Source organism: Prionailurus viverrinus, chromosome D4 (assembly GCF_022837055.1).
Source record: "Prionailurus viverrinus isolate Anna chromosome D4, UM_Priviv_1.0, whole genome shotgun sequence".
Lineage (NCBI taxonomy): Eukaryota > Metazoa > Chordata > Mammalia > Carnivora > Felidae > Prionailurus > Prionailurus viverrinus.
Window position 1 is genome coordinate 40,091,019 of NC_062573.1, and position 72,089 is coordinate 40,163,107.

At 36.5% G+C, this 72,089-nt stretch overlaps 1 long non-coding RNA gene across 1 annotated transcript; it reads right to left on the reverse strand.

Moving 5' to 3' along the window:
- Window positions 1-13,815: 13,815 nt before the first annotated feature.
- Window positions 13,816-19,825, reverse strand: LOC125150609 (uncharacterized). Its single transcript, XR_007146404.1, has 3 exons — window positions 19,532-19,825; window positions 19,148-19,202; window positions 13,816-13,885 (listed from the first exon to the last, which is right to left on the reverse strand). It is a non-coding gene; the product is annotated as an uncharacterized LOC125150609 (long non-coding RNA).
- Window positions 19,826-72,089: the final 52,264 nt, after the last annotated feature.

Genomic DNA, 72,089 nt, shown 5'->3' on the forward strand with positions numbered 1-72,089 from the left:
CTCTCTCCTTTGTGTCTCACACATGAACACGCAAACACACACACATGCACGCGCGCGCGCGCACACACACCCACACACCATGAATGATACATTTTGCCACAAACACACACCAGACAGGAAAAGGAAACTAAAAGAAGCGGTCTTTTTTACATCTGATAATGCACGCCCAGCAACAGGTAACAACGAAGGAAATCTGCAACGATATGCATCCTGCTATATCTTTGCTGACCTGAATCTTTCACAAGAAAGCAGGTAACATCTTCCATTAACAGAAGACAAGCTTTAAAATTTGCTTAAGTTAACCAGCATAGTTATTATGCTATTTGAATTTTTTTAAGATGCAGACATAAGATTCAAAATGACAGCAGAATGTACATGTCAAAAAATATTCTATCTAGTGGCCTGACTTTTGAGGAAATAAAGAAACCTGAAAATTAACTTAATCTACTTACAACAGGTTTAAACCACAGTGTTCTAAAAAAGAAAAAATAACCACAGAATGCATTAAGATCATCATTGCCTGCATCCAGAGGCATACAAGTAATTAACTATTGGATAGAAGTTCTAGCCAAATCATTCCTACAAAGTAGCAACAAAGGAGTGTTTCTTGCTAGATAACCAGCAAGTATCATCTTGCCAATTTTCCAAAGAAAAGGGCATGGGGGGAGGACCAATGTGTATCATTGTCAAAAAATGGTGTTATGTATATGTTAGAATTATTAAGCAACTCGTTCTTTAATTTAATTTTTTTGGTGGGGGGGTGGAGAGAGAGAGAGAGAGAGAGAGAGAGAGAGAGAGAGAGAGAGAGAGACTGTGAGCTGGGGAAGGGCAAAGGGAGAGAGAGAATCTTCAGCAGGCTCCACACCCAGGGCATAGCCCAATGCGGGGCTCTTTCCCATGACCCTGGGATCATGATTGAAACCAAAATCAAGAGTCAGACACTCAACCAACTGAGCCACCCAGGCACTCCTAGCAAGTTCTTTTAAAACAAACTGGGTAGGGTGGCCTATATAATATTAATATGTAAATGATTATTATTTAGTCGATCAGAGATTTATAGTCCTCACTGTAACTTTTGACTCCCTACTGAAAATCTAACCCTGACAACACTTATCTACCATTAATATCAATAAAAGTCTCTTCTGCTTCGGCAGCTTCATAGTGATAATCTAGCCAGAATTAAAAAATAGTCTCTTACAAATGTACCGTTTAGCATTCAAAGCACTCATACATCTGTTACCAAGAAGTGTAGAATACACGAACAAAAAGGGGCATCAGGTATAATCTTCTAAAATCTCCTCATATGACAAATCATTTAATTCAACAAATACCTTTTGTGTAGTTACTAAGTAGGTGCTATGCTGGGGTAAGGAGGAAAACAAAATATAAAATAAAAAATGCAAATGCTATCATCACAGGGTTTGCCCAGTTGTCAAAATTCATCTAATTTACAAGAGCCTGACCCTGGTCTTGTGACCATAGAGCCTTACTCACAAGATCTCTTCAGTATGTAGCTGACCTTCTGTTCTTTTTTCGTCCTTTAAACCACATAGCTATTATGACTCTCATTTTACAGATGAAGCAATGGAGGACTAAGCAATTAACAAGCTTAAAATTACATACCTAATAAGCTTCAAAGCCAGGCTTTCTCTTATGTTTCCAGACACCTAGCCCACTGCTCCTACTACTATACCGGAAGTGGTAAGTAATACTCTGTGAATAGGTAAACTTGCATCATTTGGTAATGGCTGCCTGAACTACATGGTTAAAGGGGTAATTGCTGACTATATCCAAGTTTAGGGGGAAAGAGTTCTTTAACGGATTACTGATGGCTGCCCTGGACACAAGAATGGGGATGATAGCAAATGTGTCCAATACTTTCCAATTGTACACAGAAGTTTTATTACTAACTCAAGAGTCATTCATATAACCAAACAAATACATTATTATGATATAATTAAAAAGTTATATAATATGTAATATTTCCCATTTTATCTATCCAAAAAGCTAATATATATATATATATATATATATATATATATATATAATTATTGTATATATATATATGTATTATGTGATGCTAGGTATTGGTAATATAAAAATGGGTAATATTTAGTCTCTGTCCTAAAAAAGCTCATACTCTACCAAGAAATACAGAAATCTGAACAGCTAATACAATAAGATAAGCATTGTATTTGTAAACATGGCTCTAATATTCTGATGTAATGTCTTCAAATTTATAACATGAGGAAAACAAGCTTTGGTATCTTCTTATACCAAATATTAAGTGAATGTTTTAACATGACCTAAAATTACCACAATAACCACAGTTAAAGGGCATATGATGAATGTAACCTTTATAAGCTTGTTGTATAAAGTAAATGATATAATGCCTTTTAAGTGTTTAATATGGTGTCTGAAACAGAGCACTCTAATATCAGCTACTGTAAATTAGCCAAGTGCCCCTTCCTGAAGCTCTACCATAACTTCCACTAAAATGCTCACAAAAGCACAAATATAAAAATTCACAAAACCAAAAACTGAACTAAGATTCAAACTATTGTCAAAATCTGACACTAAATAGAAAGGCTATGAAAATAGTTTGGAAAATATCAGTAGACTTGTTTCTGAGTGGAGATGGTAAGTTGTAGATAGCAGCAGGTAGGGAAAAAAATGGTAAATTGGCATAATTTTTTAATATGGAAAATTGGAGAAATTTGAAAGCAAAGAACACTAGATGAATTAAAATTCCAGAGGGATTTTTCCAGAGGGATGTTCTCTAGGGATTATGGATTAAATTGTGTCCCTCAAAAAGATACGTTGAAGTCCTACCCACAGTACCTATGAATGTGACCATATTACAAAATAGAGACTTTCTAAATGTTATCAAGTGAACATGAGGTAAGGGAAGTATCCTCCAGAACTGTGAGAAAATAAATGTCTCTTGTTTAAGCCACCTAATTTGTGGTAATTTGTTAAAGCAGCCACGGGAAACTAATACACTATATGAGGAAACACTCCTGACCATTTCTTTCCCTGGGGGTATTTTCCGATTCTGGCCATGGCTGAAGATCAGCTTTTCCCAGGTAGAAAGACTATAGCACAGCATCTAGCAGCCCAATGGGGTTGGCAGGGCACATTGGAAACTGGTGAAGCACAAAACTTGGGCCCAAATTTCCCCATTTGCTGAGTCCTAAAAGTAGAATGGCAAGCTGGGAGGCTAGATCAAGAGGCTTTTAAATGCACAGAAAAATCCTAAAAGTCTTATGAAGAGGTGGATAAATGTAACCAGCACCCAACAGGAGAAAATAGAAGAAGCAAATCCAAAGATTATTCACATATTGGGCTGAACAGAGAAGAATGATTACCGGGAAATCAAAAAAAAAAAAAAAAAATGATATGAGCCATACCATTACCCAAACTCACTGCTTTTAGAGACTTTCTAGGCATCTACTTGAGAAGGGGAAACCCAGGCAGAGTCCAGTAGACTTCCTGAGATTAAGAGACAGTGCTGAAATCTGGAGACAGGAAGTCAGTGAGAGTTTGCTGGAAAGAGTGCCTGGAGGAAAGAGCAATAAAAAGAATGTTGGAGAACTGTATAGTCCCCTTCAGATTTTCAGATAAGCCTGATCAGCACAAGCATGTGAGGAAACTATCTGAGGCCAAGGAGACAAAGCTGAAAGGGTTATAGATGTTAAGGCTTGATGCTTACACAGATCCAGGAATAGTGCCACTTAACAACAACAATAACAACAACTAGGAAAAAAAAAAAAAGGAAAAATCCTAATTCCTGAGGCAGTGAGTGGAGTAGTACAAAAAAGGGTTTATCCCAGGAGTGAGGAAAATTTAACTCTAGACTGAGCATGGCTCCAGTCCCACCTCATAAATCTTTTTTTTTCTTCTTTTTTTTTTTTTGAAACTTATTGTCAAATTGGTTTCCATACAACACTCAGTGCTCATCCCAACAGGTGCCCTCCTCAATGCCCATCACCCACTTTCCCTTCCCTCCCACCCCCCATCAACCCTCAGTTTATTCTCAGTTTTTAAGAGTCTCTTATGTTTTGGCTCCCTCCCTCTCTAACTTCTTTTTTTTTTTTCTCCTTCCCCTCCCCCATGGCTTTCTGTTAAGTTTCTCAGGATCCATCACCTCATAAATCTTAAAAGCAACACTTAAAAGGATCAAACTATTTCCAAGAAATTTAATTATATCCCAGACAAAAGGTCAAGTATATTTATAAGAAGAGAAAAGTATCTGGAAATAAAATGACAAAATTCACAATATTTGACATCCAATCAAAGATTATCAGTTGGGCAAAGAAGCTGGGTAGTATGACCCATTAACGAGATTTAGAAGATATAAAAACTAACTAAAACTACAATTTGAAAGATTTAAAAATGCAAGAGCTAAAATAACCAGAAGATTTAAAGGAATAGCAATAAAAAATACCCCACATAAAACACAGAATAAAAAAGAATTTTTAAAAATCAGCATAGCCCCAGAGACCTCCATTACAACTTCAAGCAGCCTAACATATGTATAATGAAAAGCTACATAGCAGAAAAAATTATAAAATACTTGACAAAGGACTTGTATCCAAAATATATAAATAACTCTAAAAAGTCAATAATAATAAAACAGCTCATTTTTAATTTTTTTTAATGTTTATTTATTTTTGAGACAGAGAGACACAGCATGAGCAGGGAAGGGGCAGAGAGAGAGAGAAGGAGACACAGAATGTGAAGCAGGCTCCAGGCTCTGAGCTGTCAGCACAGAGCCCAACGCGGTGCTCGAACTCAGGAACTGTGAGATCATGGCCTGAGCCGAAGTCAGACGCTTAACTGACTGAGCCACCCAGGCACCCCAAAACAGCTCATTTTTAATGAGCCAAAGATCTGAATATACATTTCATCAGAAAAGATATACAGATATAAAGAAGCATATGACAAAATGCTTAACATTATTAGACATCAGAAAATACAAATTAAAATCACATTAACAGACTACTACACACCTATTAAAATAGCTAAAATTTGAAAGACTGACTATACCAAGTATTCATGAGGATGTGGAGACTGGACTCTCATACGCTGCTCTAGCTATATAAATGACACAACACCTTTGGAAAACAGCTTAACACTTCCTAAAACTTTATATATTCACCTATCATTTGGTCTGGTCATGCCACTCCTTGGTATCTACCCAAGAAAAATAAAAGCAAATGACCATACAAAGTCTTGCCCATAAAAGTTCATAGTAAGTTGATTTGTAATAAACAAAACCCAAAAGCAACCCAACAACAGGTAAGTGAATTAATGTAATATAGCTGTACAATGGGATACTACTTAGCATTAAAAAGGAACAAATCATTGTTACACACTACAACATGATGAATATCTAAATGATTATGCTGAATGAAAGAAGCCAGGCTAAAAAGAGCATATATTGCATGAGTCCGTTTATATAAAATCCTAGAAAATATAAACTAATACACAGTTACAGAAGGTATACTGACAGCTGTGTGGGGTCAGGGAAGTGGAGAGTCAGAAAGGAGGAATTTCAAAGGATCATGAGAAAATACATGGTGCATACATATGTCAAACTATCAAAATGTTTTGCAATTTCTATAATTTATTGCATGTCAATTAGATCTCAATGATACTTTTAAAAATTCCCACAAAGAGTACTTCAGGCCCAGTTGGCTTCAGTAGTGAACATTAAAACATTAAAAAAAAAAAAAAAGAACCCATATAGGGGCATCTGGGTGACTCTGTTGGTTAAGCTTCTGACTCTTAATTTCAGCTCAGGACATGATCTCACCATTCATAAGTTCAAGTCCCTTGTGGGGCTCCTTGCTGATGGTGCAGAGCCTGCTTGGGATTCTCTCTCTCTCTCTCTCTCAAAATAATTAAACTTTTTAAAAAACCATAAAAGGGTGCTTAGGTGGCCCAGTCAATAGAGGGTCTGACTTCAGCTCAGGTCATGATCTCACAGTTCATGGGTTCGAGCCCCACGTCAGGCTCTTTGCTGACAGCTCAGAGCCTGGAGCCTGCTTCGGATTCTGTGTCTCCCTCTCTCTCTGCCCCTCCCCCCCCTCAAAAATAAATGGATATAAAAAAATTGTTTTAAGCCATATATTTCATGTAAACTCTTTCACAGAATACAGAAAGGGAAAATACTTTCCGTTGTCCCAGATACCAACATATCCTCTGATACCAAAACCTGGCAAGGACATTACATAAAAGGAAAAACACAAGCCAATGTGGCTTATAAAAATAAATTCAAAGATCTTTTGAATAAATTCAAAGGCTTATAAAAATAAATTCAAATTCAAAAATAAATTCAAAATTCAAGGTATTAAGTTGAATTCAGCAATATATAAAATATATCATTACCAAGAAGGAGGGAATGTTTGGATTAACATATATAATTAGTGTAATTCACTATGTTAACAGAATTTTTAAAATTATCATTTTAATATATGTATAAAAGTTATTTGATAAAATCTAAAACTTGTTCATGATAAAAGCTCTTAGCATACTAGTAGATAGAAGATATCTACTAGATAGATATCATACTAGATAGAAGGAAACTATCTAAATCTGAGAAAAATTAGCAACAAAACTCCTACAGTTAACATCTTACTTAATGGCAAAATATTGCATACTCTTCCTTTTAGTTAAGAAACATGATAAGGATAACCACATCACCATTTCTACTCAATATTATACTTTCACTAACACAAGACAACTGAATAAAATCTTTTAAACTTGAAAAGGGTATGACTGGGTACATAGGAAACCTAAAAAAATCTGCAAATATTAGGATTAGTAAGTAAATTAGTGTACATAGTGAATTAATGGTCTATAAATATGAGTTCAATGTACAAAATGCATTTTTATACACTTGCAAGAAACAACTAGAAAATGTAATTTTAAAAAGAATACCATTTATTTAGCATCCAAATATAAAATATATAGAAATAAATCTAATAAAATCTATAAAAGATGTATATGATGAAAAACCATAAAATGTTACTAAGTGGGATTTAAGAAACCTAAGTAAATGTAAAAATATGAAATATTCATGGATTAAAAGCCTATTGTTAAAATGCCAATTCTCTTCAAATTAATCTACTGTCAAAGTAATCCTAATCAAAATACCAACATATTTATTATGTGAAAGAGAAATCACAAGTTGATTCTAAAATTTATATGAAATTGAAAGGCCCTAAAGTAGCCAAGGCAATCTTGAAAAAAAAAAACAAAAACCGAATCTGACACCTTAAGATACCAGACTTCAAGACTTACCAGAAACAACATTAGTAAAGATAATGTGGTATTTGCAAAATGATATACAAGTATACCAGTGGAACAAACTAGAGTCCAGAAACACATAAATGGTCACCTAATTTACTTTAAAGTATTTTTACTTTTAGCATGGGAACAATGGGCCTTTAAATAATGGTGTTAGAATAATTGGATATATAAATGGGAAAGAATGAACCATGGTTACCTCATATCATATATAAATGTTTTTATATAAAAAAACAAATTAATTTGATATGGATCATAGACCTAAATGTTAAACAATAAATCTTTTAGAATAAAAAAAAGAAAAGAAAATATTGTCATGACCTTGGACTAGGCAAAATTTTCATAAAAGAACACAGAAATCACTAACCATTAGAGAAAAAAAAAATGAGAAATGGCATTTCATTAAAGTTAGGATATTGTGGCCATCCAAAGCATAACTAAGAAAGTGAAAACGTAAGCCACACAGAGAGAAAATATAACTGATAAAAGAGTTCACATCCAGAAAACATTAAAAAAACCTCTTAAAAATCAAATTAAGAAAGACAGACATCTCAACTTTTAATGGGTATATTTCTGTAAGTGGTACCTATAAGAAAGGATATAAAATGACTATTTACATATGTAAAAACATATATAATTAGTCATCAAGAACATTGAAATTAAAACAGTGAAATGCTTCTCCACATCAACCATAGTAGCTAAAATTAAAAATGGTTGATCATACCAAGTGCTGGTAAAAATACAGAGGAACTAGAATTCTCATGTATTAATAAACTGGAGTGTAAGCTGATAAAACTACTTTGGAAAACTGCACTGGTGATATTATGACCCACCAATTCCAATCCTAGGTATATATCCAAGAAAAACTGATGTTCAAGAATGTCCCAAATTCCTTTATTTATTATAATCAAATGCCAGAAACAACCAAAATAACTATCAAGAGTAAAATGAAAATATAAATGGTAACATGGGATGATACACACAAATTCTAAAAAATGAACTACCACCAGATACAACAAAACAGGTCATAATGCATGATTCTACTTAGTTTGTAAACAAAGACAGGACATGATCAGAGAATACTAAAGTTAATTCAGTCACCAACCATTAAGCAAGCAAGGAGAATAATGTAAAGCAAGGAAGATAATATAAAAACATACAGTAAAAATTCTGCCATGAGGGTATACATGGGATCCAAAATATTAAGCAAAGTTTGGAGTATCAGGATCTGGCTGCTTCTTACATATTTGCTCTAAACTCTGACATAGATCTCACTAGGCAAAAACTATGGTGTTTATAGGGCTGTGTTCCTTCTAAAGATTCTAGAGGGAAATCCATTGTCCTCACCTTTTCCAGCTTTCGGAAGTTGCCTGCATTCCTTGGTTTGTGACTACCTTTGTGTTCAAAATCATCAATACCAGCCAAGCCTTTCTTACATTGCGATATTCTGATACTGACTTTTCTGCCTCCCTCTTTCACTTTTAAGGATCTTTGTGATTACACTGGACCTTCCCAGACTCTCCAGGATAATCTTCCCATTTTAAAGTCATCCATTATCAATCTTAATCTTCAGGCTTAATTCCCCTTTGCCATGTAACACAACATATTCACATTTGGGGGGCCATTATTTTGCCAACTACAGTTGGGTATCCATCCATGACCCAAATTCCCTCACACCTTCCCTCTCAAGATGTAAATAATACCCTGAATTTAGTGTTCAGCAATAGCATATGTATTTTGAACTATTCTACATGTTCGTAGGCAAAGCAATAAACAGTGTTATTTTAAAGTCTTTTTATGGACAACATAATATATGTAAAACTCTGCAATTCATCTTTTCATTTAATATTGTGTTTTTGTATAGCCCTACATCATGTATTTTTAGTGGTGTTCTATATGTATATATCATGATGGACATTCTTGGATCTATCAACTTGTGCCCATGTGCAAAAGTCTTTCTTGGCTCAATATCTAAAAGTAGAATTGCAGGAAGGAAGATAAGCATGTCTTTAAATTAACTTATTATCAAATTGCTCTCCAACATGGGTTTGCCAATTTACATTTCTATGAGCACTGTATTGAGCTCTCATTTCTCTGGATCCTTACAGCCTTTTAAAGATTTCCCCGCTGTTATAGGCTGAATTGTGTTCTCTGAAATTTCAAATATCTAGTTCTAACCCCCAGTACTTCAGACATCGACTATATTTGGAGATTAGGGTTTTTAAAGAGTTAATTAAGTTATACTGAGGTAATCTGATGGGCCTTAATCCAATATGACTGGTGCATACACAGTATCTTTTCATAAGCTTATTGGTCATCCAGGTTTTTTATGAGTGTTGTCTCTTATTCACTTGCATATGTCTGATACATTCTAGTGAGTCCATCCTTAAATAGTTATATACATTACAAATATCTTTTTGTTTTTTGTCTGACTCTGATATAACTTAGTTTTAACTTCACTAAACAGGAATTTTTAATTAAATACTTAATTTAAATACTTAAACCTTTCTGGTTTATTTGTTTCTGTTTCTTTTTCATCAAAAGTATGTCTGTCCTGATGTCATACAGTGCCCTATATTTTCTTCTCTAAGTTTTAAGATTTTGCTTCACAAATTATTGTATGATATAGGTGATATGACCCAGATTCTCTTTCAAGACCAAAGCATTCATTCTGCATACCTTCCCTCACCTGTCAGGTGTGTTGGCTGCTTATGGATTGCAACTATATCTCTAAGGATCACCTTCAGTCAAATATTGCAGCCTCATCCAAGGTTGCAATCCTTCCCTGAGAGTGGTCCATGTACAATGACTACTCAATGAGACTTTACAAAGGCCAGGTCCCCCATTTGTTATTTTTACCTTTCTAACATGTAAAATTTAGTAAATACCATTCTTCTAGCAATATTTAATTGAATTTTATCAGTTTCTTTGGTTGTCATTATTTTCTTTTCCATATACTTCATCTACGTTTACTTTTCATTGTGGCACATCTTTTAATGATTCTTTTAGTGATAGTCTACATGTTATAAACACTCATAATTTGTCTAAAATGTTTTTACTCTTCCCTTTTTCTTTTTTTTTAATTTGTTTTATTAAAAATGTTTTCATCTTTGTTTATATTTGAGAGAGAGAGAGAAAGAGAGACAGCACAAGTGGGGCAAAGACAGAGAAAGAGAAGGAGAAACAGAAACTGAAGCAGATTCCAGGCTCTGAGCTATCAACACAGAGCCTGATGCAGGGCTCAAACCCACAAACTGTGAGATCATAACCTGAGCTGAAGTTGGACGCTCAACCGAGCCACCCAGGTGCCCCTATAGTATTTTAATTAATATTTTTGCCATTATATATATTTTTTAATTTCCAAGATTTTTCATTGGTTCCTTTATTATCCACCTATTCTTATTTCATTTCTACTCTTTAATAATTTATTACTCTTGGGGCACTTGGGTGGCTCAGTCGGTTAAGCATCCGATTTCAGCTCAGGTCATGATCTCACAGCTTGTGAGTTTGAGCCCCGCATCAGGCTCTGAGCTGACAGCTCGGAGCCTGGAGCCTGCTTCAGATTCTGTGTCTCCCTCTCTCTCTGTGCCTCCTCTGCTCATGCTCTATCTCCTTCTCACTCTCTCTTAAAAATAAATAAACATTAAAAAAATTATATTTTATTACTCTTTTTAAATGGAAGCTATTTTTTATTTACCTCACTGAGCACTTTAATTCCAAGCCTATTTATTTTGAAGTTTTTGTCAGACCATTCCATAAAATTGATTTCATGTGGAACAAGTTTACGTTTTAATTTTGAAGGTGTTGGCATTAGATAGCTTCATGTAGTTTGCATTACTAGGGGAAATTTTTAATGCTCTTTCAATAATCTATCCACCTATCTATTCTGCCATTCTCTGTGTTCACCCCTCTTTCTCATAATTTTGCAGTTGTTTCTTCCTAACCCCTAACCTCATATGAAACCAGGTCTTAAAATGGCATTTGACAGCTTCTGCCTCTTAGTGAGATTGAGAATATCTGAAATGAATACAAATTCATTCATGCACCATTAGAATGGTTTTTAATTCCTCATCTTGAAGTGCTGAATATGTTTTTCCTTCCAATTGGATGAAATGTAGAAAATGCTGTAGCTGCTAGCAATGATCTGAAATAAAGTTTTTTAGCTTCCCTTATCTGCAAGAAATTCTCATCCAAAGTCCTAATTTCAAACAGTAAATTTAATTTTCATCTGCCCCTTTCCTTCCTTTCATCTTGTCTGGAGTGCTTTTATTCACCTTCACCCTTAGCATATCCCATTCCCGGCTGCCCCTATGTATAGTGGACCAAGATACCAGAAAGTCTATGACTTCAGTCACACTCATATAATTATTCTATTCATTTTCTGGCCCTCAGAGATTTTGATCTTATATTTGAACACTGTGAGGTCCACATTGTTTTCCATTGTTATAAATTATTTTCAGGGGAGCCTGGGTGGCTGAGTCAGTTGAGCATCTGACTTTGGCTCAGGCCATGATCTCGCGGTTCATGAGTTCGAGCCCTGCATTGAGTTCTGTGCTGGAGCCTGTTTCAGATCCTGTGTCTCCCTCTCTCTCTACCCCTCCCTCATTCACGTCCTGTCTCTCTCTGTCTCAAAAGTAAATAAACCTTAAAAATTTTTTTTAAATAATAATAAGTTATTTTCACTGCTAGAATTTGAGGAGAAAGTAGTGTGTGATAGCTTGAACTTATGCTTGCATTTAATTTTTTCACAAAAAAATTCTGATAAAATTTCTCCATTTTCTCATTACATAAAAACATTCAGGAATTAAATACAGAACATAAAAAGATCTCATTATCCTTGTGTGGTATAATGCCAATAGGATTTTTTTTCTTTAAGAAAGAATAATCCATTTAAATCAATGGTTTTCAGAATTTCTGAGATTTTTAATATCCTGAGGATCATATTAAAAACGTGAAATTCTGGGCCCTCATTTTCAAGTATTCTGATTTTGTAAGTCTAGTATTAAACCTGTGGGGGGGTTGGAACAATTTTGGTTCACACCAGGTGTTATATGCTATAAAAATGATTTTTAAAAACTACAAATTGAATTTCATATGTAGTGATTGGTTTTTAAAAACTAACCTATTCCAAATCTGCATGCCTTATGGCAAAATGAAAGATAAAGATAATTTCATTGGAAAAATCTTTTTTCTTTTCCTCTCAAAGTTTCTATTTTTCTTTTAGTTTGTTTAATCATCTCAAAGAAAACTGGTTTAAGAATGAATTATATCTAACTAAAATTATAAGAAATGAGGTTATACCTCTCACCTTAACAATAAAGTGGCCCAGTTTATACTTCTTGAGATAAATAAGGCACATTTTTTTGTCATAGACATTGTTTCTCAATGTTTTAGTGGAGTTAAAAATAGCCCCTTTTCGGGGCACCTGGGTGGCTCAGTTGGTTGGTCATCCAGCTTCAGCTCAGGTCATGATGTTGTGGCCCATGGTTCTAGCCCCATGTTGGGCTCTGTGCTTACAGCTCAGAGCCTGGAGCCTGCTTGGATTGTGTCTCCCTCCCTCTCTCCCTCCCCTGTTCTTGCTCTGTCTCTCTCTCTCTCAAAAATAAATAAACATTTTTAAAAAAATAGCCCCTTTTCCAAAGATGAGTAGGTGTTTTCGATACTTTCCATACTTTGAATCAGCGTGTGTGTGCGTGTGTGTGTGTGTGTGTTTTGTTTTGTTTTGTTTTGTTTTGTTTGTTTCTTTGAGTGCAATACAGATAGAAAAGGGAGGGGTTATAAGGAGACACAATGAAATATATTCCAGTTTAAAGGTCATTGATTTAGGTCAGGGCAATGGGGGAAACAGTAATAAATGCTAAGCCGTGTCGAAAAAGTCAAAGTGACTGACTAATTACTCCCTTCTTTTCCCGGCCTCACATTTCATGAAACAATGTAGTTTAGTACCTTAGTACTGCCAAAGCCAATTACCAAAGCCAATTTCATGCATGGACAGCACTGAGTTTTACCCTCTCTCTTCTTCCTCCTCCCTGTTTAAACCAGAGAAAATATATGCCTAAGTTATCACAAATTCAAATTTATAAATGAGCACAAATACTAGGATCCATATTTCAGAAATGTTCTACTGGAACTCATGTTTCACCAAGCCAACCTGGATATAAGGGATAGCTGTTTATTGTGTGCATCTAACACTGAGGGTAGAGAGACTTCACAAAGAACATTAAACATTCCTCCAAAAAAGCTTAGTTTAGGAAAAATATCCTAACACAAATATCAAACGTTTGGAAATTAAAGTCTAATTTTAAAATAAAGAAACTGGGAGAACCTCTTTTAACATATTATGTCACTATTACATATAACTATGCAGAATTAACAGGACAGAAACTATTTCTCTGAATCCCTAATAAAATATACAATCATCTTTTAATAATACAAGAAACATAAAGAAAATAGAGAGCTTCTCACTATAAGGATTTGATAGTTTTATGAATTTTTTAATTACCTTGATTCCTTTCCAAGAATAAGACAACTACTTGGCAATTTTTAACCACCGAAGATATGTCATTGCAATCTAGAAAGAAGATAGTTATGTTTCTTACTTTTCTAAATAGAAAATGGGATGATCACTGAATCAAACTTAGACATTAAGGGTTTTTCACAGTTTCTTAAAACACAAAATTATACTCAGAGCTTATGCGTTCTTTGGTTTTGGGTGTGAAGATGATGTAGCATGATAGAATTAGATGATGGAAATAAGACATGCTCTTAAAGTCTGACTCAAATAATGACTCATAGCTAGTTAGTGAAACCAACAATTGAACATGGGGATCTTTCTGATTCTAAAGTGTATCTTCTTCCCACTCCACCATAACTGCCTAGAATGTCTTGCCTTCCATCCCTTCATATCCAACTTTTACATTTTCAACACCAGATAAAATGCTGCCTCCTTGATGAAATCTGTGATTCACATAACTGAGAGCAATCACTTTCTCCCTCAAATAAAACGCAACATCAATTTATAACTCCATCTTTTTTAGTAGACTTACAGCTTATTAGCCTACTGTTTTAGTTATTTTGGAAGAATGACAGTATCCTCTGCTAGAATAATTTTGTCTAGGGCAGGTTATCTGCCATATCTTTACAGCACCCCATGAATTCAAGACTCTGCCTTGTCTCGAGTATATGTTTAATTATTATTTCCTAAATGAATGAAGAGATGAATGAAATCCAACTCTTCTATAATGTAACTGAGTTAATAATGCATTGATATAATCAATATAAAGTTAGGTTTTATTAGCTGGATTTAGAAACAGGCTCACAATATTGTCCCTTATAGCTAAAGAATAATTATGTAAGCTAATGAAATTTCTATAAGTTTTCATATAAAATGTCACTATGCTAGTTATTGATAGAAAATCAGGATTTTATGTTTATTGACATTAAATTTTAAGCTGCTACTCTTCACCTAATCATCACGAACCATTGTTCTATTTCTTTACAATAATTATGTAAACCAATGCCTGAATTATATGTGGTAAGATTTTAGACATAAATAGCCAATAATGTGTTGAATAAAAGAAGTACAGAAAGAGCACTGGAAATCTCTCAAATGAATGAAAGTGGCTTATTAACAAGCCATCTTTCAGTAAGTTCTTTTAATCTATGTATTAATTAAGGACACATTTCTATATCATTTTCAAGAGTTTATTATTAGACTTAATATCGACGCACTTGTTTAAATTAAGATTGGCTAGCTATTTAAAAACCCTATTTGGGAATTTTATTTCCAGAAATAAAGGACGAGACTATTTCAAATTACCTTCCTAAGTCAATAAATAGAGAATTAAAACAAAGAGAACTTGAAAATACAAAATATGATAACTCTAAATGCTAAGAGAAAAATATAATTATTGAAAGTAAAATCTCAATACATGGGGTTCATAGTAGCTCTATGTAACTGAAGGGAATGTTAGTGAACAGAAAAAGTTAATCAAAAGGAAATATACAAACTAAAGCCAGAGAAAATACAAAGAAGAAAAATAAAGGATACTGTAAGAGACAAATGGAAAATAGTGAGAATGTGTTGAAAAAGTCTAACATATGCAAATAAAATAGACAAAAAATTTCTCAAATTAAAAAAATAACATTATGTCAGAACTTAAGAAGGGCAAGCAGGATAAATACAAGAAAATCACACCTAAGTACCTTAGAGAAAACCTACTGCAAACTAAAGACCAAGAAATATTTTAAAAACAGCTGGAGAAAAGAGACCTGTTACTTTCACAGGAGAAGCAGTAAGTTTGATAACCAATTTCTCAACAGAAACAATGAAAGAAAGCAGACAGTAAAATAATCTTCAGATCGTAGGAAGAAAATAACTTCCTGGAGAAAGAAATTTTAAGAAGCATCACTAAAGATAAGCAAGGACATTTTATAATGACAAAAACATAATCTACCAAGAAAACAAAACACATCTAAACTCATATGGACAATCACTTAGACTCAAATATACAGAACTAAAAGGAGAAACAGGCAAACCCACAATCATTGCTAGATTTAACCCACTTCACTCAATAACAGAATAGGCAGGCAAAAAAAAAAAAAGGAGTATGGATATGAACAATTTGAACTGCATGATTTAAAAACATGATCTTAGGACATATAAACAACACTGAATCCAATAAATACATAATGGACATTCTTTTGAAGTGCCTATTAACATTTAGGAAAATTGATAAGCTGAAGTAAGTCTCAACAAATGTCAAAGGTTGAAATTACAGAGTTCACTCTCTGAACACAGTGGAGATAAAGGTAGAAAAAGAAAATAAAATGAAAAATCAAAAGTCCCCAAACGTTAAAAATATTAAATTATATTTCTACATAACATATAGGTCAATTAAAAAAATCACAATATAATTAAAATATTTTAAATTAATGATAATTAAAATGTGACATATCAAATAAAACTATAAGATGCAGTTAAAGCCATGGGAAAATTATAGCCTTGAATCTATAAGTTAGAAAAGATCAAAGGGTGAAAATTCATGATTAAAGCATCTGTCTCAAGAAGTAACAAAAGCAGGGGTCCTGGGTGGCTCAGTCAGTTGAGCGTTCGACTTTGGCCCAGGTCATGATCTCACAGTTTGTGAATTTAAGTCCCATGTTAGGCTCTATGCTGACATGTCAGAACCTGGAATCTGCTTCAGTCTGCGTCTCCCTCTCTCTCTCTGCCCCTCCCCTGCTCATGCTCTGTCTCTCTCTCAAAAATAAACATTAAAAAAATTTTTAAAGAAGTAACAAAATAGCAAATTTAACCTAAAAAATCAAGAAGAAAGAAATGATAAATATAAAAGCAGAAATAAATATAGAAATTAGCAAAAAGGAGGGTCACCTGCGTGGCTCATTCAGTTAAGCATCCAACTCTTGATTTTGGCTCAGGTCATGATATCACAGTTTGAGAGATCGAGCCCTGCATCAGGCTCTGTGCTGACAACATGGAGCCTGCTTGAGATTCCCTCCTTCTTTCTCTCTCTGTCCCTTCCCAGATCATACTCCCTCCATCTCTCTCTCGCCCTCTCTCTCTTTCTCTCTCTCTCTCAAAAATAAACACTAAAAAAAAAAATTAAAAAAGAAATTAGCAAAAAAAATATTAATAAAAACAATAAAATATTAACAAGATTTACTTTTTTTAAATGGAAGAAAAGCACACACCAAAAAAAAAACAGTATCAGGATTTACTTATCCTGTAAACATTAAAAAAGAAATGGATATATAAATCCAAGTTGGGTTTATTTCAGGGATTAAAGATTCATTAACATTTAAAAAGTAATCAATGAAATTTACCACATTGATAGAAAAAGAAAAATAATATTATGTTATTTTAACTGATACAAAAAATTTTGACGAGGTTCAATATCTAGTTGTTATAAAAACTGTGAACAAATTAAGAATATAAATATATGTCCCCAGTCTGATAAAGGGTAGCTAAATGGTGATTATCAAAAGATGTATCCCTGTGATTGGAAATAGGACAAAGATGCCCACTGTCATCATTTCTATCCAAAGTTGGTATAAATGGAAACTCAAAAGACTCCACAAGCGAATTATTAAAATTACTAAGTGAATTTAACCTGGGTTTGGAGTACTTGATTAATATAGAACACTGAATTTATTTATATATCCTAGCAACACTCAATTAAATTACAGCTTTCAAAATGTACTACTTACAGTAGCATAAAAATTCAAATAGCAAGAAATAAATTTGATAAAAATTGGACAAGTCTTCTGCACTGTAACAGTTACAAGGTGGAGGAATGGGGACGCCCATGCACTCTTGATAAGAATATAAACTGGCACAGCCAATTATTAATATTAAAAGACTGACAATGCCAAGTGTTTGCAAGGAGGCTGTCAGGCCATAGAGGCTGCTACAACTGCCTGGGTAGCTTATAAAGTAAAAACATTTATTTCTCACAGCTCTGCAGGCTGGGAATTCCAAGATCAAGGAGCTAGCATGGCTGTGTTTTGGTGAGGGCTCTCTGTTCCTGGTTCACAGCCAGCACCTTCTTACTGGGTCTTCAAATGGTAGAAAGGTGGGGCAGGGGGAACTGTGTGGAGTCTTATAAGAGACACAAGAATCAATCCCATTCATGAAAGCTCCACCCTCATGACCTAATCACCTCCCAAAGGCCCCACCTCCCAATACCATCACAATGGGCCCTAGGATTTCAATCCAGGAACTGGGGGTGGGAGGCGGGGTAGTACAGAAACATTCAGAGCACAGCAGATGTAATGTATCTAAAATTCTCAGTCACTGCTGGAGGACATGTAAACTGGTTAACCACTTTGGAAAACTCATTATCTACTCAAGTTGAAAGAATGTAACCCACATACATACTAACAAAAGGTATGTACACAGATATATGCACCAACAGATGTATATAAGAACATTCATGTCAGCATTATTTATAATAACCCCAAGCTAGAAGAAACCCCACATTGATCGATAGATAAATGGTAACAGATTTGTACAATGGAATAATATGTACAGCAATGAAGGCCCACCCTAAAGGCCTCATTTTAACTTAATTACCTCCTTAAAAGCCCTATCTTCAAATACAGTCACATTCTAAGGTACTGGAGGGTAGGGGCTAGATTTATGAATCTGGGGGATGAGAGGCAGGGACACAATTCAGCTCTAACACAAGGCATTGTGTATAATAAAGCAAATATACTTAGTGGACGAAAAGACTTCTTATATTCCTGATTGGGAAGTTGAATTCCAGGTTAGCTCAATGAGGTGTCCAGGAACAACCAGTGAGTGGTAGAACCAGGACTAGCATCAGGGAGGAAACATGTTCTAATAGAAGGTAGATAAGTGTTGAAGACAAACCTCAATTCTTAAAATGGTCTTCACATTTTCTGGCTGCATTTCATAGGGAAGTCTTTTCCCCTCTCTTAGCCTCAGTTTCCTCATTTATAAAATGGAGACAGCCGGTTGGATTGTGATTTCCATGTGCTTTATACACGATCGCACACGTTAAGTGGCCCAGATACTGCCACGTAATGGGTAATCAGCAAATATTATCTCCCTTCCTCTCCCGTTGTTCTGAATTCTGGTGCAGAGCCTTACCAGTGTACCAGGCAGCAGCTTCTCTTGACTTACTATATTTGGGATAATTATTACAAATTTAGGTGGGAGTGGAAAAAAGATTATTTCGCAAGGAATATCTTCCCATCAGGCGGTATTTGCTCGGGAAGACAACAGAACCATATTGTTAAATACACAAAAGTTTGAAATGTATCATCCTAGTGCCCTTATTGAAATACTTACATAGGACATACTCCGTCTGACCAAGAACCAAAAGGAAGTTCCAATCATGAAGAATCTGAGAGTGAAAGATGTTACAGTGAGCAGAGCTACTATATAAAGCAATGACGTTTTCAAAACAGTTACTGAAATAAGAGTAAATTCAAGCAAAGATTTCAAAAATGATTCTTAAAAGAAAAGATAAATAATATACACATAATTCAAGCAAAACAAAACTTTTAAAAGTTTAGTAGCAGCAGTTTTGGGTCATGTACCGAATTTTACGTGTCATGAAAAAGAACATGAGCTTGGAGCCAAACAAATCTGGATTCTACATCCTCACTATATTAACTGAGGCAAATTATTGATCTTTTTGAGCCTCTGCCTTCTCGTCTATTAAATACCCACCTTATGTATATTGCTCTGAGGATTAAATGGAAGCACAGACTAAAGCCCTTAAACATAGTAGAGACTGTAAATAAGAACCCGACTCCTTTCTCCCCAACTACATTTACTTTCCCAAGAAAGTAATTTTTCTTAGTCAACCGACTAGAAATCATTTTCATGTTCTTTTTTTTTTTTTATCTCCATCGCTGCTTAATCACCACTTAGCCATGGCACTATTCTTCCAAGTTCATTCTCAGTTATTTGTTCTGCCTTCCATCACATCCTTCAAAAATATGAGCTACCTCAGAGGGCATCCTGTGCAGATACATTGCTGTATTAAATTGCCTCATTCTTTTCTTCCCTTAGTGGTAGCAGCTAGAATCTTCAACACTGATACAGTGGCATCAACACTCCAACAAAGCAGTTGCCATGGAATGTGTATAATCAGTGAAAGTAATAGCTATTTTCCATGGCATAGATTTTTATTCTGAAAAGTCCACTTTTTGTCTCCCAAGTGAAGCTAAATTTATTCTAACTTAAATTTATCCTTTTGGAAAATCCTCAGAGCACATATACTTTATTTTAAATTAACAAGAACTCATATTATCTACATATTTAATTCAAAATGTAAAAACCCAGATTATTCCTATGCTTGCAGTAAAAGTGTTTCTTCAACTGTAAGAATCCAGCATTATATCAGATTTTCACCCATTGTTATAGAGACCAGAAGAATCTGACCCTCATAGCCCTTCAAGCTACATAGGAAACTTACAAAACTATATATTCAAATCATGCTGAGGGACTATTTTAACATCCAATATCTGTCAACAAAATAAGTATTTCCATATACCTGAAATTGTATTAATTTGGTGTATCTATTTGATCAAATTAGTTATAGAAATTGCATCAGTATCATAATCCGGTAATTCACTTCTAACAACAATTAGAGAGTACCCTTCTTATAATTAATAAGCCAAAAAATAAAAAAATAAAAAGAAACATGCATTTGATAACATGTGGAGTTATCCATGAATTCAAATTATATTGCTATTTTTATAATTTTGAAATTGTAACTTGGCAATTTTTATAACTACACAAAAATGATTTTTCATTTATGGAATCTATCCCAACCTTTACTATCATGAACTTTTAAAGAAGATTAGTCTTAAATTAATCTTTCAAAGTACCGCTCATACTAGAATAAAGAATCACCCAGTGTTCACACTTCCCCAAAACTCACATAATGATTCACACCTCTCCTCTCTGAATCCTTTCTTTGTTGTCCCCCTGATACATAATAAAGGATAATTCCACAGGACTTAAATATCTGCTGGAAGTAGCTTATTCAGTCAATTTGAACAGAAAAGTGAGCCTTCCCACTTGTTATAGAAAATACACTCCATGGTTTCACACTGGCACTAAATGACCTAGTGTATTCTATTGAAAAGCAACACAACTGAATAAATGGCACTCGATATAATATAGATGCTCAAATATTTACTGATCCTATATCTTCATTATTAGCGTCTGTTCTTTTTAGTAGTGAAATTTCAGAAGTATCCTTCTCAGACATTGCTAAGATCATTACTTCTTCCATATGAGCTACCTGGATTCCAAGATGACAGTCATAGTGAACTGTCATGCATTTTTTTTTTCCTGCTGAGGTAATTTATGGAAAAAGACAACCCATTCTTTATGGGACCACCTTCCCGGCAAATGACTGGCCAGTGTTCACTGTAATCAGAACCATTCCTTCCATATTAAACAAAAGAAGAAGCAAAACCCTATTAGCTCATCTTAGCATCTTATTAGCCATAAGAGCTTATCGTAACTACGAATCTTGAATTCAGTAATAAAACCATCACAGAGAAATTCCCAGGTGCCAAAAACTTGAGAATGTAATACTGAAAAAGGAGAACACATAAAATAAGTTCAGTAGTTGGGAGTAACTGGTAAAGTGACCTCAGCAAGATAGAAATGAGCTGAGTCAATTTTAGATGTGTGTTTATACCCAAGAGGCAGAATTTTAAGTAAGCCAAAGTCAATATAGGATATTGTCAGCTGAGGTTAATATAATACAATCATAACTCAGGGCAAATGCATGGGTTCGCATAATTTTTCTCATCACTTGTTGGATAAAAAAAATGAAATAGTGATCTGGATAGAAACTCATATTTCTCCTTTTTATTATTTTTAATCACAGTCTCCTCTGAGACCTTATATATGGTCACAGAATTTTCTAAAGCTTTTTCACACATTTCCATGGGAAAAGGTAAACATAGTTTTCTTCTAAATGGAATCTAATTTTCATCTCTGCTTTGATAGTTTATTAACTAGCCACAAGCAATTGATTGGACCATCTCTATGAGAATAAAGGGTCGTTAACACATATTACAGAGAGAAAAAATGTGAGAGTAAGCAGTCCTACTTCTGACACCTTGGTGGCTCAGGGGAGCAGGAACATTAATGAAGCATCTCGCCCCAGGTCACTAATTTGCATCACAAGCAAGTTAGTTCATAACTTCAGAAGTTCTTTGCCATCTGGAGATGGTCTGATGTCCTGGGTAAGGTGAGCTTCTCTGTCCTGTTCCCCAGGCACCTGTGTCCACTGAGCCCTGATTGACACTTGGTAGGCTCTCGGAGCAGTCAAAGGTTAAGTGGACACAGAGAGCAAAGTAGCCTTCTGCACTCCAGACAGTGACTTCTTCCAGAATAGGCTGGAATTCTCTAATCTCCGAAGAGTTGAATGAAAGGAGAAGAATGACTGTGAATTCAACAGAGTAGAGTTCATGTTAAATGGGCCTTCAGGCCTCATTACTTTCAAAACTTTTAAAGTAATTTCTTTCAATTAGTCAATATGGATATTCTTGTGAAATTATATAATGCTTATCTGCTATAATTGTGAGCTTAAAGGAATTCCTCGAACAGTGCAATCTGCCCTAGAGAAAGTAGAGTGGAAGCCTATCGTCATATACCTCGACTTCTCTATTCCTTGTATTAAGACAAAAGTTTTTATAAACTCATCATTCCTGTTTCCAAACAATGCTTAATACATAGTATTTTTTTTATTTTGTAACTAAAACCATAAAGGAAACATAAACATATTAGACTTGAGGGAACAATAGTCCAGGCTAAATATACATATATAGTATATTTCCCATAAAGTTCCAATGTTACTTCTTAAACAAATAATGAAAAGTTAGTAGAGTACGTGGCTCTAGTATAAATTGAAAGAAAAATGAACTGCATAGCTTTAAAAATATATTTATTCTTTAAATTTTGTTCAAAAATAACTAGAATAATTTTTTAACAACTTTCACCAAGTAAACAGAAAAATCCAAATCAATACAATTAACCTAACGTTTTTCACTGTCTGAAAAGAATGTCTATTATTTTTTCCTAATCTTTTAATATTAAATAGTTGTGGGCTATAGTACAGATTTCTCCTGAATTTCAGAAAGGCAGCAAGAATCCAGTGTCTTACTTAACACATACAAACTAGGTCCTTTTTTCCAATACTGATGTTATGAGATGGGATAACAACTCTACTGTAAAGTTTTTCGATGGGAAGATATATCAGAAATCACACTGTGTAAGGTGAATATAATTGGATCTAGAAAACAGCCAGTTCTCTCATACGTTACGGTACATGGTAGGAAGATTTTATTTTATATATAAATACCACATTTATCATATATAGATGATGTATATATCTAATAAGAATCTGTAATCACTGTTTTTTTAATGTTTTACAAAATCTCCACTGTCTAATCAAAAGCTGATTTTATAAATTGCTCCTCACACTACCCTTGTCCAATGTGGATTCATATGGATTGAATCCCCTCTTCAGTTTTACGTTTTTCTTCCTAAAATTTATGAACCCGATTACACATCACTGCTGAGTAACATTCAGAAGATATTGCAAGGGCATCTACTCTACCTCTCTTGTCAAGTGTGTTTGAGCAGAGGGATTATTGATGGAAGCCTGAGACACAGATGAAGAGGAATTCGAGCTGTGAGGTATAGAATTGCAGAAATTGCATCTATACAAACAGCTGAAAGCAAGATGATATTCTGTTCAAATGTTTCCTATTTCAAAGAACTCTCTAGAGTCCCATTTACTCCTGACAAGTACTAACAGTGCTTACAAGTTTTCTTCAACCCGGCGAATTGCTCAAATTAAGAAAATAGTTTTAGTTAAAAAGAAAGCTACATCAGGACTTGAAAGCTATAGAACAAAACCTCGAAAGGATTTCATCAGACAATGAGACCTAGCTCTGGTGCCTTAATCTGCAAAATAAAACTATGAAATAACTGATTCTTGCTCCATGCTGTCGTACAAGAAACTTATTTCAGCTAGTCATAAGCCAGCACCAAAAGATTCCACTACATTCTTCACAAATGACTAAAATACCAGCACTGAGAAAGCATGAAGAGTACATTTCCGGAGATGTAAAATTGTAAATGTCTGTCTCCCTAAAAGAACTTACTCCTTCCTATTACCATATATGTAATTCTATTTTTTTCCTAAGTGCCAATTACAGGATTTCCCCAAGTATGTTTTCCAGATCACTAGCACAACAGGATGTTTATTTAAAAATTCCTTGATAAACAATGCCAGTGTTAAAATTAGGGAAGCGCTGAACCATTCCGTAATTAATCAGCTGTTTTTAACTGCAGGACTTCTCAGAGCTTTTTATATGCTAATCTATATGGTGATGATCCTTGGTGGGGACATGACATTTAGCATTTCCAAACTTATTTGACAATGAAAAAGCTGCCCCTCCTTTTTTTCATCGAATGCCTTTGACTGCTCTTCTAAGGAGCGTATATAACAATTTTGGAGGCTTAAGGTTGGGGTTATTAGCATAGCATGTCACTGGCTGCTTTTTCAAAGACCAATCTCACCAGTTATTTGGCTTTGTGGGAAATGTACAGCAGGATAAAAACACACGGTCTCAGTGACTGCAGTTTTATACCCACCTTTCCACACTGGTACCCTCCACCACAGCCAGCCACATTAGCAAGCTCACTATCAGTCAGGTAATCACAGCACATTCATATAATCACAGATATTCATGTTGGCCACTCATACCAACATGGCGTCTTGAAAACGTACCCCAGACCTGCACCGTAACATCCTTTTCAATGTTTTACAATGGCTTTTCTTATTTTTGCTTGCAACATACTATTACTGCGCTGGAAGATTGTTACTTATGTCCCATAAATCTTCCTGCCTTCTCTCAGTAGTTACCTTTATGACCAGAAAACTTTTGCCAAATTCCGTTTCACTGGGGAAAAAAAAGATATCTCACAGATTCTCTAGCTCAGCTTTATTTATTTATTTATTTATTTGTTTGTTTATTTATTTATTGGTTTATTCAACAAACAAGATTGAAAATTGAAATTCCAGCCAATTTCTTCCTACAGGACGATTTTGACCTTCATTTGTTGGGAAATAAAAAACCACAACTGAAATTACTGACACTTTGTTATTTTGTGCTCATTTTTTGTTCTTAATGGCTTCCATTTATTTTGATTTTGTTTTTGTTTTGTTTTTTTTTAATGGATTCCGTTTAACAAGCACCTACTTTATGCAAGAGATATCGCTTAGCAGTTTACACATGTCATCTCAATGTATCTCTCAACAGCTCATATAGAAGTTATTATTAGCCTTATCTTATGGGTGGGGAAACCAAGTCTCAGAGGAATTAAACTTATAATGGAAAGTCCCAGTTATTAAGTGACGAGAGAAGCTTTGAACTTACATCTATCTGATTTTTCAGTCCCTGATCTTCCCAGGATACCAGGCAGACATCTATGCCATCATTTCTAACAACCCCTTAGTAAAGTAAGGATCACATGTTATCATACCATTTGATAAGAAATTGAAGAATCTTTTTCATTCCATGAGGAGGTGCCCTTAGTCACATCTTCTCAAAAAGCACACACATCACAAAAAGCAAAGGATTTCAGCTTCTGTGAAACTGGGCCTGAAGTGCTTGATAAAAAAGAATGAAACAAGAATAGAAAGTCCCTAGGAGGAACTGAGGTGTGGAGGCATCCACATGAGCTCTTACGAACTCTACACTCAGCTTATTTTAGCACCAACTGAGCTACCCTGCCTCTTGTAATATTATTTATGGTACTATCTTTTCTCCAATGAAGTACAGTACGTCCTTATCAAAGCACAGAAATCTTCATATGAGGACCCCCCCCCCTTACAAATCTTGGTTAGTAAATCTTGGCTATGAAGTAAAATGCAAGAGAATTATTGTGTAAGAAATGCCCCTTTATCAGCAAATGTGCTGACTAGTCAAGTTGCATGGTATCAGTGTTAATAATTAGGCAGAAATGAAAGGTCATGAGAGACAGAAAAGCAGCTGAGGCCACTAAGGCACAAGTTTGTGAGATGACTTTCCCTTTGGAGGAAAAAACAACAACAACACAGTCATCAAATATCCCATAGCTCTATGACTCCTTATTCCACTTCTCTACTCTGCTCAATCTAGCATATCTTGGCCACAGTACGGACAGGGCAATCTCTAAGTCGGAGAATAATTAAACTATAACAACAATCTTCACTCATGCCTTCAACTATCACCTCTTTGCAGATATCTCCCCGGATCGATATTTCAAATATTGGAGGGTCCCTTTAAAAAAGACTGACTAGTTTCTGCTACTCAGAATAAAAGAAGATGGAAATAGAAATTGACATTTAATGAGTACCTACTATGTGCAGGGAACTCTGTAGGTATTTTGATCATGTTGTTGCAGTAATTCACACAATGCTGTAAAACAGGTGTTCTGCACATAAGAATAACTAAGGAAATGATGCCCGTGCCCCATAGATCTCTCAACTTGTACAAAATCCAGACAGGGTTCAATGTGAAGTTTGCTGACTCCAAAGACTACACTCATTCTACTATTTACTCTGCCTGCCTTCGGTTATTTTCACTGTCCTGGCCATTCTATAGAAGTAGAGAATGCTTTCAAAGGTAGGGAAGACCATAGAGTTTCCTAGTTATCCCCTCAGTTGACTCATGAGAAAATCTACAGCCTGCGAGGATTTACAACTTAACCCAAATCAAAAGCTTCTTGGTGTCAGAATGAGGAATTAAACTCAAGTCTCTTGATTCATACTTACTTTGCATTTTTACTATTTTCCCACTGGTTTCATTGCTCTTTTTTTGAATGATGGTTAAAACTAAGTTTACCACTTTTCACAAATCCAGAAGATGCTGTTCGTGTTGTAGCATAGCATCCCAGGTCAAAGCCATTTATCTCTTGGTTTATGCATTTGTTTTTAATATAACTGCAGAAAAATATTCATCTTTTAAAAAATAGCTGAAGTGAAAAAGCATGTGAACACAGCCAAGGTCAGTATTGTATGCATAAGAGCCTATCCAAGGTCATAGTGGTTAGAGTAGGGTATCGAATGGTCTTCCCTCTGCCTAACCTTGACCCCACCCTGACACTTAACATACTCTTGGTCAGTTTTCAAAATCCTGCTTACGTATCACTCCTTCCAGGAAGCATTGTTGAGAAGTCCTTCACTATAGCTCCCTTCTCAAAATTAAGTACTTCAGCATTGTGTATATGATTCCATTATTCTACTTACTGAATGATACTACAATTTATTTTGTTTATATGCTTGCTCTCATTGTTAGATTGTACACAGTGAATGTATTTTATGCATCTCTATGCACTCGTAACCTAATGCTGTATGTGACTATATAGGCACTCAGTAGATGTGTGTGAAATGACTTTAATGGAATTGAATCAGCCTGACTTGAATTGAACTAAATTTATTTAAATTTAATTGGCAGCTGTTACCATCTGATCAATCTGGTTACATCACCAACTTCCCAGCTACTCCGAGTCTTGCAGAATTAATGAAACACTTTGAGTTAACTTTTTAGAACTCCTTTATTGAGAAAAGGCTGTATTGACTTCCGTTTACAATGTCAGGAATGCTTCGGTGAAAAGCAGGATGAGAGGGGTCCAATACACAGGGTCCTCAGACTGCTACACGCTGGCTCACTCAGGTAGGAACTTCAAGATTTCTTCACACTCTGGCCTGACACTTTAGCTGGATTACAGTAAGCACTAGAAGCACAGTGAGGCACAGAAGCAGAAAATTAGACATGCCACACATCTAAATATAGCACAAGAGAGAAAAATCTTAAGTTTCCAAAGAAAGCGACGTGAAGGAATTCTTTGCTTTGGTCTCTCACTGGATATGCTGCCAAACATTCTCGTCAAACACCTTCATGAAATTATTCAAAAATCAGTTTAATACATTTTCATGACTTTTTTCCAAAATATAATGCTTTAAAAAGATACACTTTATGGCTAAAACCTATTCGTTGTACAACGAAACCAGAGGCAAGTTTTCTACACCTCTGGTGGCAAATCGGGTCAAACTAGGTGGCAAGAGGGACCCATTCTACTTAGAAGCAATGCAAATTCTTCATGGAGAGGCTCCAGAGTGACATACTATATAAAGAAATAGAAACCATAATGAAGTAGGGAGGTATCATACAATTAGACAAAGATAAACCCAGAGTCCTGAATGCTTCCGGTATATAGTCAGTGATGGGAGATGATGTTGTTTGCATGGCTAGGTGAAAGGAAATGCATTTCTAGAATATTTAAGGCCAGGAGAGCAAACTCATTGGCCTCCCTTTGCCAGGGTTAGTATGAGGCTCATGGAGGATTGATAGCTGGGGTAGAGAGAAGTACCCTGTAAGTGAGAAAGACCTCAGAAGGACATTATTCCCTGCAGAAGTAAAGTGCCAGCACCACGGATCATGTATCATTCAGACTTTATGGATCACAGACGGATAGTTGAAATTTTTTTTCAAATCTGAGATTTGGGTAAGTCAGGGACATATTTCATAATGACTAAGTTGTAGTTTACAATATTTAAGAATTTCTGAGACCTATATAAATATTTAAGATTTTCTGAGATATATAAATAGTGCCTAGATATATTTGATCAAAAACATGCTTTTGAATATAAACTAAATGTATAACTGAACAGTCTTTACAAGAGCTCCTCTTTTGCATTCTTTAAATATTGTTTTTCAAAACAACCACTTCTATGCCTTAAATTTGCAGAAACCATGTGATTCCAAGGTTGAGGATACAATGTTTCTAATATTGGTACAAGTTATTTTCAGAGTCAAATTCGAGGAGAGAATAAATCTCTTAAATTTTACTCTGCATTCTAGGGGCACCTGGGTGGCTCAGTCGGTTGAGTGTCTGACTTCGGCTCAGGTCACGAACTCCTAGTTCATGGGCTCAGGCCTCACGTGCTGACAACTCAGGACTGGAGCCTGCTTCAGATTCTGTCTCCCTTTCTCTCTACCCCTCCCCCACTCAGGCTCTGTCTCTCTCTGTGTCTCAAAAATAAATAAATGTTGAAAAAATAAAAATAAAAAATTTTACTCTGCATTCTCAACATTAAAATGATGTATATGTCATGCTTACTCAGTGCTCTTATTCAGGAAACAAAAAACGAAGCTGGCAAATGTCTCTGATACTCCCTACTTCCCCAAAAAAGTACCTCAGTCCCCTGCAACATATTCATTAAGAAGAAAAATGTAAAAGTCCAATTTGTGGGTTTTAATGATTTGATTTTTGAGGGGAAAAAAAAACCAGAATGAGATAGTGTATGTGATTTTTGACTCTGAAAGTATGCAACTATAAGGTCAAAATGGACAACATTTTAAAAATGAAAATGGTTCTGTTAGGGTGCAGGATTGCAGCAAGGGTTGAGGGAGATGTGAATTGAAATATCGATCTGGGGAGATATCTGCATAGAGGTGATAGTTGAAGGCATGAGTGAAGATGAGAACTCAGAGGGTCAGATCTGCCAGAAATGGCCTTTGATTCTCAGGCCAAGGAAGGGTGAGAAGAGAAACATACAGATTCATAATGGAATACACTAGCCTCTATTTTTCACAATGGCAGGGGGCAGAGAAAGAGCTTCATTAGGCAGCTGATTTCCTCTTTATCCTTATTGAGTCAGAATGCTGGGCTGGATCTTCTTCTGATGATTGTTCTTATATAGCTTTTCAGCTACATCAGGGCTCCTAAGTCACAGAAAGTGTGCACCAAACTCAGACACACAGAGAAATGTGATAATGACCTGGGAGAGAAGAGCAATGCTAAGATACCTGCTAGAAGAGTTGTGTCTGAAGCACGCCATACTTCAAGGTAATTTCGTTGTCTCTAATTAGTTCTTGCCATATGGCTAATATTTCGAAAATTCCCTTTTTAAATCAACCAGGCTTTTTAAAAGAATGGCTAGAAATCTAATCGTTTTTAATTTTGCCTTTTTTCAATCATAAGCAGCTTCCTTCAAACTTAACCAAGACAAATCATCAGACAGAGATTTTATTTTTTATTATAACAACAATATCCGTATATTTCTCTAAATGTGTTATAAATATAACTACATACATACATCCCTTCTTTCCAAGCTATCTTTCCCCAGTACTGAGGAAAAGTGAGCCAAATATCATTTGTCTTTCTATGGTTATACATTTCAGTATTCATTTATTCATTTAATAAATAGCTCTCTTTGGGGCACCTGTGTGGCTCAGTCCATTAAGCACCCGACTCATTATTTTGGCTCAGGTCATGATCTCGCAGTTTGTGAGATCGAGCCCCATATCGGCCTCTGCTATGATGGCACGGAGCCTGCTTGGGATTCTCACTCTCCTTTTCTCTCTGCCTTTGCCCTGCTCTCTTTCAAAATAAATAAATGAATTTAATTTTTCTTTTAAATAGCTCTACTTGTCATGATTGCTAGGTGCGTGAAAAAGATAGGGGCACCTGCGTGGCTCAGTCGGTTAAGCATTCAACTTCGGCTCAGGTCATGACCTCATGATTCATGGGTTCGAGCCCACGTTGGGCTCTGTGCAGATAGCTCAGAGCCTGCAGCCTGCTTCAGATCCTGAGTCTCCCTCTCTCTCTGCCCCTCCCCTGCTTGCACTCTGTCTCTCTCTCTCTCTCTCTCTCACACAAATAAATAAACATTAAAAAAATTTTTTAAAAAGACATACAATACCCCCTCCCTCATGACGTTTACATTCAGAAAATACATCTTTTCCCTAATGACTATAGATTGTGATAAAAACAAAACAAAACAAGGGGTGCCCAGGTGGCTCAGTCGGTTGAGTCACTGACTTGGGCTCAAATTATGATCTCATGGTTCACGAGTTCTAGTACTGCATGGGGCTCTGTGCTGACAGCTCAGAGCCTGGAGCCTGCTTCAGATCCTGTGTCTCCCTCTCTCTTTGCCCCTTCCCTGCCCACACTTGGTCTCTTTCTCTCAAAAATAAATAAACATTTAAAAATTTAATAAATAATAGCAAAACAAAACAAAAGGAAGGGTTGGAAAAGAAGGATAAAACAAAGTTTATTGTTTTTCTATATAGGAAAAAAACAATGAAATGTTCTTTAAAGTGTTTCTGCTATTCTAGATCCTTTTCAGTTTAGCAGCAACATGTGATTATATTTCTATAATTCTCTAATCCTCTAATCATGTGTAATAATTGAGTAGACATGTCAACATGACCCTGAAAAATATGACCACGTGACATCATAATAAATCATATAGATCCAAAACAGCACTGGAAACATTAATCCGTCCTCATGATCTCGAGATCCAACAACATTTGTTGTTCATCCAACAAATATTTTGACTGCCTCCCACAGTCATTTCTCTGGTTCTGAGATTGAACACTGAACAGCTCTCCAGTCATTTTGAAGCTTAAGATTTGGTGTTAGGTCTCTCCACCCTCTGCAGAGATTATCTTTAGGAGACTAGCAGACCCAGTATGACCAGTAGCTTCCCTAAGTGACATCACTTTCAGCCCCTCATTTTTTGGCCACATCTCCAGATGCGATAGAATCATAGAACGTTAAATTAGAAGGTATGCTAAAGTATATCTAGATTATCTACTCTAACGCTTTTTATTTCTAAATGTGAATGAGGGCCAGAGGTGTTAATTAACACCCAAAGATTATTCAGCAAGTTATGGTAATGGCAAGACATTAGAAAAATGTGCCTCATATGCATGTATGTGTACGTGGATGTGCAAGAGGGGACATGCAAAGACCATGTTGGCTCAAAAAGAAGTAGCCCCCTACTTCCTTCAACACTATTTTCTGCATTTTTGCCAGTAATAAATTTGCTATCTTACTGTCCAGAGTTTTTTCCATTTATCAGTAAATTCTCCTTTGAGCTCTTAGACTTGGCAAACATTGAAAACCCTGAAAAAAAAAATTTTATCTCTTGATGTCCTGTCCATAAATTAATTAAGATAACTCACTTTCTCCCACATTTCCCATAATCCAGAAAATGAAAATCAATTGTAATTTTTAAAACTCAGTAAAAAATCCTTTGACTTTCTCTCTCATGATGGACTGGTTTCGGTCCTCTGAAAAACACAAGGCAAACTTCCAACACTGATGAGTTAATGTTATATCCTGACTATATTTAAAATTACTTAATCATATTCATTAATACAAAGATAGTGAGAAGCCCCCACATTTACTCTCAGACAACATGAGGTCACCAGCAAGTGAGGGAATCATATACTCCTGGTCATTAATCTTAATTTCTGAAATTACATTTGAAGATTTAATTCTCTCTTCCCATGTCTAGACAGGCAATGAGGAATAATCTTTTCAGCTTTAATTGCATTTACTCCTATAACTTCATAAAAAGGACAATTCTAGTTGCTATTTGCAAAAGAAAAAAAAGATCATATGTAATCCTCATTATCACATTATAGTTGTCAGTAACCTTAATAGCTGGGCCTCCACAGGAGACATAAAAGAAATATAAAACAAAGTTTTATTTCTAATAAAAATCATATTCATCAAGAAATTATTGATCGTATGCTATGATTACAAAGCATCTGCTGTGATTTGCTACGGCTGCCATAACAAAATTCCACAAATTGGGTGACTTAAAACAACAGAAATTTATTTTGTCACAGTTCTGGAGACTAGAAGTTCAAGATCAAATGGTTAGCAGGTTGGATTTTTCCCTGTTAACCAAGGGACTCTCTCCTTGGTTAACAGATGGCCACCTTCTCAATGTGTCCCCACAATGGCCTTCCTCTGTGTACACACAGCCCTGGTGTCTCTCCATGTATCCAAATCCCTTCTCATAAAGACATCAGTCAGATGGATTAAGGCCCACCTTAAAGGCCTCATTTTAACTTAATTACCTCCTTAAAAGCCCTATCTTCAAATACAGTCACATTCTAAGGTAGATTAGGGCCTAGATTTATGAATCTGAGGGAGGGGGTGCAGGAACACAATTCCGCTAAAACACAAAGCATTGTGTATCATCAGTATAATAAAGCAAATACAGTAAGTCAAGAGAAGCTGCTGGCTGGCACACTGGTAAGCCTCTGCACCAGAATTCAGAACAACGGGAGAGGAAGGGAGATAATATTTGCTGATTACCCATTACGTGGCAGTATCTGGGCCAGACACTTAACATGTGCGATCGTGTATAAAGCACATGGAAATCACAATCCAACTGGCTGTCTCCATTTTATAAATGAGGAAACTGAGGCTAAGAGAGGGGAAAAGACTTCCCTATGAAATGCAGCCAGAAAATGTGAAGACCATTTTAAGAATTGAGGTTTGTCTTCAACACTTATCTACCTTCTATTAGAACATGTTTCCTCCCTGATGCTAGTCCTGGTTCTACCACTCACTGGTTGTTCCTGGACACCTCATTGAGCTAACCTGGAATTCAACTTCCCAATCAGGAATATAAGAAGTCTCTTCATCCACTAAGTGTTCATAATTTCCTATTATATATTTTTCTTTATTATAAAAGTATTATAACCATTACATACACTTTGGAAATTAGAAAAAAGGGAGGAAAATTAATGCAATATTCCATTCTAATACAAGCACCATAAATAAATCTTTTGGTGCTTAAAGATTCCTTTCTGGTCCCATTTCCTTACAGGAAATATAGGATGGTAGAGTTTCCTTCTTGCCTCACTCATTTTTGGGGAAAAGCAAGTGCCCATATCATTATGGGATCCAAATTATGTTAGCAAAATAGAAGAAGAGAGACAAAAGGAACAATTATATCCTAAAAGTCCCTTCACTTTAGTATTTGAAAGGTTTGTTTCTCTTGTGGATGTTTATCCAAGAGGCAGGACTGAGCTATGCCATTTATACACACACTCACACACACACACACACACACACACACACACTAGCTCTTTGAAAAACAAACAATGGAATCTAAGGACCAAGAGGAGAGAGGCCTAACCCTGAAGGAACAGCCAAAGGGTGAAGACAAAGGAACATTAAGGAAGGGGAGAAGAAAGCAGCCCAGATAGAAGAGACTCCTTGATCTCCATCCAAATGAACTCATAATGGACCTAAAAATGACTTGAGGCAAAAGGCAAAGAACAGTATTGAACCACTTGTAGGCATTCCATCTCTTAAGACTTTCTAATCATGGACTGCATGCCCTTCCAAAAGTTAAGGTCATGGCAAAGTAGTTACATATTTTGAAGAATATATATAATATAATATAATTAATATATATCACAGAATTATATGTACAAACTTGGGACCTGCTTCTGCTTTTTCATTTAATAACTCATAAATATATTTAATATCATTTTATACCCTGTCTAATCTTGATTTTAGTACCTACATAACATCCGATTGAATTAGTATACTGACCAGTTTACTTAGTCATTATTCTATCTTTGGACTTTTGACTTATTTCCTTTTTATATGCTAGTGCAGCAATTTGCCCAGTGAGGCAGACTATAATTTTTAAGAGAGAAAAATATCCTGTAAAAGTTGCTACCAATTTCTTGGCGAAGACATCAGTTATCTTAGGGAGAACCTACTTTGGGGAAGGTAAAATGAATGACACTTCAGTTCACAATATAAAACAGCAAGTGTTATCACCCAAGAATACAGCAGATTGTCAAAAATGTTGTAAGTGCCTAGGATTTAAAATACAACTGGTGTATTTCCTCTCTTACCACACCAGGTGCACTAAAAAGTTACGCAGGGCCAACAAGCTTTCTAAAAGAAGAATCTTTCTCCTAGGATGTTTAATGTTACTGGAATCTACCTAAAGCCAGATCATGACAATGGATAGGTGTCCTAAGAGAAAAACCTCAGGAAAAAATAGGTTATACTTGGGACTGGTGAATGGGCCTGACCTGAAGCTCTAGAATGTTATAAGGAACAGCTGGTTGGGCAGCATTCGGGTGATACTGAAGCCATTCCTGGCACAGCCATTGTGATATGCCTTGAGAATGACAGCTGGGTGTATGTACTGAATGAGCTTATCACTGAGGATTGCAACACTTGGACCCAATACACACTTTGGTGTGCAGTAAACATATTATAACATCACCTGGAAGGAAAAGGCTTTCTCTCCCTGCACACAAAGAAACAATCGTCAAATCAGCCAGAGCTGGGCTCCTTGTTTTCTGTAGTGATTCCAGGGGTGTTCAAACCCTGATGCTGGACTTCATACTTTCAGAAGTAACTTCATATCACAGCAACAGCAGTGTAAGCCACATTGAACAAGTCCTTTGATGAGGTGAATAGATTTTTTTTACAGCTCTTTTTCATTGAAGTTATAATGACAAATTCTTTGGACTAAATATCCCTGCTTAACTTGGGAGAGGAACTCTAAGCAGAGAAAGCAGAAAAGCAGCTCAGATTCATTGGATGTGAATGTTAACAGGGAATTTGACCTTACTTTGTACTCTTAAAAACAGGTAAAGCAGAATACAGCTGCTTCACGCTTAAAAATAGCAATGCAATGAGCATCTTCCAAAAGAGTTTGCCCAATATTTTATAATCTGTCTTCACGATAAATTCCCAGAAGCAGATAAAGGTAAACTGCCGTCATTTCTAGATGTCAATTAAAAAATGTAAAGATGGCATGCACCAAAGTTCAAAGAAAGAGAACCACTGTGAGTTAAAGGATCAGAGGAAACATACTTCATAGAAAATGAGGGACTTTAGTATACACAATAAGGGAGGATTAAGAGTATAGTGAATGGAAATGGCAAAAATGTCTAGTCTCACTAGAACATTCACTCACTCATATGAGTAATTAGCACCATTATATGCCAGTGATTATTCAAGGTACTGGGGGGACAAGGAATCATGCTGACTTCAATTAATTAAAAAGTTGGCAAACAAAGAGAACTTCAATTAATTAGTGTGTTCATTGGTCTTTCCTCTTGCAGGAAAAGACTAATCTTATTTATACATGGAATTCAGAGAAGCTTAAAACAAACCAGGCTTCATTCATTCCTTCATTCCTTCATTTGTTCATCTAATCATTCAACATTTACTGAGCACTCCCATGGGCCAGAAACTGCCAGCTGCTGCAGATAAAGAGAGAAATGACAAAATTTCTTTCTTCAGCATTTGGAGACATATATATATATATATATATATATATATATATATATATATGTAAATGTATACATAAATATTCATTTAATATATTTCATAGTGGGTTCATAAACTCACAAATTTCTATAGATTATGACATTTAAAAATTCATCTCCTTTTTATCTAAGAAAACGATAGTTCCCTTATAGTTTAAAGTTCTACATAAAATTTGTTGGATATTCATTCTTTTTTTTTCTGTAGATACAGCCTTCTAGGATAGTCACTTTAGTATACGTGCTGCCGAAGTGAGCACAAGGATAGTCACTTTAACACATTGCTAGCCAAAGAGCTGATCAATACGAATGAACTGCCTGAAGGTGGCTTTGAGAAGGACTTGCTATCAACCTATATTAGCTAAGTGTGAAGGTTAAGATGAATATACTGACCTTTCTCATTTGAGTGTTCAGATGGTTAGCGATGCTTCATTTTGTTACTGTGTGTATCTAAAGCATTATGAAAACCCCAACTCAAAGAATAGATTGGGTAGTGCAGGTTATCAGTTAATTTCTTCCGCCAGAAATTGGGAAAGCAACCACCTTTCCATCTGAGTTTTGAAAAAAGCATTTCTTTACCTTCACATTCAGACACAATGACAGGATTTAGTATGCTGTATCTTGTCACTGCCAGACTATGTTGTGCCCACAGAAAAGTTGACAATGGTTCAAAGAAGATGAAACCATCACATCAAGCCAGAGGACCTCTTTATAACACTGCTACTTGTTAAAGCCATCACAATGTGCCATCCAGTATTCTATTCCTCAGACAGCCTAACTTCATAGAATGTTAGCCTACTCAGACCCAACTCACCTATCATAGGAGCATTGAACAAAATCTCTACTTACTTTTCTCCTTTCTGGCAACCAAAAGGCCAACAACAGTCTCTTTATCTACCAGCTTCCTTCTGTCCCTGACTCTCTTATTTTAAAAAAAAAAAAAAAAAAAGCCTTATCTAGAATACTCTTCTTCAAGTAAGATTTATCCAGCTTGTGTACTTGAATAATAATGCCTACGGTCAGGCACCAAGTTTTCTTTATTCCAATTACCGTCAATGTGTCTGGCACACAGCAAGTGCTCAATGACTATTTGTTGAATTGACTTATATAGTTTAAAAAATATCTGTATCCGTGATTGAATTTGCCCACTATATGTAGATTTTTTTAAATCATATCTAGGAGAAATCTAACCTAAAGTAATTGATTTCTAAAGGTCACCTGAACTGATTCAGATCTTAATACAAGTTGTTTCATGTCTAAAATTATGTTTTTTGAACATCTTTTCAATAATCTATGAGTGTTAGGGTGCCTGCGTGGCTCAGGTGGTTGAGCGTCCGGCTTTGGCTCAGGTCATGATCTCAGAGCTCATGAGTTCGAGCCCCACGTGGGGCTCAGTGCTGAAAGTTGAGAACCTGGAGTCTGCTTCAGATTCTGTGTCTCCCTCTCTCTCTGCCCCTCCCCCACTAGCACTCTGTCTGTCTCTCTCAAAATAAATAAACATCAAAAAATAATAATCTATGAGTGTCAGCAATGAAAAAGTTCTGGAATTGCTTGTGACATATAGTTTACTCTAAATTAATAAGCCACCCATCTAAGACAAATTCATCTCTCTTCTGAAAGGATTGACCAATACTATAATCCTTACTATTCATGTTAGCTGAGAAACAGAAAGGTCCTTAACCAAGGATTTGCTGAGATAAGCATAACTTAAATATAAGACCACAACAATAGAGGACTCTGGTGGACAAGTTACTGCTTTTCAATACTAAGTCCAAACTCTTCCATATCTCTCTCAGAGAGTATTTTAAACTTTAGGGATTCACCACAAGCATAATGTGTAGGGGACTGCTACCGGGTTCTGGGGAATGGTACATCCATTACCCTTTAAAAATGTTTTCACTGATGTAATCAGAATGAATTCAGCAAACCAACTGGAAGAATTATAATTATTCACTTCTGTACCAATGTTGGGAATGAATATAACTTCCCTTGCAAGCTTTATTGCATGCTAATTTATCTGAGCTGCATTAGGTGACAAGCATTCTGGAAGGCCAGCAGAGTCATGGAATGGCCTTGCCTATCTCTTAGAGGTTCCTGTCACTCTGCTTAGGAAGATTACTGACTCTGTGCCTCAAATACATTATTTAGCATCAAAGTAGAACGCTAAGTAGGAGAGAAAAACACTTGCTTGTAGGCATATTATGAATAGTTTCATGACTTGCACTTTATTCCATAATGACATCTTTGATTCTAAAGTAGTGATGTTCCCAAGGCTATAAATAGAAGAAAGAGACATATGAACATAACATATACACTTAGAAATTGAAAGGGAAAGAACATCATATAATCATAATAGGAAAGACTTATTTTGCTGTCCAGTCATCTTACATCTCACACACAGTTTCCTTGGTTTTGAGGAAGTTTCCAATATTTTAAGAGTATACAATTTCACCTTTGAGGCACAATGTGATTAAAACTGTAAAACTTAAGAAAGATCGCCATTAGAATCTATTTTAGGGTATCTCCCAATCTTTTACCCACATATGCACAGATGTACAAAAATAAATATATTTACCTACACTTCTACTACTTTGGAATGTTAGCTTAGGAATTCACGTCCTAAAATTGGTTGAGCTAGGGGCCCAAGCCCAGGTGATGGCCTTCTTTCAGAACACATCTAATTTTAATGTGAGTGCAAATTAATTATCTTCCCCCTCCAATTGACACTGACCAATTTGTACTGAGAAGTAAGGGTGACAAGGCAGAAGGGGTGATCAATAGCGTGTTATACGCAGCCACAGGAAATCTGATCCCCAGGGGCTCAGAATGCCAGAAAGGGCAAGAAGTTAATGGGGGCAAGACAGCAAATCTACACTATACTTTAATTTGCAAGTTGAAAAACTGACTATTTTTGCTAAGAAGTCTTCTATCCCATTTTCTTCAATAGCAGAAATCTATGATTCTCTTTCTTTCATCCAGTTTGAATTAAACACACATACAGAACAGAGAACTGAAACCCAAAGGAAATTTTATCTTAATTTGACAAATATTTTCGTGAATTTAATAAAAGAAGTTATTGTTCCAGAAATGTACTGGCTTTGCAGGATAATAATCAAAGTGCCATTTTATTTTAAAATGATCATATCAGAGCCACATCTTGAAATTAAATCAACATAGATTCAACCAGCATTCATTCAGGTATTTGGGGTGTGGCTACATGTACTGGTCACTATTCTTAGTGCCATGGATGCAGAAATACAAGATAAAAGTGACTGTCTAAGCCCTCAATGAACTCACAGTTTACAGGGGGAGACAAGTTAAAAGATTCCAAACAGTACACTACCTGCATCTCTAAACTAGGTATACTTATAATCTTATCACCTATTTCATTGAAAGAATTAAGTGAGATAATCCATATAAATTATTTAACAAAATTCCTGGCACATAGTAATTTAAATAACTATTAGGATCAGATGATGATGATGATGATGATGATGATGATGCCTCCACTAACCCAAGGATCTACAAGCACACTGAAGACCCAGAATGGAAATTAGGAAAGAATTTTTTTTTTAATTTTTTTAAAAGTTTATTTAATTTTGAGAGAGAGACAGAGCATGAGCTCTGAGGCACAGAGAGAGAGGGAGACACAGAATCCTAAGCAGGCTCCAGGCTCTGAGCTGTCAGCACAGAGCCTGACACAGGGCTCGAACCCACGAACCACGAGATCATGACCTGACACTTAAGTGACTAAGCCACCCAGGTGCCCCAGGAAAGAACTTTTAAATAAAAACATTTTGTAAGAGGTATACACCACATCTAAATTTTTAATAATCAATAAAAATAATTCAATAAGATAAAGAGTTGGAGAGAGATAGAAATGTCCTAGACAGATGAAATAGAAGCTTCAAGTTTTCATCTCCTACCCTGAGCAGTTTAGGCTCCCTCCTGAGAGTTGGAGCAGCCCTAGACCACATATTTAGTACCTAAATACTCTCTGTTGTTTATGTTCAGGGAAGCCCCTAAACGCTTGAGAGACCCTTGTATCTGGACACAGGATTCAATTTACATGTGTCCCTAAATTTCCATCCTCTTCGATTCTGGTGAGAACCTTTTGCATGATTGATTAAATTACATGAAATTAACCACTATTATCCTGTGTTTGGTCTTTCCTATTCACATGAAATCTATTTGCACTGGTATTTGAAAATACAGATCTGTCTTTTCCTATTTAAATAAATGTCATTAAATGTCTTCAAGTCTTATCTGCAGCACATACGGCATTATTCTATTCTTTTAGAACATACATACTTCAGTACATTGTTAAATAAATTTATATTAATTTATTCACTCATCCTTTATTCTTTATGTATGCCTGTAACATACTAGATACTGCATTCCACATATTTGTGAAAGGTGTTATATAATAGGAGAAACATGGTCTTTTTCCCATATAGCTGTAAGATTTTTTAGTGGCCTAGGCCCCTATTAAAATTTTGTCTGAATCCACAAGTGCTCAAAAAAGCTCTTAACTCTGAAAACTATAATAAGAAAAGGTCTATCAAATCTTATAGTAAGCATTTTATGAAACTACTGTAAACATTGAAGAACATAACCCAGAATACAAATCCCATAACAGACTCTATTATAATTGAAATGGATCTATAATAATTTAAATGGATTCAGAAACTAGTAGGGAAAATTAAGTTTCTACAAATGGTGCTGGGAGTATTGGTGTGGAACTAGAAAATATGTGAAATTAATATTCACTCTATATATGTACTAAAAAATAAATTCTAGGGGCACCTGGGAGGCTCAGTCGGTTAAGCATCTGACTCTTGATTTCAGCTCAGGTCATGATCTCACGGTTGTGAAATCGAGCCCCACGTTGGAATCCATGTTGACAGTGTGGAGCCTGCTTGGGATCCTCTCTCTCCCACTCTCTAGGCTCTACCCTCTCCCTCTCTTCCTCTCTCTCTTTCTCTTGAAATGAATAAACTTCAAGAAGACAATAAAATAAATTCTAGCTACATCAGAGCATCCTAGATAACTTCTGTTCATCCTCCAAATGCTCTGTCTACCCTTCATCACCCTACTTTAGTCTCCCAAGACCTTTATGACCTCTATTTATGACATCAAGAGGCTACCTTCCCATCTAGCTTCTAGCTGAATTCAACAAATGAGAGATTCCAACACAAGACCATAGAGTAAGAAAACGAGAGCAGGAATTTATTCCCCTAGCTTTCTCTTTGCCACATTACCACAGGTCACCTATGCCATTCCACCAAAGGCGTGGCTCCTGTCAGGTGGCCCAATCTGTAAGTTCCAAAAACTTTTTCTCTACCTTTATCCCCTCATGTCTGGGGCTGGTAATAGGACCCCATTAGTACCAACCCTGGGGCACCTCACCATCCCTTATTGGTCTCCTTTAATTCTATCCACACCATTTCAATAGACTCCTATAAAAGACTCTTCAATTATACCATGTCAGTGAGCTATTTGCTTCCCATACCCTCTCTGACTGATGTAGAGATATATAGGAGTTTGACATAGTTCCCCTAGGTAGAAAAGGTTCTCGGCTTTATTCAGACATTGTATACAGTATCGTCTTTGCTCTTGAAGAGGCCTAGAGTTAATGAAATAGTATCTGGACAACATAGGAATATTTATTTATAATATTTCAGAGTTCCATTAAGTTTCATACTACTCTATATACAATATAGGGAACAACCAATGCCTCCACGGTTACTAAAAAAAAATTTGATTTTCGCCATTTCATTATATGCATGATGGGACTCATGTGATGTCAGTGAAGAATGGATTCACCTGTGGGTCAACTAATGAAAAGCAAAATCCTCCAAGTCAAGTCCTTGTCTTCCAGGTGACATATGTCCTTAAATTGCTTATATTTAGGAATATTTCATGTATAAGTGAAATCAACAAGGACTTCTCTCTGTTTACATAACAGACAAAAGTTAGAGGGGAAGAAGATTTTATCTGGATATTCTGAAACCGGTCCCAGTCATAAATCTCTAATGTTTGGACATACTTATCAAATTATTCCTCAGATTCTTAAGTTATTCAACAAACATTTATGAAGTATATAATATGTGTCAAGTGTTACACTAGGTGTTGAGGATACATAACAAACGAAAAATACCATTCTGGACTCATGGATTTTAAATCCAGAAAAGGAGAAAATATTAAAATAATAATACCACAAATAAATATTTAAATTATAATGACTGCAACGCAAGATGCCCTAAAAGCGTTTAATCATGGGATCTTGTTTGACAGGAGGTCAGGAAAAAAATCTCTTCTAAAGAATCATTCTTAGATCTGAGACATAGAAGATGAATAGTATCTCGTTCAGGCAAAGCATTTGTGAAGGTCCAGAGGTGAGAAGATACTTTGCATTTTCATCAAAACTGAAGCAGCTGAGGCTCACTGAGCAGCAGGAAAGAAAGGAAACAGGTAAAAATAGACAGTGGCCAAATCATCCAGGGCTTTATAGACCATGTTAGACATGTTGTATTTTATCCTAAGGTTCATGGAAAGGATTTGAAGGAATAAGACTAACCTGAATTTTTAACAATCACTCTGCTACCAGATGCCAAGAACAATTCTGAGCTATAGTAAATAAAGTATCACGGTATTGTTTCAGGAATATGAAAGTAGCTTAATAAAACAAAATATAGTCCAAAATCATTCCTGTAACTATGGAAATTTAGAATATGCTAAAGGTAGAATTTCAAATTAGAGGATAAAGGACAGTGTGTTGGAATAAAGTGTGTTGGAACCATTGATCTAATAGTTGGGGAAAAGTTAAACCATGATATTATTCTGTATGCTGATTATACAGCTGTTGTAAAAGATGAACCCTAAAATCTCAGTGGCTTAAATCTATAGAAAGAAGAAAGAAAAATCTAAAAAAAAATAAGGAAGAATTTCTTGCTTGACATAGAGTCCAAAATGGATGCTTCTGATTGGTGGGTGGCTCTCCCCTAATTGATGAGTCTTGGATTTAAACACTTCCCAGATTTGGGGCGCCTGGGTGGCTCAGTTGGTTGAGCGACTGACTTCAGCTCAGGTCATGATCTCACGGTTTGTGAGTTCGAGCCCCACATCGGGCTCTGTGCTGACAGCTCAGGGCCTGGAGCCTGCTTCTGTGTCTCTCTCTCTGCCCCTCCCCCGCTTATGCTCTCTCTCTGTCTCAAAAATAAATAAACATAAAAAAAAATTTTAAATACTTCCCAGGTTTGACTTCACCACCTTTGAAAGATGACCTACAAAGTCATTTTGGAAGAGGATCTCTCTTGAAAGGTTATTATAGCCCAAAACTGGAACTGATGTACACTGCTCAACTCTCATTCTATTGGCTGCAATTTAGGCACATGGCCTCACAGGAGGCTGGGAATCTAATTATGTATGTAAATACAAAGAGGAAACAAGTGTGTGATTGCCCAGGAATCTCAGCCATAAACAACATCTTATGCAAAATTAAATTTTGTAAGTATTAAAAATCTAACATAAAAAAACTATGAGGGGCACTTGGGTGCCTCAGTCTGTTGCATGTCAGAATTTGGCTCAGGTCATGATCTCAGTGTTTGTGGGTTCAAGCTCCATGTAGGGTTTTGCACTGATAGCACAGAGCCTGCTTCAGATTCTATCTCCCTCTCTCTCTCCCCCTACCTCCTCCTCTTCCTCCTCCTCCTCCTCCTCCTCCTCCCTCTCTCTCTCTTAAAAATAAACATTAAAAATTAAAAACAAAACTATGAGAGTACCAACAGAGATTTTAAAAGAACATTTTTATAGTCAATCTGGCAAAGACTAGAGATATAATGCAGAAACCACACACACACACACACACACACACACACATATAGAATGACAGATTTAACTACATCAAAATTCAAAATTTTTCTTTCACAAAAGACAAATTTAAAATAATAAGTGGCACTCTTGGAAGAAATATTTGCAAAACATATAACAGACAAAAATATAATAGCCCAACTGGATAAAGATATCCTAAAATCATTTAGAAAAAAAAATCATTATAAAAATCAACAACAACAACAACAACAACAACAAAAAATACAGGAATTCCATTGGATCAAGGAACACGTGAAAAGATATTCAAGTTCACCATTTCAGGAACAAGAAAAGCAAACAAAAAAATAGAAAGGTAATGTATCATTTTATCTAGCCAAACAGGCAAAACCGTATGCAGGGTTAATGATTTATAAACACCACGACATTTTTGGTGGAAGGGTAGGCTGGTACAGTTTTGGGGAGAGAAATTTGAAACTGTATGTCAGTACTTAAGTTGACCTAACAATTCAACTTTCAAGACCTATCCTACAGAATTACACGAGTACAAAGATATAGTGCAGAAAGATGGCATGGAAGGAAGGAACGTGGTGGCGACAGGATGCGAGAGGAATAAATCAGAGTATGGATGCAGATGTTTGTTGGAGGAATTTTTATAATGTAGAAAAACTAGGGGCACCTGGGTGGCTCAGTAGGTTGGGCAACCAACTTTGGCTCAGGTCATGATCTCATGGTTCGTGGGTTCATGTCCCGCATCTGGCTCGGTGCTGACAGTTCAGAGCCTGGAGCCTGCTTCAGATTCTGTGTCTCCCACTCTCTCTTACCCTCCCCGCTTGCATTCCATCTCTCTCTCTCATAAATAAATTAAAATAAATTAAATTTTAAAAACAAATTAACAAACAATTTTATAATGTGGAAAAACTATAAACAGCCTATATATGGTAATGGTTAAATAAATTCTGGTATATTCATACTAGAATGATAGGTCACTCTTAAAATAATGGGGTAGATTGAAGTGCACTAACATGAAAGGTTTATAAAGCATATTTACGGGTGCAAGTTACAAAGCTAGGAAGCTAATCACACACACACACACACACACAGACACACACACACACACACACAGATATGTAAATGATTAAATGCATAGAAAAAGCTTTCAGATAATTGGTATCAAACATGCAGGGAGAAGTATGAATAGGGGCTGGGAATAGGGAGGAAAACAAAGAACACAGGGGTGCCTAGGTGGCTCAGTCGGTTCAGTATCTGACTTTGGCTCGGGTCATGACCTCACAGTTAGTGAGTTCCAGCCCCGCGTCGGGGTCTGTGCTGACAGCTTGTGGCCTGGAACCTGCTTCAGACTTTGTGTCTCCCTCTCTCTCGGCCCATCCCCCACTCTCTCTCTCTCTCTCTCTCTCTCTCTCTCTCATTCTCTCAAAAAATAAACATTAAAAAAAATTTTTTAAAGAAAACAAAGAACAGAGTGGATATTTGCTTTTAACTTTACATGTTTGTAAATTGTTTCAGTTTTATAAAGTATACTTGTTTCTTTGAAGTTACAACAAAAATGTACTCTACCAGGAAAAAAAAAAATGATACTATGGATAAATGCCTCTGACTCTTTCTCTTAGTTGGATAGCCTTCCATTTTGTGTGGTAACTGAAACCCTATTCACTTTCCAGGGCCCAACTCAATCATCACAATATTTTTTGATGTTTAAGTCAAAGTTATTACAAATTCCAATTAAGATTTTTAAACTTCCTTGAGTGTTGGGCATTTCCATGCCTGCAAACTTCCCACCCTTTCTCACAAACACCGAATACCAGCATCTCCGCTATGTTTTTCCACAGTACTACAAAACTAGAGCACTTTAACAATGCATTATAATCATTTCTCAGAGCCACCAGTGAACATATTCATCGGAGTTCTCAGTGTTTATTAAAGAGGATATTAAAGAGGAATTTTCCTGCACATATACAACTGAGAACGAAATGCAACTAAGAGGAACCATCTCTGACTTTCACCCTCTCTTTGCCTAATAAGTGGTGCGGGGATGTGAGCCATTTCCATAATTCATAGGCATCCTGTGATGTGCAAGGTTATTTTTGAATTTGTTTCTCCGGTAAGAAAAGATTTCCTTCCTAAAATTAGATTGTGAATCTACTTCCAAAGCCACTAATCAAACATAAGTTAAAGCTACTTATAAGGGAGAGAAAACTTTAGAGCTCTAAAATCATTAGAAATAGGTCACCGAGAGCTTCAGTAAAACTTCAGACAAGGTTCCAATAAAAAAAAAGGTATTCTCATTAAGAAGCTGTAAAGTAATCCTGCTATCAAACAGGAAAAAAAATTGCATATGCAAAAGCAGCAAAATATAGTCTATAAAGTCATTTAATGAAGCAGAAATTTGTATCTATGCCATATCTAATGCAGTTCTTAAAAAACCTCAGCATATTCGCTAATTATGAACCATATATTATACACAGTTATTATGGGTATTATTCAGCAATAGAAGATTTAAACTTGGTTGTCTCCTTCACCATAGTTAGCAAAGAAATATTGGCACATATATGATCTGCTTAAATAGGTTAGAAAATAGGAGGGAATTTACTAACTAGCCCTTTAATTATGCAAACAGAGTTTCCATAATTCTGAAACTGAATTCCATGACACCCACAGATTTCCCTATAATCTAGCTGTAAATAGTAATTACAGTGTTCATAGTAGAAAATGCAGTATTTTAGATTGCAAAACAGTCTCTATTATTATCTCTTGTATTAAGTCATTTGATAACTGTCTAAAACTTCCTTACTAGGATGATTTTTAGATTCTTTGGAAGTATATTTTTCTTTATTTTCATGAAAAGTGTTAGAAAAATCTGTTCAGCCATTTTCAAGTTAAAGGACAATGGGAAGGGAATTTGCCGTTGAACTTTAAAACATTATATTTAGCAGGTCCTCAGTGGGTTGCATAATCAGTTCAAGACTATGGATTAACAATCAAAGGAAGCTCAGACACTGACCTACATTAGAGAAACCCTACACACACAACCAAGAATTCATCATCCCCAGAGAACTGAAAGCCTTCCGGGTAACCTGCTAGCTAAGCAGGATTTGTCCCAATATTATAGTGCTAGGGACCAAGAAAAAAATCATCCTGAAAGGTACCACATTAAAGGTGAGAAAAACAGCAAGAGTCCTACATAACCCACCATTAATTTTCAGACCTAGACAATAGTGCTGCAAGGCAATGATCATTTTACTATTTACTACGCGGGTTGAAGTCTACATCTACTTTTGAAAACCACTGTGGGTTTATATTCATCCTCAGGATGTTGAACACATAAGCTGCCAAATGAACTGAGCTGTGTTCGAAGTGGGATAATTTCAACTATCTTGAGCTTCACACCCAAATGTTTCACCATCGCTTCAACCTGACATGGGTTGTCATACTTCTTGAAATGTATCCTATTGCCACCAAAATCTACTTCTGTGTTTCCTATCTCAGTGAACAGATCCTCTATCTACCCAGCTAAATGTTGAAGCCAGATAATGAAGCATCATCTTTGAGCATTCCTTCTTTGTATCTTGCACATCTAATCACAAGTCTTTCAAATTTCCTTATCCATTCATTTCTCTTCATCTCTACTATCACCGCCTTGGTTCAGACCACCAAAATCACTTCTCTAGCTCTAGAGGTGAACTAGAGGAGGGCTCGTGTGTCTTAAGGTCCCTTCTAGAACCTTGTATCTAATTTTGTATTCAAAGCTTTGTATTATTTTTCTTAAAGAGGATCCCAAATTATATAAACTGTGGACCCTTACAAAACCTATACTCTCTCCTGTCTGAATTATTGCAAAAGCCTCCAATCTCCTTAGCACCAGAGATAACGTGGTCTTTCTAAAATGCAAATATGACCATATTCTTCCATTGCTTAAAAATCTCCAATGGCGCCATGTTTTTCTTAGGAGTCAGTCTCAACTCCTTGTCATGACTTATATTTTATACAGTCTACACATATTTTTGATCTACATACAACTTCTCCAGCTACTCTACTGCCCTTATACCATATTCTGTGAACACATCAAAATGTGTCCCCCAGTACTTCCCATTCTCTTTCCTTGAGAGAGCAGAAACCAGGTCTCATTGCCTGTTATATTAACAGCACCTAGCACTATTATGCCACTTAGTAGGCATTTCATAAATATTTATTGAAGAAATACAGGAATTAAAAATGAATGTACTCTACATCACTGGTCCAAATCCAGGCATAGTGATCAGAAACCATGAGGGATCAATCTAGCAAGAAAAGCACTAATTGATTCCTGGGAATAAATTGCAGTTGACTTCCCATATTCATGAGTAATTATATTGAAAAGAACTTTGATGAATCATATATCAGGGGGAACAGTTATTAAATGTCAGTCTAGGTTTCTCTCTCCCTTCGAAATCTGCATTTCTTCCCAATTTCCTGTTGCTTTGAATGTAATGCCTGATATGCCAGATTACTCCTAGCTGGCACTGCCCTATAGTGAGAATATGTACAAGTATATAATCCAGGGCATGAGCATAGATGATCCCTTACCTTTTTTCTGGTAAGCTACTATTTTCTGGTAGATATTTTTCCTACTCATTCACCAACATAATGTGGCAAACTTCGAGAGTTTTCTTCATCCATATTTCCCTATCTCCTGTAAATATATTCTTACCAGGTAACTAAGATAAAATGCTTTCACAAATTATCCTGAAAATTTCTTTTTTTTTTTTTAACGTTTATTTATTTTTGAGACAGAGAGAGACAGAGCATGAACGGGGGAGGGTCAGAGAGAGAGAGGGAGACACAGAATCTGAAACAGGCTCCAGGCTCTGAGCTGTCAGCACAGAGCCCGACGCGGGGCTTGAACTCACGAACCGCGCGATCATGACCTGAGCCGAAGTCGGATGCTCAACCGACTGAGCCACCCAGGCGCCCCTCCTGACAATTTCTTTATATAAATTAATACTGATTTAGATTATATCTCACGCTGATATAAAGCTTTCAACAACTGATTACAAAATGCCACAAACTTTTTTATAGTCCTTGATTTAAGAAACTTAAATTCATTGAATACTTATTCATTGAATACTTATTCATTGAATACTTATTTTATGTGCTAGGCAGTAGGCCACAATGTACATCAAAGAAATTTATATTGTCCTATAAGTCTTTCCCATGTAGGGACATAATTTAATAATGTGTCATACCACTCAATAAAATTCTTAGATCATTTTATATTGTCCCTGCATATTTTTTGGTAAACTTTCCAAATATACATAAAGCATAGATAGATGAACAGATAGACACAAAGTTGATTATTAAAATTAGGATTTAGGTAGGTAGATAGGTATGTGGATAGATAGTATTTGGAAATTATATCCAAATACATATTTATTAAAATTTTGCATACCTATACATAAATTAGCTTGACTGACTTAACAGTTTTAAACATTGGATTAATGTAGCTTTTGATAGTTCATGGGGCAAACCTTCCATCCATTACTTTTTTTCAATATTTTCTTAGTTTTTCTTACTTTCTCCTTTTTCTAGCTGAAATATTAATATGACTTTGTCAAATTTCAAATAATCATACTGAGATTTTTGAGAATTACATCAAGCCCATAAATTAATTTGTAAAGAACTAACATCTTTGACCTTACATAGTAATCCATGAGATTCCTTTTTTTTTTAAATTTTTTTAAATGTATTCATTTTTGAGAGAGAGAGAGACAGACAGAGTGTGACCAGGGGTGGGGAGGGGCCAAGTGAGAGGGAGAGACATAGAACTTGAAGCGGGCTCCAGGCTCCATGCTGTCAGCACAGAGCTCTACGTGGGGCTCGAACCCTTGAACCATGAGATCATGACTTGAGCCAAAGTCGGACACTTAACTGACTGAGCCACCCAGGCTCCCTGATGAGATTCTAAATAATAATGATCAAGGACATTCTGCTGTTGCTCATGCTTAGCCCTAGTGTACTGAAATCCCTAGATCCAATGAGAGATTAAGATGAACAATCCATACATTTGATTGTTGCTTAGACAAAAGATAAACAAACAAAAAAAATCAGAAAGAAAGAAGGCAAGAAAGAACCACACTATGTCAAAATAAGACACAAGTTTAATTTAATATCCCTACATCAAAAGCCGTACCAAATGTGCAATGGTATCAAATCCACTGGCTAGACACAAAGACTTCAGTTGTAGTAAGAATCTTCCACTTGGCATCCTTTTCATAGAGTGATTGCCTATGAGCACTTTATCCCCAGTCTCAGTAAAGGTGGCCCACTTCTTTATTACCAGAATAGAAAATATTTACAGTCTTGGACACAATGGTGTTTAACCCTCAGAAATTAGGAAGGAGAAAAATAAATAAAACCAGTGAGATACAGCAGAGGCGGATAATAAAAACTACTGCTCTGCCTTAGTAACCTCATGATTTTGAATCTATACAAAGTGAAAAATTGTAGCATATTGGCACCCTGAGAGCAGAGATTTTGTCTTCATTCTATCACAAATTCACACCCAGAGCATGGCCATATAGAGTCAGAACTGGGGGATTTTCAGAACAGCCTGGCCATGATTTTTAAATCCTAAATAGTATTTTCTGAATATTCGAAGTGAAAATACTTATAAGCCACAATTTCCCTTTTGATCAGCATACATATTTTACTTAGAATCTTTCTAAATCTTGCATATTAAGTTAAAGTAGTAAGAACAATGGCATCATACCTAGAACTGAAAGTAACGAGTAAATGTGTGCAGGTGTATATGTATATACATATATGTTTTTTTATTATATCACAATATAGAGATACATATGACTAGTCTGAGTTTATCCTTTGAAAAGTGTGAAACTAATTGGTTTGGAATTAACAAAGTTACTGACATTTTAAAAGGCCAATGCTAGAGAAAAAACACATTACTTTCGACTACGTTGTAGGGTAAGCCCTTAACAATTATGTCTGTGCACATATCTATACAGCTGTAGAAGTCAGAAGTTTTTTAAAACTAGTTAAGAAGCACTAGTTGACCTTTCCCTATCTTCCTTGGAGTGCACCTTTATTAACGTGCCCTTCAAAAACTGCAAACTGCACAGAGACATGAAAACAGTGCTCTCCCAAAGAGATAGGGAAGGATGTAAATCATGGATGGCTCTAGCCTCTGGCAGATTCACTCACACCTTGTTCCTTAGATAGCGCTTCCCTTTTTTGTCAGCTCTAGAAAGCAAAAGAAAAAAGAAAAAGATATTTGTAATTGTGACCTACAGCTCTTAAAAAAATAAATAAAATGCCACTGTTCAGAGAAATGCAAAAATGTTAGCATTGAAATCACCAGAGCAGAGGCGCCAAAGATGGCAGAAATGACAACATGGCCTGTGAGAAATATGTGAAAATAAGACCCCAGTGCAATCCAGCATTTGTACATTCTCTACACATTTTCATTGCTGAACCAAAGGTTTGAGTTCATAACAGTGTTTGACTTGGAAAGAAAGGTAGCAGCACCAAAAATAAATCCAAAGAATACCTATTCCCTGTTGGAGTATCTGCCAATAACCTTTCTTGCGATTATGTTTTATCTAGCCATGGAAAAGCTATTCACAAAACAAAAGATGCCAATGAGCACCAATGTAGCCCCGCGCATAGACACAGTTGAAAAGCAGCATTGTGTTTTCATAATGCTGTCAAGTCCTGCTATAGAATATACGAAAGCTTCCTTCCTTCTTTCATATTGCTAACCGTCAAAGGGAAGAATTGTTATTGGTGATTAAGTCCAGGTACTGAGAGTGATACTGGGCTCAGGAAGGAATGGCAGAGAATAGTGGGAAGAATTTTGAAAAGAATGACCTGCATCTCCACAAATAAATCACTCTATGTATCTGTTTCAACTACTTTGGGCTGTCTGCATATATTGCAGAATGCTCTTGTCCTAGTCTCCTTAAGAAGGTAGAATATTAAAAAGTTTCTTAAAAAACCCATCCCACATCTCAAATATGCTCAAAAAAATGGGGAGTAAGTTCAGGAAAATGAGGTGCTATGTGAAAGGACAGTCATAAGAAGCACAAATGTATGAATAGTCATATCCTGTTTAGATTACAGTTTCATTTTATTTCCCATAAAGGGGACAGAACACTGGATCAAAAAAGAAAGCCAAAGAAATGTAGTAGATAAACTCCTAACATCCATTCCAGGGGGATTGTCATTATAAATATGAAAGTATAAACAATAAAGTTTCTAGAAGATAATGCAAGTGAATATCTTCTAGATGATTTGAGATTAAGAAATATTTCCCAGAGGACAAAGGGTACTAACCAAATAAAAAAATAATAAATAGGACTACATTAAACTTAAGAACTTCTTTTCTTTAAAAGATACTATTAAGAAAGTGAAAAGTAAAGCCACAGGCTAGGAGAAAATATCTGTAACATATATAATCAACAAAGGGCTCTTTAGAGAATACATTTTAAAATCTAAACCATCAATAAGAGAAAGCTAAAATTTAATCAAAAAGATGGGTGAGAGACTGTGAAGAAGAATCTTACACAAGATGTTATCCAAATATCCAACAAGTACAGGAAAGGAGGCTAACCACATTAGCAGTCAAGGAAAGGTAAAAACAACTCTACAAACTCATCACAATTCAAATGACTGAAAATACTATGGGTTGGCTAGTCTTAGGAGCTACAAGCATTTAAACACTACTGGCAGAAATGGAAAACCATTTTGGATATCTGTTTAGCATTATCTGCTCAGGTTAAAGATATCTTCCTAGTGATGCACCACTCACCATGCACACATATTAACAAAAAGACATATGCAAGAACATTCACAATGATATTATTCATAATCACTGAAAACTGGAACTAACCCAAATGTCCATCAGATGTGAAATAAATAAACTGTGATACATTCCTACAAAGAAACACACTATAGCCATCAAAATGAATAAAACTATTCCCACATGCAATTACAGCAAGGAATATGGCAAATATAAATTAGCAAAAGAAGCCAGGCACAAAAGAATCATTATATGTAATTTCATTTACACAGAGCTAAAAAAAAAAAAAAAAAGGAAGAAGAAGAAGAAGAAATGTAGGCAAAACCAACTGTCGCAGACTATGAGTCTGGAGTTCACTCTTGTGCAGCAAGAGAGTGATTGCAGAATTGAATACAAGAGAGGCTAATGTCCAGGAGGAGCCAAGAGCCCTGAACAGGAGTTTCATCCCCATATTTATTGAGCTCACAAGCTATTACCCACATGGTGAATGTGCAGAAAATAAGATCTTACACACATGAACATTGAGAAAATAGACAGTAATCATTAACTTGAGTGTGTAAGAAGCAAAGGGTCTGGGGGGCAAGTGGAAATTTTGATCAAAGAACAATAGTATATAGGCATCAAATGGAAAGTAATTTCCTGCAGGTGATATAACAAGATACTCATGACCCCGTTACAATATCTCCCAAGTTAACCTCAAGTGCTTTCACCCCATGGTGGCAGCTTTCCACCCTAAGCTTTTTTCTTTTTTTTTTTTTTAATTTTTTTTTCAACGTTTATTTATTTTTTGGGACAGAGAGAGACAGAGCATGAACGGGGGAGGGGCAGAGAGAGAGGGAGACACAGAATCGGAAGCAGGCTCCAGGCTCTGAGCCATCAGCCCAGAGCCTGACGCGGGGCTCGAACTCATGGACACGCGAGATCGTGACCTGGCTGAAGTCGGACGCTTAACCGACTGCGCCACCCAGGCGCCCCCCTAAGCTTTTTTCGAACCCATTTATGTAAGTAGAACCTACTTCCCCATAACAACCAATGGTATTAGAAGTCAAAATAGTGGTTAGTTCTGGGGAAAAGTTCAGTGGTTGAAAGCAGACATGAGTAGAAATCCTAGGGAGGGTATTTGTAGTGTTTCATTTCTTGAGTAGGGAGGTGGTTTCACAAGTGAGTTCATTTTGGATAATTAATTCAGCGGAACACTTATTATTTACACACTTTTCTGTGTGTGTTATACTTCAGTTAAGAGGTTTTCTTTTTCTTTTTTCTTTTTTCTTTTTGTTTTAAGTGGCCAGATATAGTCTCTCTTCAGAGACATAAGAAACAGGCCATTAACATACTTGATTCCTATCAAATGCCAAGCCCTTTGTTAAAGTAATCTAATCTTTTCAAAAAATTAAGTGTGCAATTGTCCTTTTAAAATTAAGATCGGACCCAATTTTAAAGATGAATAAAGTAAGAGATTGAGTGATTAGTCCAAAATTTAAAGGTCAGTAAATTCCAGGGCTGGGTACAAAACCCAAGTCCTACTATTCCATGCCCAGTACCATTTCTCTCATTACACAATTACTTTGAAGTTTAAACAGTAAAGCTTTGCTTCACATCTTCACTCCATCAAGAAATTGTGTTTAATAGGATAAATGTGCTAGCCTCCATTGTGCTATCAGAAAATTATGCATGCAGAAAGGTGCCTGTTGGTGAAAATGCCCTTTCTAAAAAGCCTCAGGGCACCTCCCTGCCTATACGACCCTTCCTCCAAGGGCATCCATTTACAAAAGTCTCTGGGCATTGAATAACATGACCCTGTGACCCAGCCTCTGCCATTTTATACTGGTTAAGGCATGGCTTTTGAAGTCAGAGCTGAGTTTGAGTCCAACCTCTATCAGCATTGAACTGCTCCCAATCTTGTTTCCATATCTATAAAACAAAGATAGGGATAATACCTGCCTCCCAGGGGTGAGATGAACAGTAATCCGAATTCCTGACATCAAGTTAGTTAAATCACAAGTAAATAATGTCTTTGGTACTGTTTGGGGCTTATGTTGTTTTTCTAACTCCAAGTGACTATTTGACTCAGACACATAAAGACCAAAGACCTTTGAAATGGCCTGGCATGAGAGCTCGGAGACACAATAACACCCTCTCCTGCATGGTAACGCAACAGTCCAACCACACACTCTCTGTGGCAGGGATGAATGCAAGATGTGGAGACAGCTGGAACTAGGTAAGGGTAAAAGTTGAAATCCACGTTAAGGGAAAAGCAGCCACAAAGTGATAGGCGCTAAGTAGGCAGAGGCCATGAGGAGAGAAGTAAGCAGAGGACGTTTTGTTGGCAGCATGGAAAAAAGTAGCTGAAAAATAGATGGTTCAGGTAACAGACATGGCAGGGCACAAAGCAGTGAGCACTGTCTCTGGAGGAAGAGTTTCAGACTCACCATTATGAGAGCTGCTGTGTACAGAGTACAGCATTCTGAGGGACAGGGAGTACAGCTCAGGTTCCCTGGAAGGCGTCCCTTGTAGCTGCTGGGAGTATTCACAAAGCACATCCCGCACCCAAAAGCTCTTCCACACCTGAAAGGCCAATTAAGAGAGAGAGGGTGTTAAAACATCTGCCTTAGAGCCAAATAAACCAGAGTTAGATTAAGCAGAAAGATAAAGGTCCAAGTTTATACAAGAAAGTAATACACTTTAACCTAGTGAATGCTGTTTGTAATCTTCTTAAACTTGTCCATCAGACACGCTTCAGTAAAAATTATTTCTAGAAAGAATAATTTATAAGATCGTCTTAGCTGTCCATACAGAGAAAACTTCTGGAAACGGTCCACTCAGCCACAAACCAAGAAATTGCCAGTGGGTCCCCAGATGGAAAATGCAACCACAGAAGGAAAGTCTTCAAATTTGGTCTACTCAAAGATAAGCCAATCTGAAAAGTGAGAGTAAATACACCATATGCCAAAAGATTTAGATTTAGACCATGAATCTGACTTCAAGGACAGTAGAACTACCACATTAATTCTTTATGTTTTGTTTATACAAGAAAAACTCTTGAAAAAATAGAGATAAATAGTTTATACATAATGAAAGTGCCAGAAAATCTAAAACCATTGCTACCAGATCATTGTAATGCTTGACGCTTAGGGGCTAAAGTTTCTAATGTTGCAGAGATATGTCCTTAGAGAATATTTAAAATAATATGTAAACTATTTGAGCTCCTTTGGCTTTCACCCTCCATAAAGTTAAGTGATGGGAATATTGCTGGACATCCAGAGAAAAGTCGATCCACAAGGTTACTCGAATAACTGGAGGCTAACATATTGTGTTGCTCTTTTCAAAGTGAATATTATAAATTATTTTCTGGATGTTTTCTTAGAAGCATTTTACCATTACAGACACTATTTGACTACTGATAATTTGAGAGTTGCATGAAAAAAATATCTGCTACAATTCAGAAAAAAAATAGCAATAGGTTGTGAACAAGGGCTATGCTCATTTTGCTGTGTTTAGAATAATGTAGCAGTGCCTATAACAAGTAAACAGTGGGCTGGCTTTGTTCTGCTGGATTTAGATTAACCTTTACAAGCAATGCAGAATTAGATTATGAAAATAAATTGAAAATGGCATCTCCTTAGACTCACTTTGTACTCTGCATTTTCTTAAGCTTTTATGTGACTGTCAAATATTAGTTCAGGGCTCCATTTGTATTTGTGGCATTTTTTTTTTCTTCTGAAAAGATAAGCACCAGCCTTCAGAGAAAGCTTCTGACTATTGGATACAGAAAACAACTCGTTCCTGAATGGTTAATGTTTCAAATATGAGCACAGATACCAGATGGCAAAAGGGGAAAAAAGAATTCAAGTTGTTTCATTGTTCAGTGATAAAGATTTTTCCATCTGCTGGTTCAATACTAACTTGGTTTACATTCACTTAGAGCCAATACAATTAAAACTCTATTTGAAGTGAAATGTTTCAGAAAAATAAAACTAGAAACCTGAGAAATACTTCTACAGGTCATACCCATCCTTCAAATACCTAAGCTCTTATAGGTGTACAAATGTGAGTGTATGATAAAACAAAGATATCAAATATGTTTTGAAAAATCCTAAAGTCACATGCATTTAAGTAATTCTAACGAAGACTATTTGTGATTGAGATGTAAGTGGACATCTGCTAGAATTTAGAGTCTCGGTGAAATAAAATGTATCTAAAGTAATAACATACTGGGGTATTCATCACAAAGGATGGAATGGGAGACTACTGATGAGTGAACAATATGGCAGCAGTTAACAAAAACAAGTTTGAATGGTTAATTCACTGAGACCAAAGAGCAGGTGAAGAGGAAAAATAGCACAGCAATCACTAGCAGCAGCATCTTAAGAGAGCAGGAGTCTTACATACTAAAATAGGGTAAAGAAAAGAGGAGTACTTAGAAACAAGAGAGTTATAGATTCTCTCCTAGCAAGCAGATGCCTTTTCCCATAATCCTTTGATAGAAAGAAGTCTTACTCAAAATGTAAGATTCATAACATGAAGAGGTAGTTTTCCAGAGTAACCTTCCCTTTTGTCCTGAGAACACTGTTACACTGGACATCTCTTTGGTGCATAAAAGCTCCTCAAGGACAAGGCTATAACTTACTTCTGCATCTCTGATGCCTTGCACTTACCAAATGATAGATGTTCTACAAATATTTGATAACAGAATTGATCTGAGAATTCTACCTTCTAAACTGATATTGCTCATTTCCTTCAATCAGAGTAAGCTCATGGAGATAAAAAAAACAATGTTTCCTTATCCATTTTTGGTGAACCACTTACAATAGTGTCGGACCTAAATTTACTCTTTAATAAATCATGACAAATATAATGGATGAAAAAAATACTTCCTCTGCCTGTAACACATTTACATCTGCTTCCTTCTTTGCTCTTTCACCAAGTAGTCTCCAATGAGAGGGTACAACAAAACAAAACAAGACAAAACAAACAAACAGAGGGGCACACAGCCAAGAGGCTGGCAAAGTGACCCAATGAATTCCAGGAAGAAGATATTAGAATTTTCATTTGTATTTATTTTTCATCTCATCCTTTTAAAACATCTGAATTCTGTGCATATTTTATAACATATGATTATATTAATCCATTAATACATGCATATAATTTAATAAATAAACAAGCATATTTGATGGGTAAAGAACTGAGGGCACAATCAAAAAAGTTGGAGACCACTGGTAGAAGACTGAATTCTTACTATAAAATAAGAATGAAAGAAATACAGGGGCACCTGGGTGGCTCAGTTGGCTAAGCGTCTGACTCTTGATTTCAGCTCAGGTCATGATCTCAGGGTTCATGAGTTGGAGCCCTGCGTCGGGCCCTGCCCTAACAGTGTGGAACCTGCTTGGGATCCTCTTTCTCTCTCTCTCTGCCCCTCCCCCACTCTCACTCTCTTTCCCTCTCAAAATAAATAAATAAACTTAAAAATATGGAGGAAATATTTACAGAATTTAACATGTTTTTGATATCTATATTTTTAAATTACTACCTCAATTATATTCCAAATATTAAACTATAAAAACTATAATTGTGTATTAAATGACATGGTTTTAAGGACTACTTAGGGACAAACACTCAATCAATAAATAATTTGGGGTAAATACATGTTTGTTGAATGAATGAATAAATGAATAAACATTCTGCCAAAATTGGAAAATGTTGTGATAAACTGAGCTGTCAGTCACTTGTGTTTTTCCAAGTGTTTTCTATTCGTTCTTGAATACCACCATGGGAAAAAAAAACCCAAGTTCAGTTCATTATTTCGTGAATGCTGCATACTACAGTACGCTCTTTCAGATTCACAGCACAGAGGAGTATGATAAAGCTCTAGGAAATGCTGTAGGGTAGAAACCTCTTTAGCTTAGATTATTCCAGCATTTCCCATCTGCACAGCTTATTTGACCACAACATTTCTCCCTCATCATAATATCTATCAACTACCCACCGGGAATACTGTTCCTCAGAATGCACATGGTGAAATCCCATTTTAATGGGATTCAACCTGAAAACTGGAGACTGGACGGAATATGGAGTCATTCTTATTGGCTGTATATGAAACTAAAGGACAATTCAAACCATCTTACATGCAAGTCTTTGCTGTGCAATGTCATTACTAATGACTTAGGATTGTGGATATAGCAAGGACGCTCATTAAACTTCCTACTGACATCTATAAGGATGAACTTCAGAAGCATGTTATTTAGACAAATATGATTTTATCTCAGATATGTAGATAATTTAAGGATACAGAATCTACTTGTTCTGAAAAGTTAATAAATTTTATAAAAAGTGGAGAAAAATGAAAGGACCTAATTAAAGGATTTACTATGTATCAGGCTCCATGCTAAAAAACATAGCTTTTTTTAGTGTTTATATTTCCAAATGAATGTATTGGCTAGATATGGTTACCCCTCTTACCAGTGAGGAAGCTGGAAGTCAAAGAAGACTAATAATGGACAGAACCCAAGGTAACTATGCAGGTTATCATCCAAACTAGGACACTTTTAAGAATATTGCATAATTATTCCAGGGTGATCTTTTTAGCCTAAGTTGTTCGCCTCCGACGCATCTGACGAAGACATGGGTTTGAACCCAGATCTACCCAACCTATCTTCTTTTCTTTACACCTTGTTGCTTGAAATAAGGATGCAGTTCAAATTATAAAGGGAATTCTTTCACGATGTACAGATATATCAAATCATTAGGTTGTATACTTTAAATATCTTACAATTTCATCTGTCAATTATAACTCCATAAAGCTGAAAAAATAATAGTTTAAAGACTGCTAGAGAAATCACTCATCAACAGCAAGAAAGAACTTATCAGTATTGCTTCAAAAATATTTCAAATGCATAGGGGTGCCTGGTTGGCTCAGTCGGTAGAGCATGCAACTCTTGATCTCAGGGTCGTGAGTTCAAGCCCCATGTTGGACATAGAGCCAACTTAAAAAAAGTAAATGTATATAATATATACTATATATTATATATTTGAATATATATTCAAATATATTTTAACTGTATAAATAGAAAAGGAATGTACGATCAAAACATCAAAAAAATAATTCTATCTTCTACCAATGCAGAGGTGCCTTTAAAAAATCCTAACATGGGGCGCCTGGGTGGCTTGGTCCGATAAGCGTCCGACTTCAGCTCAGGTCATGATCTCACGGTCCGTGAGTTCGAGCCCCGCGTCGGGCTCTGTGCTGACAGCTCAGAGCCTGGAGCCTGTTTCAGATTCTGTGTCTCCCTCTCTCTCTGCTCCTCCCTGGTTCATGCTCTGTCTCTCTCTGTCTCAAAAATAAATAAACGTTAAAAAAATTTTAAATAAATAAATAAATAAATAATCCTAACATGATATTAGACATATCCTATAGCAATATAATATAAAACGGTTGAGAATAATCCTTTATGCTGGTTTAACATCACTTAGAATCTTTTTAAAACACTATATTGCCTTATTTTACCATATACAAGGAAGATATTAAGAGACTAGAAAAGATCCAAAAAACAACAACTAAAATGGCTTCATGAGTTGTTGCATGGAAGTCATGAGAGGGAAAACAAAAAAAGGTAAATGAGATAGAACTATTTAGTCTAGAGTGGAAAGTCCAAGAGATAACTCTAAAATTGCCTTCAAGTGAATTAAAAGCTGCTGAAAAGTCTTCATCTCCAAGAGGATAAAACAAGAGGGTTGGGATTTAATCATCAACCATGAGAATTAGCCTGTGGAATTGTGTCATGGTGGTAAAGACTATTAAGTTCCACAAGTTACAAGGAGCATCTTCCAGAGTCTTTTACACTGAAAGAAGCAGTCACCCGCAATGCCTTATTTGACCATTGTTTTTCTTGAAAGTAAAGAGAGAACAACAATGGTCACCTGATGTCATGCAAGTCCTGTGATTCGTTGCTATGCTTTTCCTGATGCTAACGTATATGTCTGATGTAAGTCATTGATCATTCAACGCTCCCCACTGAGTACAGTGTAAATTCAAACTCCTTATGATGTCGTAAAAATGTTTACTAATATCTCCACCTACTCTTTCACAAGAAAAACTTGCCACTGTCTCAACACACCCTGTGCCTCTCCTACCACAAGTCAGAACGGCAAGTATTCACTCCAAAACCAGTGTTCTAACACAGCTCCGTGGCTTTACACCGGTTACTTCCTCCGAACAGGATATGCCTCCTTCCGCCCCAACAATCCCATCCTCCCACCCTGCCAAGCCCTTCACCCATCCTACAAATTATTCCCATTCTTGAAGATAAAACTCAAATGCCTTCTCTCTGCTGATTTAATAGGTGATAAAATCCCTCTTGTCTGCATCCAGTCCCAACAGGTAAGTTTAGATTCTTCTTTCTGTGCTTTCAAAGTACCTTTTTCCCTCATTTATTATGGCACACATTATAGTATTCTTAAAACTTCATTTGCGGGGCGCCTGGGTGGCGCAGTTGGTTAAGCGTCCGGCTTCAGCCAGGTCACCATCTCGCGGTCCGTGAGTTCGAGCCCCGCGTCAGGCTCTGGGCTGATGGCTCGGAGCCTGGAGCCTGTTTCCGATTCTGTGTCTCCCTCTCTCTCTGACCCTCCCCCGTTCATGCTCTGTCTCTCTCTGTCCCAAAAATAAATAAACGTTGAAAAAAAAAAAAAAACCAAAACAACTTCATTTGCCAGGCACCCTGGTTAGACTGTGCACTCTCCGGTGGCAATACACGGGGAAAGGAAGAGAACGAGACACAGTTTGGCCTGGTTCTTTTTGCTTCTTAGCTACCTAGCATATAGTAGTTGCCAAAATTTTTTGTTGAATCAATGAAGCCATTAATTACCTGTTACATGCAAAGAAATATTCAACATTCAAACTGTTGCTGTGGAAACAATATCTGGGGACTTCTATTGGTCTTTAAATTCAATCGATTTAGACTTGTTTTCCAAGTTTCTTCTGAAAGCATTTTACCTTCAAACGATAGAATCAATAATGTATGTTTAAACGCTCTGGAGCAAACATGTGTGTCTGAGGTACTCTGTCAAAACCACCAAAATATCCAGGACTCCAGGGGTAAAAGTAGTGAAGAGCAGATCTGTATAAAAAGGTGGTTAGAAAGTATAAATTTTCTCATCAAATCCGTTCCAGAAAAAGCTTCTGGGAGACACACAGGCATCCAGATCCCAATTCAGCTTTACTTGTATATGAATAAGGACAGCAGGGTTTTCCATGAGGAGGAATAGTGCATAAGAAAATTTTATTATTAATACAGACATAAAGCAATATCAGACATCTTAAATACAACTGGTCTCTTGTTGCCATTTGTAAGATGTTTGCTCTTTGATGTAAAGTTAATTTATGTCTCTACATTTGCAACATTTGTTAAAGCATTTACATTTTGAAGAAAATGAATAAATATGTCAAGTGCAAGGATGCATATTTAAATGTAGTGTTTACCTTCATAAAACAAGATACTTGCAAAATATTTCCTTTTAGTTTAAACATTGTTTACTTCTAATTGGGTCCATTTTAAATTATCCTTCATTGGACATTTCAAAAAACAAGGAGGAATTACATATTTATTCATTTTAATGCATTTCACTTGTTTTGACTCAGTTGTCTTTTTTTAAAAAAAACTAAAAAGCATCACCTTAAGGTAACCAAATTTTGTCCTATGCAGCTAACCTGACTTCATTTTCCTTTCTTTCCCCAAGTTTTTCTTAAATTCCAGGCAGTTAACATACAGTGTAATATTAGTTTCAGGTGTAGTTTAGTGATTCATCACTTACATACAACACCCGGTGCTCGTCACACTGACTTCATTTTCTAATAATTCAAGGAAGCAGAACTCAGTTCTCTAATATTAGCCTCTCAAAATCTCCAGCCTTTCCCTTCCTGTGGCCACCCTCCTCCCAGCATCCAAACTGGCCCAAATTCCTCCTGTATTTAAAAACAAGTAGCTGACCAGAGAAACATGTCACATTCTGGCTATTTCCCTAGTTCTCTCTGCACTTTTAGACAACCTTCTCACTCCCTGTACTTCCTTCCCTCCATACTTTCCTCTGGAAAACTTGTCAACATAGCTAGAAGGACTTCCATTACCTGACACCTGCTTCTCTCTCCCCCCCTCTCCGTCCTCCCACCACCGTCAGGTGCCATTGTGTCTATCACCCTGAACTACTTCACTTCCACCAATGTGCCATACTTTGACTTGCCACCCCAAATTTTAACACTCTGTTCCTCCGTCCTGGAATGCTTTCCTTCACTCACCCTTTTTCCTCCTCTTCTTATCATAATTTTAGATGAAATGTGGGTGGAACACTGTAACTTAGTTGTTTTGTTGCATTCAGCCGTATTTGTATCTTTGGGTCTTAATACTTGAGGGAAGTTCAGGTTTTAGATTGATTACAGTGTATTATACCTACAATAGTTGGTAACTTGTTTTTACAAAGAATGAATTGTGAAATTCATTTGTAAGTAAACAAGAAGAAAACTGAAAAATTTTCGAACAAAGAGACAGTGAGGGAAGTATAAACCTTCAAGAAAGTAGCAATAACCAAAACACTGCGATGCCTCAACAAGAAGAAAAATACAGCTAGTAAAACAGAATGAGTAGCTCAGAAGGATCCACCCCCAAAATAACACCAAACTGTGATAAAGAAATCTCCAAAAAGTAAGGTGACAAAGAATATTTACTTAGAAAATACTGAGGGAATAAAAATGTGAAGTATCCACATATGGAAGCAAGTTCGAGGTGAGTTTAATAAGTGAAATATCGGGGCGCCTGGGTGGCGCAGTCGGTTAAGCGTCCGACTTCAGCCAGGTCACGATCTCGCGGTCTGGGAGTTCGAGCCCCGCGTCGGGCTCTGGGCTGATGGCTGGGAGCCTGGAGCCTGTTTCCGATTCTGTGTCTCCCTCTCTCTCTGCCCCTCCCCTGTTCATGCTGTGTCTCTCTCTGTCCCAAAAATAAATTAAAAACGTTGAAAAAAAAATTAAAAAAAAAAATAAGTGAAATATCAAAACTGAACATTCAAAATGATCAGGAATCAAATTTAATGTTTATCAAATCTTCAGAGAAATAATTTTTGGTTTTCAGGCTATAAAAGCCATCACAAAGGAAACACGGGTAACATAACAAACTAAAATTAAGGGAATAACATTTGATTAAGAAAATATATTTACATTGAATATAGTTATCAATACTTTATAGGGAGTGCATTCAAATATATTTGAAATATAAAGCATTAAGACTTCAAGAAGATACTGGGGTGCCTGGGTGGTTCAGTCAGTTAGGTGTATGACTCTTGATTTCAGCTCAGGTTATGATGTCAAGGTTCTTGAGTTGAAGGCCTGCATCGGACTCCACAGTGACAGCATGTGGAGCTCTCTCTCTCTCTCTCGCTCTCTCGCTCTCTCTCTCTCTCTCTCTCTCTCTCTCTCTCTCTCTCCACCCCCCCACCCCACTCATGAGCGTGCATGCTCTCTCTCAAAAAAACTTTTTAAAAAATTTTTAAAAAGAAAGACAACACTAAATTTAAGAAACAATGAAAAATAAAACTTTTGGCCAAAGATGTTAGAACACATAAAGCTGGCTGGATTGTTACTGAGGTTATTTTCCAATTGATATTTCTGTGTAAAAAAAATTATCCCCAAATTTAGCAACATAAATCATTGCATTTTTAAAAATTTTTTATAATGTTTATTTATTATTGAGAGACAGAGAGAGACACAGCATAAGCATGGGAGGGGCAGAGAGACGGAGAGACACAGAATCTGAAGCAGGCTCCATCCAGGCTCTGAGCTGTCAGCACAGAGCCCAACACGGGGCTCGAACTCACAAAATGCGTTATCATGACCTGAGCCAAAGTCAGATGCTTAACTGACTGAGCCACCCAGGCACCCCATAAATCACTGCATTTTACTCACAGATTAGGGTCTGTGAATTTGGAAAGGGCTCAACAGGGACAGCTTGCCACTGCTCCACTGTAACTGGGGTCTGTAACTGGGGTCTGAGAGAGAGAACAGGGCCAGAGATGACTCCATAGTTGGGGACTAAAATCATCTGAACTCTTTGTCCATGCGTGTCTGGCATCTGTCGGGGAGACTGGAAATCTAGGACTACCTTTCAGAGCATCTATTAAACGTGGCCTTTCCAGGTGGCTTGGCATATGGGCTGTGACATGGTGGTCTTAAGATACCCAGATTCCTTCCACGACAGCTCAAGAGGTGCCAAGCATGAGCACTCCAGAACACAAAGTGAAAGCTGCTTTGCCTTTCTTTCCCTACCTCAGGAATCATGCAATATCATTTCTGCTGGATTCTATTGGTTACAAGCAAGTCACAAGCCCACCTAAGTTCAAGGAGTTGGGGGAGAGGCACCATGTCAAGGTCATATTGGAAAAAATGGTATAGGATGGAGACATACTTATAGCCATCTTTATAAAATGCAGTTGGCCCACGAACACATTCATACATGGCTAGCAGCTTTGTAAATTTTTATAGTCATTCTGGAAAGCAACAGCTTCCGTCATTTTAACTCAGTAATCTGACTCCAGGAGCTTCATAGTAAGGAAAGAATTCGAGAAAAGCAAAAAGTTATCATTAAATGCTAATAATCTGTGTTAGAAAAAAATTACAGAAACTATTCAGATAACTAAAACAGGCAAATGGTTTGGCAATTCTGATGGAAAATGGAAAATAGTCACAAAGGCTATACAAAAATATGGAAATTATATGATATGACAATAAATGAAGCAAAAAATGAAATACAGAATAGAACCATCAGCAGAACAATTTTTAAATATAATTGAAAGAATGTTAAATATAATTGACTATGCAAAGTACTGTGTACTTTGATGGGTTAGGATCTCCAGATCTCTTAGGTTAGGCTGTCCATGTTTCTACTCTTCCAGGTAAAGCTTCCTAGTATCCTGCACAGATTCTTTCTTTTCTTGAGTAATGAGACTGCACAAGGAGATGCCACTAGGGTAGCAAAAAATAATGAAGGGACATCCTAGTCTGCATTCAGTATGACCTACAGTCCTATCTTTAACAAGGACATGAATTAACGCATTAACATGAGTGAAACTGAGGCCCAAGTGAAAATAAAACTGCAACATTTGCATCCAGAGGTCTATCTGTATGAAAGGTTCATACTGTTCTTGTGCCTCCAAAATGGGATTTTCTCTACTTATTACCATGTCTTCAAGCTTGCGGAACAGCTCACGGAAAAACCCTCTCTCTGGACATGTTTGGGCCAGATTCAAGATCAACTCAAGTCACCTTCAGCTGGAGGTAACTTCAGGCCAGATTTATTCTCTCCTTCTTAAACTGTTATGTCACCTTTGATTGCTGCCTTATTGGAACTGTATTAGATTCTGTTTTATTATATAATAATCTGCATCATAAGCTTGTACCTGGTGATTTTATTCTGCTCTATTCTCTGGTCCTATTCCCTTCCACCCAGATGGTAAGCTCCATGTGGCTACACGTGATGCCTTATACTTCTTTTGTATCCCTTCTCTGTGCCACACACTGCTGTGCTGAGGACAGTATGTGTGTAATCACCAATCTATCACTAACATATTTAGTTTTATGTCATCAAGTTTAGCTATATTCAGCATATATCACTGCCTTAAAGTTACTGCGTTTACTAATACCAGGTCCCAATGATTCCCCAGTCATACTAAGGTAAAATACAATTAGGGTATAGGCAAATCAAGGAAAAACTAAAAGAATAGGCATGTTACAGCAATGACCAGAGAAAAGTCCAAATGATACATCAACTGTGCAAAACCCCTCAGCAATGCTAGGAAGAAACATATATATTTGATGACAAGGAAATAAGATCCATGAAGAACATTAGCCAATACAGCAAAACCTTGATTTGCAAGCATAATTCTTCCAGAAACATGCTTGTAATCTAAAGTCTCATATAGCAAAGTGAATTTCAAGAACCATTGGCTCAGTTGTGATCATGTGATGTTCGGCATCAGGTACTACTCGTATTGCAAGACATCACTTGTTTATCAAGCTAAAATTTATTAGCAATGTTTGCTCATCTTGCAGAACACTCACAGGACACGTTACTTGCAATCCAAGGTTTCACTAGACAGTGTGTATATTGATATTTAAGCATTAAGTTGTAGTCAGTGTCTGCCATAAACTCCCATCTCTTAACTTCATTAAATATGATCCCACATAGATAGGTATAGTCCTTAAAAGACAGCGTTCCAGAAGGGATGCAGATAGTCTCTGCCCATGCTCAGCTTTAGAATGTGACTCCAGGGGCGCCTGGGTGGCGCAGTCGGTTAAGCGTCCGACTTCAGCCAGGTCACGATCTCGCGGTCTGTGAGTTCGAGCCCCGCGTCGGGCTCTGGGCTGATGGCTCAGAGCCTGGAGCCTGTTTCCGATTCTGTGTCTCCCTCTCTCTCTGCCCCTCCCCCGTTCATGCTCTCTCTCTGTCCCAAAAATAAATAAACGTTGAAAAAAAAAAAAAAAAATTTTAGAATGTGACTCCAATTTTCAGCTAAGCCTTATCAACCTAGGCTAACTATGTGAATCAAAATTATACTGTGAAATGTTAGCAGATGAGTTTCTTCTGCATTTTAAATGTTTTATTTATTTCATTATGGTAAAAACTCTCTATGTGAGATCTACTGCCTTAACAATCCCCTTGACTATTAGTGCAACGTTGTATAGCAGATCTCTAGAGTTTATGCATCTCACTTAACTGAAGCTTTATGCCTGTGGATTAATAATTCCCCATTTCTTCCTTCCCCCATCTCCTGACAGCCAACATTCCATTCTTTGCTTCTATGAATTATACTAATTTAGATGCCTCATATATGCGAAGTCATGTAGTGTTTGTCTTTCTGTGGCTGGCTTATTCCACTTAGCGTTATGTCTTCAAAGTTCATCCATACTGTCACATATTGCAGATTTTTCTTCTTTTTTAAGGGTGAATAATACCCCATTGTGTGTATATACTACATTCCCTTTATCTATTCATTTGCTGAAGAACATTTAAGCTGTTTTGATATCTTGGCTCTTGTGAATAGTGCTGCAATGAACATGGGAATGCTAATACAGCTTTAAGTTCCTGATTTCAGGTTTTTGGAATAAATACTCAGAAGTGGGATTGCTGGATCATACGTAGTTCTATTTTTATTTAATTTTTGAGGAAACTCCATACTGTTTTTCATAGTGGCTGCACCAATTTACATTTCCAACAGTGCACAAGAACTCCAACTTCTCTGCATGCTTGTCAATATCTGTTGTTGTTTTGTTTGTTTGTTTGTTTTTATAATAACCTCCTTACAGGTCTGAGGTGATATCTCATTGTAGCTTTGATTTGCATTTCCCTGATGGTTAATGATGTTGAGAATTTTTCACATACTGTTGATCATTTGTATATATTCTTTGGGGGAAATGTTTATTGAAATCCCTAGCCCATTTTTTAAGTTTATTTGTTTGGAGAGAGAGGGAGAGAGAGAACACAGGAGTGTGAGCGGAGGAGGGGCAGAGAGAAAGAGGGAGAGAGAGAATCCCAAGCAGGCTCTGTGCTGTCAGCAGAGCATGATCCCACAAACGCTGAGATCATGACCTGAGCTGAAAAGGAGAGTCAGATGCTTAATTGACTGAGCCATGAAGGTGCCCATCCTTAGCCCATTTTCTTAAGTCGAGTTCAGTTTTGGTTTTGGTTTTGTTTGCTACTGTATTATAGAAGTTCCTTATACATTTTGAATATTAACCCCTTATCAGATACATGGTTTGCAAACATTTTTGCCCACTGCAGAGGTTGGCTCTTCTCTCTGTTAATTGTTTCTTTTGTTGTACAGAAGATTTTTATTTTGATATAGTCCACTTGCTTATTTTTGGTTTTGTTGCCTGTGTCTTTTGGTGTCATTTCCAAGAAATCATTGTCAAGAAGCTTTTCCCATATGTTTCCATCTAGGAGTTTTACGGTTTCAGGCTTTACATATCTGCACTTTTTCTAAAAGGATGACTCTCTCACTTAAACCACAAGACTGGAGTCCCCACTGCCCAAGGAGGATATGTCATAAAGGAACATAAAAGAACAAAGAACAAGGATGGCAAATTCTAGACTTTTACACCTGCCAGATGTCAGACAGAAAATTCAAGGATGAACTCATATAGATCCAGATTGTGGAGGAAATGCTTTTCTGTTTACCCATATTAAATAAAAATCACAGAAACATCCCAGGAGTTTGAGAGGACAGGGATGTAAGCTCTCCACCTCAAGGTGAGTCCAAGGCGTAAGAGAAGGGTTTTGAGATTCGTGAGGAGAGGGTACTTATGCCTGGTTTTCTACTTGGTTGCCCTGGAAGTTGACAAGTACTGCAGACAGTGTCCGTGACATTCTGGTCTTGAAGTAGTGCAGAGAAGCTGTAGGAAGCGCTCTGACAGCACAGCAGTTTGACAGGACACTGGAAGCGGCCAGATATTTTCCCAACTGACCCAGAGTCAAGTGTATATAACTCTCAATGAAAGTGGACCAACAGGCTAAGAAGATACCACAGAAGTAGCAAGAGTTTGGATGCTACAGTAATTCCCTAAAGCTGACATAACAAAGTTTTCCAACACTAGGGGCTTAAAACAACAGAAACTTATTCTCTCAAATTTCTGGAGACTTGAAATCCAAAATCAGAGTGTGACAGGGCTATCCTCTCTCGAAGGCTCTAGGGACAATCTGTCCCATGGCTTTCTTTAAGCTTCTGGTGTCATCAGCAACCCTTGGCACCCCTTGGTTTACAGCTGCGTAACTCCAATCTTTGCCTGCATCGACACAGAGCCTTCTCCTCTACTATCTTCACATTGTCTGCCTAGAAAAAGACACCAGTCATATTGAATTAGGGGTCTACTCTACTTCCATATGACCCACCTTTAGTAACTACATCTGCAATGACCCTATTTCTAAATAAGGTCACATTCTGAGGTACTGGGGGTTAGAACTTCATTATGTCTTTTTGAAAAACATACTTTAACTCATAACAGATCCTCCAGAAGATTCTGGAAAGTGAAAAGATCTGGCCAAATCCGAGGACCAGACAGGATTGCAGTGTCTTTCATTTGCCCACTTAGAAGAAAAATGACCTTGAACCAGATCTCTTTCCCAAATCCCATGTTCCAAAGCCCGTAGAACTTAGATCAACTCTTGGAAAAGAAGAGAAGTTAGAGAGAAAAATCCTAAATTAAACGAGTTTAAAACTGAGATGCCCAGGTTTGTCGTAAATCGATTAGGAAGACTTTTATTGTTGCAATCAGGCAATACGAGGATTCCAAAGATGACATTAAATGGAAGTAATAAAAGTGTGTGTGTGTGTGTGTGTGTGTGTGTGTGTGTGTGTGTGTGTGTGTATTATTTCTGGAACACCTGAAAATAAACATCATAACAATTATAAATCTATTCTGTAATAATAGAATAGGGGGAGAGATGTTAGCCTTCTTTCACCGAACTTTATAAAGACCACAAAGGGATTAATTAAGAGTAGCTAATGTAATGAACACCACATACAAACAATTTACTTAAACAAACTACAAATAACAAGGTAGTTCTTATATTATTTTTTAATCTCACTTCATTAAGGAATTTATGGCCTTCAATGTCTAGTGTGACCAAGAAAACTTCTCCTCCGCTCCTTTGCTTTCCTTGTTCAGTTTCTGTCCCACCAGTTTTCTTACGATCTTCGAAAGTTCACTTTCAACAATACACACCATCAAGAATCTACTTTGAAATGGGGTAGTTTTATTTTTTATTAAAGAGAAGTATTTTCATCAAACTTTAGACACAAACATTTGTCTTCCAATGTGCTCTGGAAAGCACTTGCCAGAAGCACCTGTGGATCCACCAGTGACATATCTCTGTGCTCAGCACACACTCCTCTATCCTTCCAACTAAGCAGCCCATAGCATAGGAGTCAGGACATGACTTCATTTGAATGTCAGCTCTGCCACTTACTAGCTGTGTGACCTTGAACACATTTTTTTAACCTTTCTCTGCCTCCATTTCCTCACCTATAAAATTATGCCTACCTTATAAGGTTGCTGTGTGAATTAATTAGATGTGTTAATATGTATAAAGTACTTTAACTTAGAGTCCATTTAATTAGTAAGCACTCGGTGTTTATTATTATTAAATATATAAAGAGTTCTTTTAAGTCAATAAGAAAAAGACAATCTAAAATAGGTCCTAAAGGGGCACCCTGGTGGCTCAGTCAGTTAAGCATCTGACTTTGACTCAGATCATGATCTCACAGTTCATGGGTTCGAGCTCTGAGTTAGGCTCTGTGCTGACAGCTCGGAGCCTCGAGCCTGTTTCAGATTCTGTGTCTCCCTCTCTCCCTGCCCCTCCCCTGCTTGCGCTCTGTCTCTCTCTCTCTCAAAAATAAATAGATACCAAAAAAATAAAATAAAATAAAATAAAATAAAATAAAATAAAATAAAATAAGTCCTAGATAGGAGTAGGCAAATCACAAAAGAGGAAATGCAAATGATCAGTAAACAATGAAAATACACCACCTCAATCGTAAAGAGGGAAATGCTAATTAAAAGAAGATACTAACTTTTTTGCCTATTGGATGACAATGTAAAAGTTTGATAACAGTGCTAAAGAAAACCTAGAGAAACTGGCGCTTTCATTTATTATTGGTGAAAGCATGCATTTTGATAATATTTTGAAAATTAAAATAGTAAGAATACTTTTTTCCAATATGCATACTCCCTTACTGAGTATTTTCATTTCTGTGATTCTAACCAACAGAGGAAAAAAAGAAAAAGAAACATCAGCAATGTTTAATATTTTCAAAGTCTTACCCAAATTTACATCTAAAATGTTGGAAACAACCTCCATAAACAACTAGAATGCCCATATTTAGGAAAATGGTTGCCCAAATCATGATATACTAATACTGTGAAACACTAATCAGCTATTAAAACAATATAGATCATTACACATTAACTTAGAAATAGGCTTACAACATACTATTAGGCGAGAATAGCAGATTCCTGTCAGGGCCACATGTATCTTTTTCAATATATATCTTCAATGTATATATTTTTGTTTGTATTAACAAGAGACACAGGGGCGCCTGGGTGGCGCAGTCGGTTAAGCGTCCGACTTCAGCCAGGTCACGATCTCACTGTCCGTGAGTTCCAGCCCCGCGTCAGGCTCTGGGCTGATGGCTCGGAGCCTGGAGCCTGTTTCCGATTCTGGGTCTCCCTCTCTCTCTGCCCCTCCCCCGTTCATGCTCTGTCTCTCTCTGTCCCAAAAATAAATAAAAAATGTTGAAAAAAAATTAAAAAAAACAAAAACAAAAAACAAGAGACACAGTAGCTGATAGTGGTTACATTAGAGAATGAGATTAGAAAGAGAAAGTGAGAGACTATCAACTTCACTTTTAAGTATATATTGTT